We start from the raw sequence: 70,118 nt of genomic DNA, 5'->3' as shown, positions 1-70,118 counted from the left end.
CGAGGTGAAAACAGCCCCCCCCCCACCGATCTGTGTTTGCGCACATGCGAAGGTGCCTGCTTCTCTGCCCCCTTCACCTTCTCCTTACGGAGGCATTGAGGAAATTGTGAGAGGGAGGGCGGCTTGAAGCTCCCACACCTGAGGTAACCTCCCGCCCACCTTCCGTTACCATGGAGTTTGCTGACGTCGGAAGGGATGCTGAGGACTCTATGGTGACGCCATGGCAACGGAGAGCACGATTCCTGCAGCAGCTGGGAAGCCTACAGGGAGACATTGTTTGCCAGGGCTCCCGAATGCTAGGATTCGCTTCTCTCCATCTTGCCACGGCCACTGCCACTCTTCTCTCAAACTCTCCCTCTCTCCTCCTTCTTCTTCTCTCTTCCAGCTCCAGCCGGTGGTGTGTAGGTGCCCTCGCAAATCTCTGCTGCTCCCGACTGGCTGGGGGATGAACTGCGCCCAGGAACATTTCTCCTGAGACCTTGGCACCTTGGCACCGACTGCCTGGGAGGGGGAGGGGCTCTCCGTTCTATCCTCGACAAGGGAGGGGCAATTTTATAACCAGTTAGCTCTTGCGCTTCCATTGCATGACGGGGGCCGGCACCTGGGCGGGGTTGGGGGCGCTACACAGGCCATGAGGTAGCAAAGTCCCTCTGCCTGTCTATTTCAGCTGGCACCCACCCCGCTGGGAGCTGGTTCCCATAACCCCCAAAACAGGGTCCCTTTAAACTGCAATAACGCTGCCTGCTGCCACCCTCTGGGAAACACCCCCCCATGCCACGCCACCCCCCCCCCAGCGATGCCCCCTTGCTTCTGGGCATATTAACCCCCCCATAGCTGCTGCTGCTTTGCTTTCTGTGCCTCCCGCTACGCTGTGAGAAAAAAAGAAGAAGTCCAATGACCACGATAGCCACAAGGGGGACGGGGATTCTACCCAAGAGCCAATCTGCCCCAGTGCTAGAAACCAGGACGCTTTTTTTGGGTGGGGTGGTGGTGTTGGGCCACCTGCGAAGCCAAGGATAGGGCCAGCCGAAGGAATAAAAAGGAGCGAGGGAGGGCTTGCTTTTGTGGCATACACTCCACTCCCCCCAGGGGGCGCTGCTCACAGCTTCTCCTTGCTGTACCATCCACATCTCCGTGTCTCTCATCCAAGCATGGAGCAAACTTTGACCAATCAATAAACGTGGGTTGTTTTTTCTAACTAGACTCGCTTGCTTCATTTTGTTTGTTGGTACCCTAACGGGCTCAAAAGTTCCATCTCACCAATGGGTAGCTCAGTGGGGTAGAGCATGGTGCCGATAACGCCAAGGTTGCAGGTTCGATTCCCCGTGTGGGACAAATGCATATCCCTGCATTGAAGGGGGTTAGACTTAGATGATCCTCAGGGTCCTTCCCAACTCTACAAGTCTATGATTCCAAGCTGTCTTGGGATCTGCAATTCTGAACTTGCTGCATAAGTGGCAGGAGTTGGGCTCTAAAAGAGCTGAGCTCTACCCCCTCTTTTTTTTACTGATCTTCCGCTCCTGCGAGAAATGAGGTTACAGGGAACCAGGCAGAAGGCCTTCTTGGTAGTGGCGCCCGCCCTGTGGAATGCCCTCCCATCAGATGTCAAGGAAATAAACAACTATCTGACTTTTAGAAGACATCTGAAGGCAGCCCTGTTTAGGGAAGTTTTTAATGTCTTTAATATGTTTTATTCTGTTTTTAGTCCTCTGTTGGGAGCTGTCCAGAGTGGCTGGGGAAACTCAGCCAGATGGGTGGGACATAAATAAAATAATAATAATAATTCTCTAGAACTAAGGAATAAGCTACACACCAGGTTGTAGCTATCCACCCAAGTTCTATGTGGAGTGCACTCATAGAAATTAATGGACACAAATTTCTCATGTTAATTAATCCCAGTGGGCCTAATGTTGGAAACAATCCTTTGTATTAAATGTGGAGTTGCACTTACGATGCCTTTTAAAATGGCGGCTTTGGGAGGGGCTGATTAGGATCAGGTAGAAAAGGTAAAGGACCCCTGGACAGTTAAGTCCAGTCAAAGGTTGCGGCGCTCATCTCGCTTTCAGGTGAGGGAGCTGGCGTTTGTCCGAAAGACAGCTTTCCGGGTCACGTGGCCTGCATGACTACTTCTGGTGCAATGGAACATCGTGACAAGTGCCAGAGCTCATGGAAACGCTGTTTACCTTCCCACCGCGGTGGTACCTATTTATCTACTTGAACTGGTATGCCTTTAAACTGCTAGGGTTGGCAGAAGCTAGGACAGAGCAATCGGAGCTCACCCTGTTGCGTGGATTCAAACCACCAACCTTCTGATCGGCAAGCCCAAGAGGCTCAGTGGTTTAGACCTCAGCACCACCTGCATCTCTCTCTTGTAAGGGACAACCGTGTGTGTGTGTGTGTGTGTGTGTGTGTGTAGTCAACCTGCACACTTCCATCTGCATCAGATCAGAATCAAGGCCATAAGAAGGGATGTGTTAATCTGATGAAAAACTGCCCCCCCCCCCGCTTCTCAAAGCTGCTACTTGCCATGTGTGGAGGGGAAGCTGCAATTGGCCCCAAATGCGTCTTCCTTCCCGATACAGGTAAGAGCTGGTGGAGAAGGCAGATCTCAGCCCGAGAATGGAGAACGTTAAATAAAGTTACGGTGTGCCATGACAGCTGCTATTTTTCAAAAAACAAATAAAAAACACAGCCCAGATGTGTTAAATGCAATAACGCGTTTAATTGCAACATTTAGTCAGGCCTTCTGAGAAGAAAAGGCCTTGATCTTCTTATTGAGATGCCCTCTTTTTGTTTTTGTTTTTCCGCTGGCTTTTAACATTGGCTTGGTCAGCAGAAGCGAGCAGCTGAATGTGCTCCTCTCCACGGTGTGAAACGTTTCACCTGCCAACTGGCTGCATCTTAGGCTGCAGAAGAATGGCACAGGCAGCTTTGTTTTGCAGCCAGTTGGCAACCCTGGACCATCTAATCAGCGTTATTGTGGCGATGGGGGAGGTGGAAAAAACCCACCAGCCATTCTTGGAACATCCTGGCATCCTTAACTAAGGAAGGGATGAATGAGCAGCTGCCTGGGCCGCGGCCTGGTAAATTGCCATGATCAGAAGAAAGAGGAACAGAACACATACAGAAAGGGGCAAATTGAGAGGGTGCGTGTGGCTGCCGTGCTGCCAGCAAGGGCCAATCCACACTTCCGCTTGTCCTGTGCCTAGAAAACAAGGATCTGAGCAGTTTCCTGCTTGTCCTGCACTTCTTAGGCACGGGTCTGTATGCAATTTGCCTAAAATAGAATAATAGAATTGTAGAGTCGGAAGGGACCCTTAGGGTCATCTAGTCCATCCCCCTGCAATGCTCCTGCAGGGAGCGAACCTCCAAGCTTGGCGTTATCAGCACCGCGCTCAGCACCAACTGAGCGGTTTTGCCTTTGCCCTGCCGCTTTACCACTGAAAACCTGCTCTTTAGTGCTAAATCAGAACAAACAGCAATCTGTGGGAGAACCCAATGGACATTTACTCCAGTTCAGAAGACAAGAGCAGGTTTTCCCAGAGGGGAGGGGAGTTGTGGGGATGAGCCCTCAGTCTGTAAAAAAACCTGGATCCAGGGGCTGAGCCATGCCTCTAAATATATCCAGCGATGTGGGGCCTCCTCCCCTGAGATTGCAAGAAAAATGTGGTGCTCTCTTTAGCGACCAGGGAAAACGCAGGGTCTCGCGTGCTTCCCTTTAGGTACCAATTTCCAACTATACTTGGGACTTTATATGATGGGAAGTAATTCACAAATCCAATAAAGCTAATGCTCCATATTCTGAATGATCTCACCTGCTGAGCCAGGCGTAGAAACCCACGTTGTGAATGCAGCCGTGGCTGCCAAGATAACGCGTAATTCCGGTGCTTTGGGGGAGTAGAAATATGAGTTGCTGGTACACATATCTTGATAAAAGCGCCATGGGTGCCCACACACAAGAGTTGCCATGGGTAGCAAGAAAAGAACGATGGGCAGGAATGTCATTTGGGTCCCCTTTAAAGGTACGAAAATAAGTCAAGCATAACATTTCACTTATTTCTATACACAAAGTTAAAATGAAAGCAAGGCTGATTGTATCACAATACGTTCCATCATGGTCAATTTTTTATTACAACCGGGGTGGAGAATATCACTTAATGCACTCTAAATACATGAATGCAAGTCACGAAAAGAAGCAAGCTGTGACCTTCGCATGTGGTACTTGTACGTAAACAGAAACAGCCCCCCCCCAAAAAAAAAACCTCTTTAAAAATCATATTAGTAGAAGGATCATATGGTGAGTTGGTGATAACCAGTTGACTGATAAAAATTGCCATAGTGATTAATCCTATACGAGTACAGTGGTACCTCGCGTTACATACGCTTCAGGTTACAGACGCTTCAGGTTACAGACTCCGCTAACCGAGAAATAGTACCTCGAGTTAAGAACTTTGCTTCAGGATGAGAACAGAAATCGTGCTCTGGCGGCGCAGCGGCAGCAGGAGGCCCCATTAGCTAAAGCGGTGCTTCAGGTTAAGAACAGTTTCAGGTTAAGAACGGACCTCCGGAACGAATTAAGTACTTAACCCGAGGTACCACTGTAAATTCTCTAGTTCCCTATTTAATGAAATGAACTTGTTCGAGCCTTCTTGGAAGCAAAGCCCTTAGTCAAATCACTATGACCCAAACTTTCCCCAATTTTATGTTCAGCTGAAACCAATACTAATCCTACTAGACATTCTCGCAACGTTTTGGAGGGCTGTTAGAGGCAGTCCTTTGCTTGAAGATCTCCTCCCTTTGAGGGCTGCCGAGTCCAAGACTAGTTTAAAAATAAGGAACCACCCAAAGGGGAGCAGAAGGGTCTTTGAAGCTTCCCATCCTGGTCAACAGACCAAAGAGGCAGGTGGAAACGTCCGCTGGTGCTCCCCCCCCCCCCCGCTATAGCGAGATGCACTCTGCTTCTCCTGAAAGCACAGCTATTGTTTCTTAAATTTAAATATTTGCATGCAAATTACCACGTGCAGATATTATGCAAATGGGCACTCTCTTTTGTCCTTGCGGCTGGTGATTCAAATCCTCATAATTGGCCACCCTAAGCACACAGCGTCCCCTTTTCGGCTCAGCTGAATTTTGGAAGAAGGAAAACAGGCAGAGCTCTCTGTGTCCTTTCTGGGAAGAAGTTCCAGGCTTAAGGAGAAGCAAGAAAAAACGGGCAGATTCTTGTGGGCGACTTTTGCATTAAAAAAAATAAATGATGCCACACATATGGCGTCGCCAGATGACCTGTTCAGCGAGCATTCATTCATCCAGACAAATTCATTCTGATTTGCTTGCTGGGTTTTCATACATCTTTCTGTTAATCCTGCGCTCAATGCAATTTTAGTGCATTTACCCATTGCTGTGCATTGCTGCACACTGCAATTCTGTGCTGCTATTTGGTTATTCTCACACTGGCTATGCCTGTACTTTTTGTTTTCCTTGCACCATACAGTGGTACCTCAGGTTAAGTACTTAATTCATTCCAGAGGTCCGTTCTTAACCTGAAATTGTTCTTAACCTGAAGCACCACTTAAGCTAATGGGGCCTCCTGATGCCGCTGCACTGCCGGAGCACGATTTCTGTTCTTATCCTGAAGTAAAGTTCTTAACCCGAGGTAATATTTCTGGTTTAGCGGAGTCTTTAACTTGAAGCGTATGTAACCTGAGGTACCATGTATTTTCATTTCATTTTTTCGAAACCAGTCCTGGGACCATTCAGGAAAGGGGGGGGGCAGAGGCAAGAGTGGGAGGAGCAACAGATTAAAATGTCACCTTTGTACAGTAGGCAACTTTCTGTACACACACACACACAGCTCTCTGTCTTCCATCCAGCCAAGCAAGAAGCATGGGGCAGATTCCAGCCAGGCAAAAACACTCAAGGAGGGGCCAAAGCAGGGCCAGTGAGGGGTATGGCTTGGGGAGCATCCTGAGGGCCAGGTAGTGGGGCTTGGAGGGCCACATCTATCTCCTGGGCCTGAAGTCTTCACCCCTGCTGTGTCCCCAAATGCTTCCTGCCCTACTGGCTTGCTGATCTCTGGTGCTGATATAGAAAGGGCTGCAGAAACTTCTGCCACATCAGGGAAGGGGAGCAATCAAAGGTGCCCTCGTAATGCATTTATACTCCCCAGAGCCGGCCCACCGATTAGGTAGGGTGAAGCACCCACCTCAGATGGTGGAAATGCACGTGTTTCACCTCAGGTGGAGAAATGGGATGGGCCCCCCGTCCCCAGAGAAGTCCAGAAATAGGGATCAGATTCGGGGAGGAGGGGAGTGTCTTCCTTGCTGTAATAAAGATTTGTTCTGACTTTTAGCCACCAGAGGGCAGAACAACTCCAAAAAAGTTGGGAGTTACTCAAAACCTTATAAGAACACAATGAGGTCCCTTAAACACCATCGTATTATTCAATGTGCTTTTAACTGAAGTGCTTATGAAGTTGACATGTGCCTTCTGATAGCAAAAGCAGCCATGCCTCCTCCTAATCTGGATCACCTCCCCCACCCCCACCCTGTTTTCCTAAGAATACAGTGGTACCTCTGGTTACGTACTTAATTCGTTCCGGAGGTCCGTTCTTAACCTGAAACTGTTCTTAATCTGAAGCACCACTTTAGCTAATGGGGCCTCCCGCTGCGCAATTTCTGTTCTCATCCTGAAGCAAAGTTCTTAACCTGAGGTACTATTTCTGGGTTAGCGGAATCTGTAACCTGAAGAGTATGTAACCCGAGGTACCACTGTAATCAACACACACCACTATGGGCTCCCCACTCTCCCAAACACTATTTGCTGCAAAAGAACCCATACCTTCAAAAGGGGAAGAGATTTTCAGTGGGGAAACGGCACGGGGGAAATGGCTAGCCCACTCAAATTCATGTGCTATGGGGCTTTGTTTCTAGTGCATTCACCCTGATTTCCTTGCACGAAGCTCACACAGAAATTATACAATTCCTGGTTTGTATTGGGCATTTGTTCTGACTTGTTTGTGGAGAGGTTACACATCAGGGAGCCTTCATTCTAATCTGCCTGCACAGTGTTTATATATAGAATCATAAATAATATACAGTGGTACCTCGGGTTACAGACACTTCAGGTTACAGACGCTTCAGGTTATAGACACTTCAGGTTACGGACTCCGCTAACCCAGAAATACTACATTGGGTTAAGAACTTTGCTTCAGGATGAGAACAGAAATCGCACAGTGGCAGCGCAGCGGCAGCGGGAGGCCCCATTAGCTAAAGTGGTGCTTCAGGTTAAGAACAGTTTCAGGTTAAAAACGGACCTCCAGAACGAATTAAGTTCTTAACCCGAGGTACCACTGTAATTGTAGAATTGGAAGGGATCCTAAGAGTCATCTAGTCTAACCCCCTGCAATGAAGGAATCTCAGCTAAAGCATCCATGACAGATGGCCACCCAACCTCTGCTTAGAAACCTCCAAGGAAGGAGAGGCCACAGTCTTCTGAGGGAGACCATTCCACTGTCAAAAGCTCTTACCGTCAGAAAGATCTTCCTACCCTCCAGAGCAGGAGAAAACAAGCTTCCTTCATCCTCTATGTGGCAGATATCTAGCTTCATCCCTTGCTCATTGGTTGCTAAATAATGGGCTTGTGCAGGTAAAGTGCAAGCAAATTTTGAAACAGGGCACAGTAGCAGAACCTCCCAATGAAACCTGAAACAATTTAGGGAGGAAAGGGGAGCCTGTGATCAGTGGCAGAACTTGATGTCTCCAGTTTCAGTGGCCTTTTCTGTGATCCAACCTGTGGGTCCCTACACTGGTCATGTTGGCTAGGAATGATGGGAGTTGTAGTCCAACAACATCTGGGGACCCACAGGTTGAGAAACACTGCGAGTGCTCCCGTAATTCCTGACCATTGTCTGCACTGTCTGGGGTTGATGGGAATTGGACTCCAGCAATATCTGGAGCGCCCAGGTTTCCCTTCCATTTGCATCATCAAGAGACTTTCAAATCAATCCAGTTGCCAAGAGGGTCCATTTCTCTGTTTCAAGGCAGGCTGGAAGATAGTGCACAAGTCATTTCTTTATCTGGTCCCTTGTGCACTATACACTTTAAAATACCACTTTAAACATTTCCGGCTTCCCCCAAAGATTCCTGGGCACCATAGTTTGTGGCAGGTCCAGAGAGTTGTGAGGAGACCCCAGTTCCCACCTCCACTCCCCTGCCCAGCTACCATCCCCAGAGTGTGAAGAGAATAGTACTCTCTTCCTCACAACTCTCAGCACCCCTCACAAACTACAATTCCAAGGATCCTTTGGGGGAACTTGTCCGTTTGGATCAGGGCTTCCTAAACTTGGGTCTCCACCTGTTTTTGGACTACAATTCCCATCATCCACTGGTCCTGCTAGCTACGGGTGATGGGAGTTGTAGTCCAAAACCAGCTGGAGACCCTGGTTTGGGAAACCCTGGTATGGATCCTATCCCAAAAGCTTCCCCAGCCAAGACGCACCAACCTGGGCGAGTGCCGATTTCTTGGGGCAAAAGGCACCCCCGCCGACCTTTTCCGACCGCCGTCTCCACGCCCGAAATCCCACCGCGGAGGGTCGCACGCTTCCTCCCGCCAAAGACCAGATCCTTCTCCTGGACAATCAGGAAGCCCAGAACTGGGAGAGCGGGTGATGGGTGGATCTCCTCCTCTGGAAGTCCCGGGACTAGGAGGAGCAATACGCGCAAAGTTCTTCCGCGCCATTGGAGCTTCCGCGCCATTGGAGCTGCGGTGATGCAGCTTCCACATTCCCTTGTTTAAAGTCCTGGAACAACGAGGAGGGGAAGCGAGAGAGAGATCATAACCTGCAACAGGGGATCCTGCTTCCCAGCCGCGCTCTGAACCCATCGCAAGGAGGGGAATCTCGCTCCCTTTCCAGTGCAACCCCTTTGGCGACCTGCACGGGCGCCGGAGGTTGAGATCTTTCTCCTCGCCTTTCAGTCGCCCCGGAGGAGCACGTGGCGCTGCCTGGAAATTTGAGATGTCCTGTTTTCCTCTCCTCCGCCCCCGCGCTTCTTTCCTAGCCTCGGGCAGCAGCATCTATGCCTCTCTTCACCCTTTACAGCTTTGTTTACTGGGTTACTTTTTTTCAGCCAACACCGGATTCATGGGGTGCCGGAGTCTTTATTGCAGGGAGGGCGGGATTGTGGCCCGAAAAAGCGTTGCTAGACTACAATTCCCATCACCCCTGGTTATTGGCTTTGCTGGTGGGGTTGCTGGGAATTAGGGGCTCAGCAACAACGAGAGCGCAACAGGTCCCCCAAAGCTGCCGTTACATGCTGTGCCTCATTTATATTTAGTTATTTAGCAGATTCGTATCCCACACATTTAGGCTATATAACAGCAACATGCATACACGGGGGTAGCCGGGGGGGGGGCAGAGAGGTGCAGCCCCCCCCCAATTATCAATAAGAATACATAGCTAACTGAAGTTCTGCCCCCTCCAAACAAAAGGCCTGCCCCCTCCCACAAAACCCTGGCTGCGCCCATGCACACGCACACACACTCTGCCAAGGCAGTTTGCAACATACTGTATATAGATGGCACACAGATGCAAATAAATCCGGGGGCTATTTTGCCCACGAGATGGCGCCCTTTCCCATTCTGTGCTCAAAAGCGAACCCAGCTGACAATCGCAGTGGCAACAGGACAGCAGCCTCCACTGCTTCGTTTTCAAGGGAACTTCTAACCCCATTTGCTCTTGATGGCGGCCTGGACCCTGCGATCAATCGCTGACCCTGTCACTCGCACCCCCCTTGCTGCCGACCCCTTCCTCTCCCACCTGCTTGCTCCCCACTGCAACCTGCTCGCATGCCCCTCCCCCTCCTACCTTTGTTGTCTTCCGTCTCCTGCTCCTCTAGAGACACCGCACGGATCGCATGGACTGGAGCAGCCTGGGGAAGGTCACTGCGCAGTGCCAGATCGGGGCAGCCTACCAGAAGGTTGCCCGGGTCTGTTTTGTGTCAGCTAGCTGCCGAACTGAGGACTGCCTCTGTCAAAATACACCTGCAGCGAGGTTTTGGGAAATGAGTCACAGCAGAGACTGTAGTGTCTTTATGATATATGGTTTATTTACACATTTCTACAACATGTAGAATTAACCTGTAGAGTTAAAGCTATGGTTTTCCCAGTAGCTATGGTTTCCCCAGTAGTGACGTATGGAAGTGTGAGCTGGACCATAAAGAAGGCTGGTCGCCAAAGAATTTATGCTTTTGAATTACAGTGCTGGAGGAGACTCTTGAGGGTCCCATGGACTGCAAGAAGATCAAAACTATCCATTCTGAAGGAAATCAGCCCTGAGTGCTCACTGGAAGGACAGATTGTGAAGCTGAGGCTCCAATACTTTGGCCACCTCATGAGAAGAGAAGACTCCATGGAAAAGACCCTGATGTTGGGAAAGATTGAGGGCACAAGGAGAAGGGGACGACAGAGGACGGAATGGTTGGACAGTGTTCTCGAAGCTACCAGCATGAGTTTGACCAAACTGTGGGAGGCAGTGGAAGACAGGAGTGCCTGGCGTGCTCTAGTCCATGGGGTCGTGAAGAGTTGGACACGACTAAACGACTAAATAACAGCAACAACAACAACTTGAGCCTATAATGGCAGGGTTCACAGCATGAACACCTCAAGAGGTTCTGGCTTCTCCCATTGCCACAGCAGCCATGGTCTTAAGCAGACCTCGGCCATTGCTCTCAAACATTGCTCTCTGCAGCACTCTGCTTATTAACTCTGTTGCAAACTCCTAATTGCAATCCTAAAACTCTAAACTAAAACACTTGCAATGTCTTTTAAGCCAACTCTCAGTTGAGGGAGCCCACTCCTTTGCAGATAAGATTTGCCCTTGATCCTTTGTGTTGTCCTAACGGCTCATCCCCAGGCAATCGCTTCAAAAGGAAATTAGGCTGACTTAATTAGCTATTAAAACGTGATGATTCCCTAGGATTAAAGAGGTGTCTGATGCACAGCTTAATATACATGGGTCCATACCCTCCAATATTTCTCCAGTGAAAATAGGGATGTCCTATTTAATAATAATAGGGACACTGGTGGAGCTGTGGTCTAAACCACAGAGCCTAGGGCTTGCCGATCAGAAGGTCGGTGGTTCGAATCCCAGTGACGGGGTGAGCTCCCGTTGTTCGGTCCCAGCTCCTTCCAACCTAGCAGTTTGAAAGCACATCAAAGTGCAAGTAGATAAATAGGTACCACTCCGGCGGGAAGGTAAACTGCGTTTCTGTGCGCTGCTCTGGTTCGCCAGAAGCGGCTTAGTCATGCTGAACGCATGACCCGGAAGCTGTACACCGGCTCCCTCGGCCAGTAAAGCAAGATGAGCACCGCAACCCCAGAGTCGTCCGCGACTGGACTTAATGGTCAAGGGTCCTTTACTTTTACCTTTTTAATAATAATAATAATAATAATAATAATAATAATAGCTCACCCATCTGACTGGGTTGCCCCAGCCAATCTGGGCGGCTTCCAACATACTGTATTTTTCTGTGTATAAGACTATATTTCCCCCACATTTCTAAAGTTTAAAATTGGGGGTCGTCTTATACACAGAATGTAGCAATTAATTATTTCTTAATTTTGGGCTAAAAAAATAGGAGTCGTCTTATACATGGAGGCGTCTTATACACGGAAAAATATGGTATGCATAGAATAACATAATAAAACATTAAACATTTTAAATCTTCCCTATACAGGACTGCCTTCAGATGTCTTCTAAAGGTTGTACTGTACAGTGGCACCTCTGGTTGCGAACGGGATCCGTTCCAGAGCCCCGTTCACATCCTGAAGTGAACGCAACCCGCGTTCACGGGTTGCAATTTGCCACTTCCGCGCATGCACGTGACACCTTTTTGAGTGTCTGTGTATGTGCGAGCGGCGGAAACCGGAAGAACGTGCTCCGTTACTTCCAGGTTGCCATGGAGCGCAACCCGAAAATGCTTAACCCGAAGTTACTTCAACCCGAGGTATGACTGTATAGTTATTATTTCCTTGGTTCAGGGGTTGCATAACTGCTTACCCTCCAACATTTCTCCAATGAAAATAGAGACCTCCTAAGTGGGACATTCCAGGATAAAATCAGAAACCGGGACGGCTTCTGTAAGTCCAGGACTGTCCCTGGAAACAGGGACACTTGGAGGGTCTGCGCTTCTTGATTAGATTCTAACATTAGTCTGACACACAGTTTTAACAAACAGACCTTAGTTAAATTCTAACCCTACCTTGATCAGGAATTTAGGGAGTCTTGCACCTACAAACTCATAGCAATACATAACTTGCTTGGTATTGCTTTCATTGACTGACAGAGGATTTCAGCCATGGGCCTCTCCTGTCCCAGCTGTGCCAGAAGTTGCCAGGGACCAAACCTGGGACCTTTGTTAGTTTTTCTATACTTTTCCTGCCGCAAGTGTCCAACGCCCATTTCAAAAAAGAGAACCTAAGAATTTCTCTGCCAGGCTAACTGTTCTCAGTGTTCTCAAGTTCCTCTTTGAAACGTTCTGCCCCTCCAAGTTGGCACAATATTCTGGGCAAATTATGTGAATTAATGTCCGTGAAGGAGCCACGGCCTTTGTCTCACCGCTCTCCTAGCCGTGCAGAACAAAAAAATAAAAGTCTGGGTTGTGGTTTCTTTCGTTCCTCATTTGCTGCTCTGGGTTCGGTTACCGTGTCGTCATTTTACAGAGGAGCCTGTTACTTCTAAGGGAGTACGCCATCAAAGTTTGAAACACACACACACGCCGATGGACTCGACGTATATATACCCACACACTCAGAAATGTAGGAACACGTGCCCATGACTCACACCGCTCCCCAGGGCCAGGAAGTGGCAAGAGGAGGAAATGACTATTGGGGCCTTTCGCTCGCTTGCAGATGCCCGGCAAACAGAACGCCTGGTGGACTGTAGCATCCGCCATGAAGGTGAGTGATTCCCCCCCTCCAACTCTCCAGCATAGACCACCCAGCTCTCCCCTTTTTTTTTGTCATAAGAACCTTTTCTCCCCCTGCATCCTGTCTCTGGAACAATTTGCCGGCCAGAAAAAAATTCCTACCAGGGATTAACCCTTTGGGGTGTTGGAGTTGCCAGAAGAACCAGACCCTCTGGCTCAGGGGAAATGAAAGCCACATGGCAAAAAAAAACAAAGCCCCAGAGTCGGGAGGAAGGGAGATGGTCTCAGCGGTCAGCGAAAGTCTTGGGATTTATAGTCCAGAATCCGGACAGGCAAGCAGACACTTTTTCCTAGTTTTCACCAGCTTGCCTTTTTCACTCCATCCTTGTTTGGAAGGGTTTATTTTTTACAGAAAACTTCTTTGCTCTACGGACTTTGCCTTATATAGTTAGCAAGCTGCCTGCCTGTGTGGCCAGGGATGTCCAGCTTTCAAAGCCGTGGTTTTCAGAAGCAGAAGTCTGAGACCGGCCGGAAAGCATCAGACTTTTGGAGTTTTGGCATGTGTGCGTGTGTGACTGCGGGAGAGAAACAAACAAACAAAAAGAATTAGGTTTCCCCGAGACAAAGCTGAAAGCATGGGGAAGGTTGTCCGTTTTGGTGATGTTGGGACTACAGTGGATTGGAAAGGATCCAGGAGGAGAGGCTTCAAAAATAAACACCCCAAGCCAGGCTTGGGATGCAGATGGAGTGAGAGCCCCCCCCCCACTAGGTTTTTGGTAAACTCCCAATAGGCTCCTTTGTAGGACGTTGGCGGGCTGACAGCTCAAAGCTGCCTCCTCAGACGGCTGCATCATGGCTCTCACATCCTTTGGAGCAGTGTGAGCACAAGCCACAAGGTCTTCGGCAGTTGGAGGGGAAATGCCTGTATATTTCCAGCTCCACAGACGGGATGTTGAGAGGCCTCAAAACCTCAGCAGAGCTTCTGAATCTAAAACAGTGGCGGACAACATGTAGGGTTCTTTCTCTCTCTGGGTGTGGTGCTTGTATTGTTGCTTTATTCCCTGAGGCCTTTTTATCAATTATTTTCAAAATAGTGGACGTGTGCTGTGGGGCAGGACATTTCATTTGTATTTGGTGCTGCTGCAGTGAAATCTTAAAACTTGGGCAGGAGGGAGAGGTACCGGTAATTGAATTTGTTTATGCTGTTACAGGAGAATACATTTCCCCTATACTCTGTGGCCGTTTTACTGGGAGATCTAAATTGTTGTTATCATAGTCCCATATGTTAAAGTTTATATTGCTAAAGTTGCTAAAGTTTATATTGATGTATCTACTTGTTATCAGTGCTGGTCTAAAATGTGAGGTTTTTTTATTTTTTTTAAAAAACTGTTTCTTTTGTAATGGACTTTTATATTTGTGGGCTGTTGTGAACCGCTTAGCGATTACAGTGGTACCTCAGGTTAAGTATTTAATGGAGGTCCATTCTTAACCTGAAACTGTTCTTAACCTGAAGCACCACTTTAGCTAATGGGGCCTCCTGCTGTCGCCGCGCCGCCAGAGCACAATTTCTGTTCTCATCCTGAAGCAAAGTTCTTAACCTGAAGCACTATTTCTGGGTTAGCAGAGTCTGTAACCTGAAGCGTATGTAACCTGAAACGTATGTAACCCGAGGTACCACTGTATCTTTGAAATATAAAGTGCTGTATAAATTAGCAGAGGAAAGAAATAACAAAAAATCAGTTTTAAACATGCACAAGATGGCATTTATTTGTTTAAAGAAACATATATACTCTGCTTTTCACTTCATCTGGGTCTCAAAGCAGGTTATACAGAATAAAAATGTAAGATCTACAAACTTCAAAACGTAGTTTAGAAACGTTGGAGGAGCAAGCATCAGAACAACACTCATAGTGCAAAAACCTCCTGAAATAAAACAGTTCTAACTTGCTGCCTGAAAGTTAGTGGGGACAATTCTAATGTGAAATTATGAATGTGTACACACTCTCCCTTTAAAGCCTGTTTGAAGCACCTTCTTTCCCTCAAAGAATTCTGGCCACTGTAGTTTGCTAAGGGGTGCTGGGAGTTGCAACTCTGTGACTACGGTAAACTACCGTGCCCAGAACTCTTTGAAGGAAAGTACGTCTTCCAAAGGCATTTTATAGGTATAGAGAATACACAGCGTAAGTTGCCTGTTAAGCCACTGCAACGCTCAGGGTTGTATCATTCCCCCCCCCCCCCGGTTGGTGGCTATATTTATCTCTGTTGTATGAAAAATAACATGGGAGTTGATCAGAAGCTGGGGAAACGACAGAACCCTGAGTCTGATTCTATGGCTTAAAGAAGCTATGGCCAACAGTGAAAATAATGAAAATAAATGGCAATAGATCTAGAGAAGGCTGTGTGCTTTTTATAGAATTAGATCCTGGTTCATTGGAATGCTAAATGCATAGTAGTAGTAGTAGTAGCATCATTGAATCTTCTACAGTCCATCAATCAAGCCTCACCACAAGAGCAATGAACGCACGTGCCCAGACACATGCCTCTCAAACACTGGTATGGTTTCCTTGGCCTCTGTAAGGGTAATTGATTCAGCGTTTTGTTGGCTGGGGGATCTGTGCATCAGTTCCAGCTGTGACTCTGTCCTGTTTTGGTTCACACAGTGGAGAAGCAGTTGCTACTCAGAGCATTCAGTGTTGGTGCTATGGGGCACAATCTGAACTAGGGTCATGATGGCTGAATTTGTGTCTTTTCCAGCTCTTTGTCTTTCTGCTGCTTGTCTGTGTGAGCCTCAGAGGTCCTGTAGATGCTCAAGGTAAGATTCTCCCTCTTCAGTGTGTTAGTCCAGGTGTGCATTCAAACTCCTGCCTCCATGACATTAACCAGTTGTGAGTTCACACCCCCAAAGTTCTCTATGAGCTGCAGCCTTTCCACCTTAGCACCTAGGCGTTTTGAACTACAGTTCCCACCATCCCCAACTAGTATGGCCAGAGAAGAAGGGAGCTGTAGTCCAACATTATATGGAAGGCATCAGATTGGGGAAGGCTGCCCTAGCAGAAGTGCACAAGTCATCTGGAGTTATGGTTTAGCAAATCCATCATTTCTGCCCATTGCCTACATTGGTTGGGGCTTATGGGAGGTGAGGTCTAACAGCACCTACAGACAGTGGCGTAGCATGGGGGGTGCAGGGGGGGCCGGCCTCACCGGGCGCAACATCTGGGGTGTGTGTGCTCGCACTCGCAGCTCTCTGCCCCTACCTGGGTCACTCACTCAGAGTGAGCGTTAGGGGGCGCAAATTACTTGCCTTGCCCCGGGTGCTGACAACCCACGCTACGCCACTGCCTACAGAGCACCCTGTTGCCTAACCCTGGTCTGGAGACACAAGTGGCCTCCTAGAATATGGAAGCCATCCTTTCCCACTTTGCCCATCAGCCAGCAGATTTCAACATTAGTGCCACCCCTATCTTTTGGAGACAAATGACTGGGACATTTGGGCAAACGTAGCGAAGAAATACTGTTGTGAAATATTTTCCCCTGCCAATTAAAAATAATTATCCTCAAATAAGGCAAAACATATGCCGGCATTTCCGAGAATCCAGAAATGCCATGGCGACTGTTTCTCAGCCCAGTCATCCCTTCCTGCATGTGCTGCGGAGGCAGAGCAACAGACCCTCCAGCTGCTTGGGCGCTTTCAGTCGCTGCAAATTGCAACAAGCTGCTTAAGGGAACTGCCAAGAGCGGTGACTTCCTCTAAGCTTAGCTTCCATTATCTGAATGTGTCAATAAAGGTGCTCCAAGCTAGGTTTTGGCCTTGAAATAGGCACTGATCCTTCTGGAAGGACCTCCTCAGACGGTGCTCCTGGTGGTTTTCGAGTTCTGTAATCCAGATTGAGGGAGAACAAAAGCTAATCTTCCCTCCCCCTCCCCTTTTTATTAAAATTACCTGGTCTGGAGCCCACAGCTAATTCTTCCCTGGTCTCCTCACTGGCCCAAATAGGATTAATTTAGCCAGCTAGCCCTGATGATCATCTAATGTTTATTGGATGGATTTCCCCCCTAAATTGATTTTGAATTCTGAACTTATTGTTATTCATGTTTTATACTGTATTTTATGCTGTTTTTGTTGCATCAATTAAGTGTTTTTAATTTGTTTTTAGCCGCCCTGAGCCCAGGTTTCTGAAATGGGAAGGGCAGGGTATAAATAAAAATTTATTTATTATTAAATAAATGACGTGTGAGAACAAATCATTAAAGTTCAGGGAATGCCAATTGTGGGGTGTAACATCACTGAAGCAGTCAAATACAACATTTCCTGTTTGCCCAGAGTGGACACACAGGAGAATGGTGCTCCAGCCAGGAGGACTTCCTGTCACACCTGTGTGACCAGATAGATGGGTATGACCCTAGCAGACCCTATAAAAGGGCTAGTCACGCAGCCATCTTCCTCTTTTGGCCATTTTGCTCTTTTGCTGCTTTTTTTGCTCTTTTACCATCATCCGCAGGCTCTTAGCCAGCAGCACGTGGCTCATCCTTTCAGAGGGTGTAAGCCGAAAGGTAGGCTTCTTTTCTCTACAACTGTAAATGTAACTACAAGATGAAGCCTGCCTTCAGGACACTACTGTGAACTGAATGTAAGCAAACTTTACTGTTACCTTTAATGAAGACTGTTGTATTATTATTTTCAGAGGGAAACATAAGAGGAAACTGACCAGGAACAATCCAGGCTGGACAAGCCAGACTAGATTGCTTAACTCAAATGATTCTCACAAATCCATCAGCTAGCTTCCAGCACTGTGCAAGGGAAGTGCTCTGCTACTTACTCATAAGCGTGAGCGAGGAGAGATAATATTTAAACACATATATCCTCTCCTACCTTTCCTCAAGGGACGCGGGTGGCACTGTAGGGAAAACCTCAGTGCCTAGGACTTGCCGATCGTAAGTTAGCGGTTCGAATCCCCATGGCAGGGTGAGCTCCCGTCGTTCGGTCCCAGCTCCTGTCAAGCTAGCAGTTCGAAAGCATTCTTAAGTGGAAGTAGATAAATACGGACCACTTTACAGCGGGAAGGTAACGGCGTTCCGTGTGCGGCGCTGGTGCTGGCTCGCCAGACGCAGCTTCGTCACGCTGGCCACGTGACCCGGAAGTGTCTTCGGACAGCGCCGGCTCCCGGCCTCTTGAACGAGATGAGTACGCAACCCTAGAGTCGGTCACAACTGGCCTTCGGGCAGGGGTACCTTTACCTTTCCTCAATATTCGCACACCAATATGGTCCCCTGCTGAAGTTTGGGACTACATCTCCCATCAGTGCCCACCACTGGCCATGTTGGCTGATGGGGATTGTAGTCCAAAAATGTTGGATACCCCTGTTTTAGTTCTTAAGTTTTATCTTGTAGCTGTTACTTTATGTTACTTTATGCTATTTTGAAACCAATCAAGTGCCTTTATTTATTATCGTTGCAAAGTGTTTGCGGTGAGGAAAGCAGAGAGATGTAGTAATGCCTTGCCATGTTCAATTGCATGGGCTGACTTGAAAACATTGCTGAAAAACACCTGGAGGATGCAGACCATGGCTGGCTTCTGCCTAGAGAGCAGGGAGAAGCTGGATTCAGTTTACAATTAAAGGCAAACTTAACTGATTCATATTTTCTGAAACAATATGGGAACCAAAACACAGCCATCTTTCAAAATTCGCATTTCTCTTGATTTTGCAACGCAGTTCTCCAGCCAAGTATCATGAACAAAAATCTCAGCATAGAAGCCTGCTGGATGGTATTGGGCCAGTCACTTAGTCTACCTCACAGGGCTGTTGCAAGGATAAAATGGAGTGCAGGGGGTGGGAGAACCACTTCTGCAAGCTTCTTGCAGAAAGCCTAGGATAAACATGTACAAAAGAAAGATTTTGCTGTTCATGCACAGAAAGGACTTCAACCCACTGCATTCTTGCTTTCATTCCAGCAAATGAAATGGATCTTGGGTTTGGATTTTGCTGAGAAGCATGCACTTTCAAACAAAAATTTGTGCATTTCCCTTTTGGTCAATCATCAACAACTTTAAGTCTGAAAACCAGTCTTTGTTTTGTTGAACGCAGCCCTTGGCCCTTAAGACTTTAGATTTTGCTTAAACTGATGTCAGCCAGTTGGTTGGACTCCAACTCCCATCATCCCTGACCTTTGGCCATGCTGACTGTGGATGATGGGAGTTGGAATTGAACAACATCTGGAGGGGCCCCAGATTCCCTAGCTATGCTGACACATCATCAGGCTATCTCTGCATGCTCAGAAGGATATTTATGTGAGCTTGTGGCTTTGGTTCCAGGTACCTCATCCCCACTTGTGGGGCAGGAGGCAGATGGCAACAGAGCCACAACTGAGTCCTTTTTGCCTTCCACAGGTAAGTTTTGTTTGTTTTGTTATTTAGTCATGTCTGACTCTTCGTGACCCCATGGACCAGAGCACGCTGCGGACTCCTGTCTTCCACTGCCTCCCGTAGTTTGGTCAGACTCATGTTGGTAGCTTCGAGAACACTGTCCAACCATCTCGTCCTCTGTCGCCCCCTTCTCCTTGTGCCCTCCATCTTTCCCAACATCAGGGTCTTTTCCAGGGAGTCTTCTCTTCTCATGAGGTGGCCAAAGTACTGGAGCCTCAGCTTCAGGATCTGTCCTTCCAGTGAGCACTCAGGGCTGATTTCCTTAAGAATGGATAGGTTTGATAGGATAGGACAAGTAAGTTTTACAGTTCTGCAAATGACTAGCCATACCTGGACCTTCCCAAAAGGCGTGGTGATGCATTCATAATGCAGCCAAACAAACAAACACCAAATCACTTTGCTGCCAACATCTGCCTGCCCCTTCAAAAGCACTCACGTTCTTTCTTAGTTAAAGGTCAGCAGTATCAGTTTTGAACCCCATGCCCCTGGGAGGGAAATAAAGCTAATGTAGTATGTGTGACTTTGAACAGAGAAAAATAGCAGGCAGGGCAAGGGTTAAAGGCTCCCTCCCGATGTTCCTTCTCTATTCTAAATTCCCCTCTCCCAAAGCTGCTTTTCATTTTATTAAAAATAAAAATAAATGCAACCAACAATGGTGCAGTGTTGTAATTTTAGACTCTTAACTAAATAGTCTTCTGAGGAGGACCGTCTTCTTCTTCTTCTTCTTCTTCTTCTTCTTCTTCTTCTTCTTCTTCTTCTTCTTCTTCTTCTATTACATTTATTACCAGTCATTACAGTACCATCATACATCATATAAAAGAATAAATAGATAAGGAGGAAGTGTAGGTGTTCGTTTCAAGGGTTAAGCTAATACTTTATTGAAATATACTCAGAGTCGAGTGTGGATTTCATGCTCTTTATTCAGTTCATAGTAGTGAGGAATGTGGTTGTTTCCCCGAACTGTCTGCGTTATATACATTATTTACATAAAGGGCCCCACGTGATTGGCTAATTCCGGGATTCTCCTGTAGGCCAATCAGGTTGCGGATTCACTTCCACCTGGAGTTGGATTGGGTGGCTCCTGCGGACCAATCAGACTGCTGCATTCTGGATCCTATTCTTCTAGGACCAATCAGACTGCTGCAATTTGGATCCTATTCAACTCAGTACATAACATTTATATTAGAGCCGAAGGCAGGAAGGGTGGGGAGATGGCAAGTAATAAGAAACTTGACCTCCTTTACTGAGCACAGTAAGAAAAACTTGCTGTTCCCAAATAAATACCATGGCTTTACAAAGCATTGAAATGATTGACTATTTGGATTTTTCTGATTATCTATGGCTAGAATTAATTTTATTACTTATACTTGCATTTATCATTTCATTACCTTGCATATATACCAAATGCAATTTACAATGCTTCCCCGTCCTCCTAAAGCTTTGTGGGTTTTGTTTACATGTAAAGAAAGTGAAATCTGGAATGTTACAAGTCTTGGTTTCACAACTGATTTGCACTTCAAGGGGAAAATACCTTGGTACATTTTTGTTTCAGTTGCTTGTCAACTTTGTTACGGCTGCTTGTTGATTCTAACTGTGGACTTGCAACTTGCAAAACATACCTAATTTATAACAACATATATATTGTTGCACGCAACCCCAACTGGTTTCCTTAAAATGAGGGACAGTCTTTAGAAGACATGGTTTATTTACACATATTGACAACCTAAGCCTATGATGGAGGAGCTCACCGCATTAACACCACAAGAAGATATTTCTTCTCCCATAGCCGACGCCTGGGATTCATGCAGAAAACAAATTGCAAGGTGATGTGGAAATGTGGGAGAACTGAACTTAAGATTTGGAAAAGAAGACACCAGGAGAACCTGAAAAATGGCCCGCGGTTTTTGGAAGGTTCTTGAAACACTATGAAAGTCTGCAGAACTTGTTTGGCCAGAGGCATAAATGGGATGTGTGTAAAAACCACCAGCTTCAATTTGTTTTTATAAAGACACAGGAGTTCTGCCCTCCATGTTGACATCTGGCCAGCTGCAATCTGTAGTAGCAGTGTAGCACTCGAGGAAGAGGACTTGCAGATCTTTCTAACCCAACATTTCTTCTCTATATCCTGGTCTTCTATAGCAGAGGAGCCAGAGGCTGAAAGTATGACGGCAAGCCCTCAGAATTTCCAGCAACGAGAGAATGCATCACTAGGAGGTATGTGGCTGAGAACATCTTTGGGTTGGAATCCTTCCATAATTCCATGGATATTTGTGCAAGATAAATAAGACAAGACCAGAACGTCTAACTGCAAATATTGTCAAATTTAAAAGGATGTTTAATTCCCCCCTATTGGCATGAAGGATGACTACACACACACACACACACACACACACACACACACACACACGGAAATACATAGGGCTCCTCTAGACTGGAGCGGGTTTTTCTTTTTTGTGGTTGTGTTCTGCAGCATACCACTGTTGCAAAAAAAATTGCAATAGTGGTAGATTTATACTGGACCATCCACACACCATTCCAATTTATTAGTTGTGCTGTGGTGCTCACAAAACAAGCTCACAAAACCTCCCTGAAAACAAATCAGAATGAATGTTAATACCCAACACCGTCTAATCTCCCGGTAGCAAAATCAGGATGAATGCTCAAGAAACCACTTGCCTGGAAGCATTCCAGGAAGGGAAAATCCTTAGATAACATTTATGCTTGTGTGTTGCAACCGGGGTGGGGAACTTGTGGTCATCCTACAGATGTTGCAGGACTTCAACTCTCACCAGCCCCAGCCAGCATGGCCTGTGTTTGGGGCCCTAAACGGCCTTGGTCCAGTATACCTGAAGAAGCGTCTCCACCTCCATCATTCTGCCCAGACACCGAGGTCCAGTGCCGAGGGCCTTCTGGCAGTTCCCTCGCTGTGAGAAGCCAAGTTACAGGGAACCAGGCAGAGGGCCTTCTCGGTAGTGGCACCCGCCCTGTGGAACACCCTCCCACCAGATGTCAAAGAGAACAACAACTACCAGACTTTTAGAAAACATCTGAAGGCAGCCCTGTTTAGGGAAGCTTTTAATGTTTAATAGGTTGTTGTATTTTAGTGTTCTGTTGGAAGCCGCCCAGAGTGGCTGGGGAAACCCAGCCAGATGGGCAGGGTATAAATAAATTATTATTATTATTATTATTATTATTATTATTATTATTATTATTTTTTTGTTGTTGTTGTTGTTGTCGTCCAACAACTGGTCAGGTGGGTTCAGGCTCACCATTCCCACAGCCTGTGTGTGAGTTGTAAATCATGACGTAATAGTGAAAATTGCCTACCCAAATTCTCCACCCTTGTCCTGAGCAGAGGGGGGATATTTCAGTCGGTAGAGCACGAGACTCTTAATCTCAGGGTCATGGGTTTGAGCACGTTGGGCAAAAAGATTCCTGCACTGCAAGGGGTTGAGCTAGATGGCCCTTTGGGTCCCTTCCAACTTGACAATTCTCCATGGATGGGGCAGAATTCTCCCAACAGTTGCCCCTGGCAACCTCAGTTCCTCAAGCCCGTCGAATAAGGCATAAGACATTCTTCCCAATAGCTTTTGGGGTAGGGTGACCATTTTTTGGGTGACCCCAAAAAGCTGCTGGGCAAAGGGTCTTATGTTTTGCCAATGTCTCACCATTATCAAACAAACCAGGCCATTATCAGCCTTTTGGTTCTTCATGACCCACCCCCAGCGAGCCATTGCCAGACTGGTCTCATGAGGAAGCTAGCAACATCAGAACTGGCAGGAAAGTTGTAGGGCCAGGAGACTGAAATGATCTACAAGGGGATTTCATCCTAGCTCCAATGTAACACTCTTCTCTTAATATGCAGTAGAAGAGACATCTGTAGCTGAAATGGAGACAACTAAAGGCATCGCCCCTAGCAGTGTGAGCTTCACCAGTGCTGCAGGTGAGCATAAGAACCATGGACCACCCATGAGGGGAGGTGGGCAGAGAGAGGGAACAATCAGAAAGAGTTTGCTTTGCCACATCCAAAAGAATGGAACCAGCTCACCTGTCTCCTTCTGCGTTTTCTTTTCCAGAAGTTACCCAAGCTCAACAGCCATCTGTAGACCAGAGGAGGAGAACAGGTATGTAGAAGGCAAAAGACAAATCCATGTTCCGCGTACAGAAGTTGAGGGACTGGAAGATGAACCTTAATTCAACACCAACAACAGAATAGTGTCCTTTAAGTGAGGGCAGCAGGATAATTATGAGGGCGCAGGACAGGCTATGTGGCACACACAGTTCCTGCCCCAACCAAAGGCTATGGCCAGTGGTTCAGGAAGGTGCCCTTTGCCAGTATTTGCTGCTTGAGCAGTCCCCTCATTCTGCTCTCCTGCCATTAATCCCCATATTACAGGAATATAATTTTTAAGTACACAAACTTCTGCAAATATCAGGGATTTTGCCAAGACGAAACCAATGCCTTCAAGGAACTGCAGGCCAGCGGTGGGCAGGGCTGGAGTTAAAAGTGGGTGGGGCCAGAAGCAAAAGTGGGCAGTCACGGGTGTGACTCTCACTTCCGTACAGAAGGCTATAGCCCAGCCACACAAAAGCTAGAGATTTCCTCATGCACTGCAAACACTTTTCTCCATCCTTCCGCCAGGCAAGCAAGAGGCATTATCACATTTCAAGGACACATCTGAAGCAGACAAAGTACTTATGCAGGGTGCAGAGCAGGGGCGGGGTGGGGTGTGGCCTAGGAGAGGGCCAGATTGAGGGGCTTGGAGGAGCACATTTAGCCTGTAGGTCTGAGTTTCCCCACCTCTGCTGTAGCAGGAGGAGCAGACATGACCTCTCCTTCCCCATAATGGCAAGCCAGGCTTATTTCTCAACTATCTCACATTCCTTCTTTTTTAACAGATGTTTGGAAGGTAGATTACCAAGAGAATGTTTTCCATTATGGTGAGTCTCAACAAGCTGGAAACAGACCATTGTGTTGCATGCCACCCCCATCTCCGAGCGGTGGGGATTCTAGGGGTTCCAGGTGCTAATCCAGGCCTTGTGTTTCCTTTTGGGAATGAGGCACAGCAGAAACTGTGGTGTCTTTATCATATATGGTTTGCTTACACATGTATACAACCTGAGCCTACACTGGAAGGGTTCACAGCATTAATAGCCCAGAAGAGTCTTGTTTCTCCCATAGCCACAGCCTTCGATTTAAACAGAAATGAAACATTTCCCTCTGATCCTCCCTCCAGTTTGTTGCTTTACTTCTAGGTTACATCACTGCAAACTCAACTCCAGACTCAGGCTTTGTCTTTCTAACTATCTCTGATATCACCCATTTGTCTTCTCGCAAAGAGCCCCCTTCTTTTGTTCTCTTAATGGCCCATCACCCAGGTGATCACCCCAGCACAGGAAGCCAGCCTGGCTTATATTTTAACACTTGCTGAATCCAGGGGTTAGAAGGATCTCGCAGACAGCCTACTTCCTCCTCCTCAAACTCATAACAATAGATACTTTTTCAGATACTTAAAAGGGGCTTTCAGTGAAAGTTGGTTTCTCCTGAGATGTTTACTCATCTCACTATTGTCATCCATTAAGAGGTAATGCAGACCTTCGCACCTTTGGAAAACTTGCACAACTCATCTGAACAGAGGAGACAGTGGGACAAAAGAAATAGGGGTGTACACCATAGGAAGAAGTGCTTCTCTCTTTTGAGCTCTCTTAAATTCCATTATCTGGTTGTGTACACAGTACACCTTTGAAACACATTTGAGTACATTTCCGCGCCTCAGATAATTCTGGGTACCAGTTTGTCAAGAGTTGCTGGGAACTGCAACACTGTGAGAGATAAATTATGGTGCCCAGAATTCTTTGAGGGAAAGAATGTGCTTTGAAATTTCCTTAGAAGAATAGTTTTCACATAGCTGTAGCCAACATTCCCTGGTCACTGAGCATGCTCAGATTTCACTGGCCTGTTTAGGGTTTGCTCACCCCTACATTCTTTTTGTATTTATGGAAACCTTGGGGGTTCTCCCAAACCTCCTTGATCTTCTTGTTTGTGGCTAGAGCAGTTTTGGCTACTTAAAGAAACAACACTCATCTCCCAACTCTGGAAACAGAGTGAAGGAATGGCGATGTACCCATTCCTGTTTACACCCAGTGCACTCCAACTGCTACTTTGGCTTACATTGTGTGTACATCATTTCCCAAAAGAATAAGAGGTGTGCTGGCTGCAGATTAAACAGGAGTGTGTACACTGTTGCACGTGGCTTTTTCAGGGGGAACTCACAGGAACACAGTAGAACTAGGGAGGGTTTCATGGTGAGTTCCGGCACTTCTTTTTCTAGGGGGGGGGGGAAGCACTGCTGTTGTACTATATTTTGGTTCCTTCCTGCTCCCCACCAGCTTTGATCCTAATTGAGAAAAAGAACAAGCTTGCTGTATTTTGAGCTGCTAATTTGTACACAGCTTTAGTGTGTACAGTGGTGCCTCGGGTTACATACTCTTCAGGTTACATACGCTTCAGGTTACAGACTCCGCTAACCCAGAAATAGTGCTTCAGGTTAAGAACGTTGCTTCAGGGTGAGAACAGAAATCGTGCTCTGGCGGTGAGGTGGGAGCAGGAGGCCCCATTAGCTAAAGTGGTGCTTCAGGTTAAGAACAGTTTCAGGTTAAGTACAGAACTCTGGAACGAATTAAGTACTTAACCTGAGGTACCACTATACTTCAGGTTTGCATTAAATGCCTGCTTTTCTTCATACCCTTGCAGATTACTATTCCCTGCGCAAAGGGGGCTTGATAGCTGCTGCCATCCTCTTCATCCTTGGCATTCTCATTCTCACCTGTAAGTATGAGCAACTGGGATGAGTGGAGCTGCTTTGAGTTCTCTCCCTAAATGTGGGTGGCAAAAGAGTGGAGAAGTAGAAGAAGAATAATTGTGCCTGGATATTCACATAATCGCCCCTCTCCTCTCCTCATCTGAGACTTTATTAAGGGCTCATCCACACTTTGCTTGTCCCAAGCCTAAAAAGCACAAGACCATGCAGTTTTCCACATGTCCCATTCTTTCTAGACACAGGTCCAAGTGGTTTTCTGTTCGCCCTGCTGCCTTCCCTGGGAAAACCTGCTCTTTACCACTGAATCGGAGCAAATAGCAATCCACGGAAAACCTGGCTGACGTTTGCTTCGATTAAGCAGTAAAGAGCAGGTTTCCCAAGGGGAAATGGCGGGGGAAGTCAAAGTGTAGACAAGCCCTAAGTAATAAGTGCATGACTTTTAACTGGGATCTGCAAAACTCAAAGCAAATCCTGCACTCAACAGCTGCTTAGAGGCACTGTGCTTCCTCCAGCCCTGCCCACCCGCATGCTAATAGTATGCCTTTTGTATCTGGCAGCAGGATCTGGTAGATCTTAGGAGGGGGCTAGAGAGGGGAGGCTGAAGGGCTGGGTTCAGAAAATGGGCCTTAACTCTAGGAGGAAGAGTTCAGAAAACAGTTTGTTCTCTCTCCGCTTCCAGGTGGGAAACATGGAAAATCTCGATGCAGAGGGAAGAAGCGGACAAGGTGAGCGACACCTTCCCACCCACCCATTCCTGTTTCCTTATCTCTAATTAATTCCATCTTGTGAAAGTCCAAATGCTGGAATATGAATGCAGCCTACGTATTTGTAATTAAGGTGTCACTATTTGTGGGAGGGATCAAAATGCATACTGGAACTTTGGGGCTGCCTGCACACTAATCTTATATTTATCTAGATTGATTCTAGATGTACAAGGGTGGTTGGGGCTACTTGATATGCATTTGAAAACTCTCCCCTTCATTAGGTTATCCAAGCCTTTTCTCCCTGCCCATACCCCAGGTGAAAAAAGAAGAAACTGGTGATTGTCATCTTGTTCACTGGTCCACCAACGCTGTAATTGGTCGGGGTGGGGGGAGACACCCATCTCCCCGTTGCTGGAACCATCTGCATCTGTTTTTTTAAATGATCAGGAAGTGAAAAATCAGTCTGCAACAAGCTTTTATTTTCAGAATGAAAGCAGTTTCTCAAGAAGCGCAAAGAAATCCACAATCGATCTAGATTGTGCATGGATTTTGCAGCAAAGGCAAGCCCTCGGTCTCCATTGATTCTAGAATGAGTTGGCTTGGCCCTGATTTCTGCTCCCCAATGGACACCCATAACCACTGGGTGCAACATTATCTAACATTGCTGCACACAGATCAGAGCAAAAGCTCGTTAAATAGCCAATGCCATCTCATCTCCCTGTAAACAAATCAGGAGGCATGTTCAATGAAATGGCTGCTTGAAAGTGCCTGAACCTCTGTGTATGCTTTGTGCAAGAGAATCAGGATGAATGCTCAGTAAATAGATCACCCCGAGGAGCCTAACGTGTATTCTCATATTCCTTGCCCTGATCCCTGTTTCCTTCCTTTACAGGAACTATGACGTGACTCCAGCCTGAAGCCATCTCCTATCCTCTGGAGGACTGCACTGATTGGAAGGAGCAGGGTGGGGTGGGTGGGGCTGCTTTGATTGACAGATCTGCTTTGACAGATCGTAATGTAACCTGTTATCCCCCAATAGGGGAGCACTCCCTTAGCTCCCCCACCCCAAACCCATCCATCCTCTGCCTGACACATCCTGGTTTGTCCTCCATTTGCTCCCACAACCTCCGTCCATTTTTCTTGGCCTACAAGAAGCGTTGCCTTTTCTCGTGTTACAACTGCAACAAAAGTCGTGTTTTCATTACATTAAACCAGCCTCGCTGTAGAACAAGAACATTTGTGAATTCTTTGTTCTTTCCCTTGTGCATCCTGAGGCCGGGGAGGGAGATGCTGCCTGGATCGGAGGGCCTGGCTGTCGACACTCCAGGCCAAGAAAAACCCTATGGTCCTCCATCTGCGCCAAGAAGGCTCAAATTCTGTACTTGCAATACATTTTTGGCTTGGCTTGTTTTTTCTACGTTTGCTGGCTATATTGGATTTCATGCTTTCGCTGGCGTCTTATATGCAGCCATGTTCTAAGAGAAGTCATCGTGCCAGAGGGATATTGCTGCTCCCAGTGCCATGAACTGTCAGCAAAATATTCATGGTGTTGCAACTGGCTCCATTTACTTGTGAGGACCCAATTTCCTGGCTTTGTAAAGACCAACATTACATTGCTGCTGCTTTTTTTTGTTTTTTTGTTCTTTGGAGAGAGAGTGAGAGAGTGATATTGTTTATTTTAAATAGATTTTATTTGATTTTACAAAATGATTCACACAATAATATCATTACAAGTATTAAAATTTGCATATGATTCTTCTGATTTCTCAAGACTTCCCTCCTTCGCTCCGTGGGTTCTTTAAATAACTTTTTTTTTAAATAAAACACCCCTGTATATTATAAGTCCATCTAATTTACCATCCTCAATTATATCCAAAATCTCTGTATCATTGTCAAGAGTTATTTAAAGCCTGCCAAAGAGTTCAAGTGTTTACAGTGGTCTTTCAAATGCAATATAAATTTGTTCCATTCCTTGCTGAAATTTTAATTCTCCTGATTTCTGATTTTCCCAGTTAATCTTGCCATCTCTGCATAGTCCAATAATTTCATCTGCCAGTCCACCCTAGTAGGTAACTTGTCGTCTTTCCAACTCTGGGCAAGAATCATCCTTGTGGTTGTTGTAGCGTACATAAACAGTCTTTTTAGTTCCTTCGGTATCTCTGCACCTAAAAGGCTTCTAGCTTTTTAACAAAAGTTATTTTAAACATTTTTTTTTCCAGTTCATTATATATAATTTCCCAGAATTCCGTTATCACTTTACAGTTCCACCACATATGATAAAATATGCTGCTGCTGCTTATGTTTGTTTTCTTAATCACTTTTATTATTTATTCGCTTCCATTATTACTGCATTTCTATCCTCCCCAGAGCTCAAGGTGGCATCTAGATCATTCTCATAACAACTATGTAAAGCAGATGAGGCTGAGAGACAGCGACTAGCCCAATATCACCCAGTGGGTTTCATACCTGAGTGGGGATTTTAACCTTGGTCTCCTCCATCTTCATCCAGCACTCTAAACATCCAACGCTGTGAACAAAGGAGCTGCAGAAAGAAAGCAACTGACTATGTGGGTTTTTGGGTTTTTTGATGCAGGAAAATGCATCCCTCATGACTGGAGCACTCCCTCTTGAGGCTGTTTGAGAAAGCACCACTTGAAGAATAGTGATAATTCCTTGCGAGAAGATGGGATATTTTGGTTACTTGACACCTTTTTGTCTCCCCCTGGTGGGAACAAGAAAAGGAGAAAGGATTTGGAAGTTCTCAAGAAATATCTTGAGAATATTTGTTGTGATTTAAATTCTGTAATAGCCTTTGAATAACCTCTGTAAACAATTTGTACAAAAAGAGAATGATATAATTGTCTGTACTTTAATATTAAACAAATGGACAAATTTATGCGAGAGGTTCCCATAGAACAAAATATGGAAAAGACGGGAAGTCTGACACATTGGAAGAAAATTTATTGTTAAAATGTTAGGGTTTTTTTTTATCAGTTTATTGGTGACAATGAACTCAACTTTATGTTGTACAGTTGTAAGTAAGTATAATAAAGCAAAATGAAATAAGAAAAGAAAAGAAAAGAAAAGAAAAGAAAAGGAGAAAGGTAGGATTTTAGCATACTCTTCAAAGTTAGTAGCAAAGGCGGGACTTTGTGCAGAAAATTTGCTCGCCTTACTGCCTGTGAAAAGGGTTGGGTTTATTTTATTTTAAGAATAATCTGACCAAGTAAATCCATTGTTGATTCCCAAACTGGGAGGGGTAGCTAATGCCACAGAAGACAGAATCGGGATTCAAGATGACCTTAACAGAGTGAAGAACTGGGCCAAACTGACTAAATGAATTTCAATAGGACCAAATGTTAAGTTTCTACACTTAGGCAGGAGTAACCAGCTGCACAAATATAAGATGGGGATACCTGGAATGCCAGTAATGAAAAGTACCGTACCTAGGGGTCTTAATAGACCACAAGCTTAACATGAGTCAACACAGCAGCAAAAAAAGCTAGTGCTATTCTAGGCTGCATCAACAAAAGTATAGTGTCCAGATCAAGGGAAGTAATAAGGTAAAGGTAAAGGTACCCCTGCCCGTACGGGCCAGTCGTGTCCAACTCTAGGGTTGCGTGCTCATCTCGCTCTAGAGGCCGTGAGCCGGCACCGTCCGAAGACACTTCCGGGTCACGTGGCCAGCGTGACTAAGCGGCATCTGGCGAACCAGCACCAGCACCGCACACGGAAACACCATTTACCTTCCCGCTAGAAAGCGGTACCTATTTATCTACTTGCACTTAAAAGTGCTTTTGAACTGCTAGGTGGGCAGGAGCTGGGACTGAACGACGGGAGCTCACCCCGCCGCGGGGATTCGAACCGCCGACCATACGATCGGCAAGTCCTAGGCACTGAGGTTTTACCCACAGCGCCACCCGCGTCCCTTAGGGAAGTAATAGTACCACTCTATTCTGCCTAGGTCAGACCACACCTGGAATACTGTGTGCAGTTCTGGGCACCACAATTTAAGAAGGATGTTGACAAACTGGAACGTGTGCAGAGAAGGGTGATGAAGATGATCAAGGGTCTGGAAACCAAGCCTTATGAGGAACAGTTGAGGGAGTTGTGTATGTTTAGCCTGGAAAAAAGGAAAGTGAGAGGAGATATGACAGCCATCTTCAAATATCCCAAAGACTGTCACATGGAAGAGTGCAAAAGCTTGTTTTCTCCTGTTCCAGAGGGCAGGATCTGAATCAATGGCTTCAAATTACCAGAAGGGAGATTCCGACTAAACACCAGGAGAAACTTCTGACAGTAAGAGCTGTTTGACAGTGGAAGGGTCTCTCTCAGGAAGTGGTGGACTCTCCTTCATCGAAGGTTTTTAAGCAGAGTTTGGATGGCCATATGTCATGGATGCTTTAGCTGAGATTCCTGCGTTGCAGGGGGTTGGACTAGATGACCCTCGGGGTCCCTTCCAACTCTACAATTCTATACTTCTAATGATAATAAGCACATTTATAAATTGCTACGCTGTGGTGTATTTGGTAAAAATGGAACAAAATATAGAAACACAGGCTCTAAATGCAATAAAATCAAGTTAAACTTTTTTTAAAAATCCCTACAAATGCCAGAAACAAGGAAACATCAGATATAAAACTGATTTTGCACAAATGACTAGCTTGCATTTCCGCGAAAGCTTTCCTAACCCAAATATGTCTTCAGTAGGTGCCTAAGCACCATTACGCTCGGCCCCTGCCTGATTTTGACTGGCAATTCATTCCAGAGAGCTGGAGCAGCAACACTGAAAGCCTCGATTCTCACACGGGCTAAGCGCGCCCCTGGGGCCATCCCTGTATCATCTACAAAGCCATTAAAGGCAGACGCTTAAATTCCCCAACTGCATGCTTTCAAGGGAGGTGGGTAAGATGTTGATCCTGTCTTTCTGTCTCTGCTGTTGCAACGCTCAGCCAGCAGCAGCCTATTTGGCCGAGGCAGCTCTTCAGCTCGCTCTCTTCGTGCAACCTCTCCAAGACCCGCGTCTGCTGACACGACCTGGAGGTGGTAAGGGAAGGGAACCGGGTGCCCAACGCTCAGGGCGCGCCGGGGTGCAATTTGTAGGGGTTTCGTCCCTGGCTTTTGCAAGATGCGGGAACTGTCTCCCCAGCCCCATCTTCTGGCAAAAGGAGTAACGCACAGTTAAGGGAGGCGCTACAGAAGCCTTGGGGCTTATTAGGGGGGAAGTGGAAAGTGCCAGAGGCTGGGATGATTTGTGCCGGCTTTGGGGCGGGGGAGACGAAAGCCACGCCCTCCCTGTTTCTACGAAACGCTCAAACATCCTGGGTTGCCAAGCAGCCGCCTCACCCTTTGCGCAGCGTGTAGATTATTTGAGGCGCACTTTTTAAAATTATGGAAATGATGGACTTCCGCTTGTCCTGTGACTAGAAAGAATGGTTTCCCCCTTGCCCTGCTCCTTTCCCAGGGAAAACCGGCTCTTTAGCTCTAAATCGGAACAAATTCATTGCTGGGGTTGGACTAGATGACCCTCGGGGTCCCTTCCAACTCTCCAAATCAATGATTCTTTGAAAATGCAAATCCGTGGAAAACAAGGCAGGTGGGTGGGGTATAGTAGTAGTAGTAGTAGTGGTAGTAGTAATTCATGTGGGCCAAGGAGGAAAGCTGGGACCTAGGTACAAATTGTTCTGGAAACATTTCCAGAAACCGTAATGATGCACTTTGCATCTCCATCTGGAGAAAAGCTGAACCACTGCTTTTCTAGATCCAGTCTCTAAATTCTCTGCCGCTTCCAAAATGTGACTCTTCACCATTTATTTCTGTGTGCCTTGCTCTCCTTTCCCACTCTATCCTTGCGTCTCTTTATCTTCTCTGTTTCCCAGAGAGGCAGTTAAGACTAGAAATTGGCCTCCATGGATCCAGGGGGCTCGAGAACTATTATTTCAACTCAGATCGTGCCCCACAAGCTTTCTGAGACACCCATAGGTCCAGAGGGCTCTGGAGCAGGGCCTCCGACTCAGATTGTGACCCAACAACCTCAGATTTTCTCCAGCGTTGGGGCCAGTCCTTCTCTTCAGAGGCCACTGAAGAAATTTTATGCCGGGGAGCCGCTGGCACTGGGGGTGAGTGCAAACAAACAAACAGGAGCAGCAGTGTTTGAGTCCACCATGTCCGCCCTGCACCAATAACTGTCTCTTTTGGGGGCTTTCTTCTCCAATCAGCTTGAGAGTGATGCTTCTCAGACAGTATCCAGGGCACCTTTGGGTTCCTCTGGAGTAAGATCAGAATGGTGAATTAACTTGCAGCACTGCTGAGAATGTGTAAAACTGGATTGTGGACCATCCAGATTTTGCTGGACCAGAACTTCCATTATTCTGGCCATTGGTCATGCTGACGGGCTGATGGGTGTCAGAGTCCAGCAATGTCAGGAGGGCTGCAGGTTTCAAAGCCTTGACTTAATGGAAGGGAAGCATGTGCATCCCAACATGCAATGAGGGCTTATAAGAGGTGGGCCTGCCCATTCATGAAAAGGAACATTTTGGCACCAGCAGGGGGAATAGACCTCTGGCTTAGGGAATGGAGCCAATTATTCCCACTCCTTATAAGTTTTAGGGTTCTGTAAAGGGGTGGGGTGAGAGTTGTGGGAACAGGGCTTGCAGAGTTGTCTGTCTGTGGGGCAATATCCAGACTGTCAAATGCACAATCCTTGATTTGGTTTTCAATGTGTGCATTTTATTTATTTGGTTTTGTCCGTGGTGGCTGTGCCCAGAGTGGCTGGGGCAACCCAGTCTGATGGGCAGGGTACAAGTAATAAATCAGGCATAGGCAAACTCGGCCCTCCAGATGTTTTGGGACTACAACTCCCATCATCCCTCGCTAGCAGGACCAGTGGTCAGGGATGATGGGAATTGTAGTCTCAAAACGTCTGAAGGGCTGAGTTTGCCTATGCCTGTCATAAGTCATCATCATGAAACATCCCAAAGTGATGGATAATAAAATCATCAGGAAAACAGCAGCAGCAACAACAACAACAACAACATGTTTTAAAGCAATTCCAAATCCAATACAGATAAAGGGTGTGGTAAGAATCTCAACTTAAAAGGTTTGTTGGAAAATGAAATTAAAATTAAAAAAGGGAAATGAAGGTCCTCAGAAGCTCCTGAAAAGGCCCTAGGGATGGTGCCCGCCTGATATTTAATGGGAGGAAGTTCCAAAGGGAAGTCCTGACACACTAAAGCTTTGATCTGTACATGATTTGGAAGATCTCCAGGTGTGATGGTACTTGCAGGTATATAATGGGCAGGGCAATCCTTTAGGTCTCCTGGTATCAGTACCTTGACCGTAGCCAAGCAGCTAATATGCCACTGGGACAATTGGTGAGCAATTGTTGTGTGAGCAAAGGCTGAGAGGAACACCCACATATCCACTGTGATAGGTAACAAAACACATGAAACAGACCTCAGTTAAGGTGACCTGCTGATAATATCCTGCTAAACCTGTGCAGGATCTGAATCTGTTTTCTTGCAGCAAATCAGATCATATTCAGAGGGCAGTTGCATTAAAACTATTGCAGCAAAAACAAGTCTTGCGGCATTTGTAAGACACATTTATTACAGTACAAGACTTCCGTGGATTAAACCCTATGCCATAATAAAAGTGTTGAGCCTTTAAGGTTCCACTAGTCAAAAATGTTTCCATATTTCGAAAGGGAAAATGTCACCCACCTTCTGAAGTTTATTATCATTTAGGGAACTTGTCATGGGCAAATTATACTTATATCGTCAAAGATGAACAAGATCAGGGTAACATCATGTTTAATTCTCTCTTTGCAGATCATTCAGATACTCATAGGCATCACGGGAATGGCTTTTGGGCTTGTGATGAATGTGGCGTCTAATGACTTCTTGCTTTATGCAGTCATAATGACCCCGTATTGGACAGGAATCCCGGTAATTCTTCATATTTGAGCCTAAGAGAAGTTTGGCAGGATTCACCTTTGCTCTGTCAAACAATTCCTGTGCTAGTGCTGTGTTTTGAAACCTGCTTTCTGCTCCACGTTTGCTGAATGGCTGCCCAAAGCAGGCAGGTCTAACTAAGGACATAGGAAGAGTGTGCTGGATCAGACCAAAAGCCTATCCAGTCCAGTGTCCTGTTTGCCACACTGGCCAATGAGATGCCCCTGGGAAGCCTGCAAGGAGGTCATGGAGGCAATAGCTATTGGATACTTGAGTCCCAAACCATTAGGGCCCTAAGAACCAACGCTTTGAACTGTGCTTGGTCATTGAACTCAGCCACATTAGTAAAGAAAGAATGATTTGAATGTGCTGTAAACATGCAACACCAGATGGTGCCAGAGAGCAGGACATATTTAAATGCGATTTTCCATAGTTCTACCCCCCTTAGTTATACAGTGGTACCTTGGGTTACATACACTACAGGTTACAGACTCCGCTAACCCAGAAATAGTACCTCGGGTTAAGAACTTTGCTTCAGGATGAGAACAAAAATCATGCTCCGGCGGCGTGGCGGCAGCAGGAGGCCCCATTAGTTAAAGTGGTGCTTCAGGTTAAGAACAGTTTCAGGTTAAGAACAGACCTCCGGAACGAATTAAGTACTTAACCTGAGGTACCACTGTAATGATCTAATTTCTGACTTATTTATAGTGTCCCCCTCCCCCCGTGTGTAGATCCACCCCAATATCCACCAATAATCCAGCATCAGAACATTCTCTTAGGACAGCTGAAGTTTCTGCCAGGCTTTCATAAGCAGCCCAGTGTACATTACATTGCAGTAGTCACCAGAGAGCATGGAAACAGTTGTTTTGTTGAACACAGACCCCTGATCTGAATGGGAAAATCTCCTGATTTACAGTATTTTTCGCTCTATAAGACGCACCAGACCATAAGACGCACCTAGTTTTTGGAGGAGGAAAACAAGAAAAAAAATATTCTGAATCTCAGAAGCCAGAACAACAAGAGGGATCGCTGCGCAGCGACAGCAGCTATCCCTCTTGCTGTTCTGGCTTCTGTGATAGCTGCGCAGCCTGCATTTGCTCCATAAGACACACACACACACATTTGTCCTTACTTTTTAGGAGGGAAAAAGTGAGTCTTATAGAGCAAAAAATACGGTAAGTGGATCTGTTCACCCAAACAGGTCTCCTGGATTCAATGGCCTTTGTACGAGGGATGTCAGGTCAAGTATTAGTGATTACTGATCAGAGGCGGAGCTAGCTGCTCTGGTACCCGGGGGCAGGGTGAGCATCCCAGGGGGGTGGCAGGCAATGTAACCCCCCCAAGGATGACACCCAGGGCAGACTGCACCCCCCGCACCCCCCTTCCTCCGCCAGTGCCTTTGATTATGATCTAGTGGACAGAACCAGACAGTCAGTCCATTTGAGATTCGTTCATTGCCCCTTATCTCTCTCTGTCTCTCCGTCTGTCTCTTGCAGTACCTCATTTCAGGATCCCTGTCTGTGGCAGCTGCTAGCAACCCCAAGAAGCCGCTGGTGACTAACCTCTTATGGGGTGGTGTGATGTGAAGAGTCTGATGAAAAAGAAAGAGAGAATTTGTGACTTGTGTTGCTTGCCGTTTAAGGACACTTCCTAGACTTCTGAGTTCTGAGGCTGCCTTGTAAAATGTAGTTCATTGCTTAGAGGTTGCTATCTTAATGGGGCCTGGCAACTGGGGTGGGCCAAAGAGACATGTTGGAGTGACATAGGTCAAGGATGGGGAATCTGTGCCTCCACCCCCAATGTTGCTGGACTTCAACTGCCATCAGCCCCAGCCACTCATCAGGAGTGATGAGTGTTGCATTGAGTGCCAACATATTATCCTCCCCCACAGTGACATACCAGGGAAAGGACAGGGGGCCTTGGCAGGCATCTTGAGGGCACGGTGGGGACCTCATCTTGAAGGCTGTTCTTAAAGGTGCTCACTCTCATCAGGGTCTTTGGCCAGAGACACAATGGCTTTTCTTCTCCATCTGTAGGTGAAGAGCATGCTGGGATTGAATGTGGTGAGTGCCATAGCTGCTGGCCTTGGGATTATCATCCTTTCTTCATCTTTGGCTATTTCAGGCCTGGGGTCTCATGCCAGGTATTGGTGCAGGAACCTTGATACAAAACTGGCTCGTAGGTGTTACGAAACCAAAGTCATCCCTGAGGTGAGGACACGTCCTGGCAAGATGATGACGATGATGATGATGATGATGATGATATATTGATACCGTGCCCATCTGTCTGGGTTTCCCCAGCCACTCTGGGAGGCTCCCAACAGAATGTTAAAAATGAGATAAAACATCAAATATTAAAAACTTCAGAACCACTTGCAGAACCATTTGCGCCCTGAAAGAAAGGTGCAGGGGGCCAAGGTGGAACAGCAAGCATTCAATATGGTGTTTCTAGTACAAAAACTCACAGGAACATGGCTGAGGAGCAAGTGGGGGATCAATGGAAGCTGGTCCATTATGTGGAACAAAGCACTGGCCCACCAGCCTGACTTTGCCCTCAGCCAGCCTCCACCTGCCTGCCTCCTTATTTACATACTGTAGATATATGTGGTAAAGAAGAGCAATTCCTTACAATCAGGACATATCTTTCATTCACAGAACATACTGTCTGGAATGATGGCTGTTCACCTGGCATTCACCATCCTCGAATTCTGCATCTCCATCTCCACTGCTGCCTTTGGGTGCAAGACGGTGTGCTTGAAAACCCACACAGAAACGGTAACATTTGGAAGGAAGTGGAGTTTGGCAATCCAAGCAAACGAGTGGGGATTCTGGAAGTGGGATTGCTTGCTCTCCTGTCTCGTAAGGGGTAGGGGTTGTTGTCCAAATAGTATTCCACATCCGGGTTGCAATTCTTCATCTGGGATGCTCATAGAATTTATCCTTAGCTTCGCACTGCCAGCTTGCCACTGTGGAGAAGCTAGCATTTAACCAGAAATTAATGACTTTATTCTCAGAACTGTGGAACTTAAATCCTCCCACCTGTACTCTGAGACGTGTGTCTATTTGCACACATTTTGGAAACAACAAGCGCTCAGTTAAAATGAAGGCATTTCAGATTGCACTTCCCAGTTCCTCATTGTAGGGGAAATAATATTTGAGCCAAACCTCTGAGTGAATGACTCCTCTGCAGGCAGCTTTCTAGGCTGTTGCCATTCTGGGCAATCAGTAGATTGTTGGGCTTGAACAGCTCCACATGCAGAGCTTTGCAAATCTTCATGATCAGCTGATTGTCCAAGCAGGCAAAAATGGGTCACCTGACATTTTGACATCATGCCATTGACAGGAGAGGTAAGGATGCAGTTTGTCACCCATTTTTTAATCTCATAAAGCTGCCTAGATAAGACTGGTGGTGTGTGAGTAATGCTTTAAAAAAAATGTTGAGGCCAGAAATGAGGTTCAACAACATTTCTGGTGTTCAGAGGTGGGATGCCCTCCCTAGTCCCTTGCCTCTCCCCATGAATAGCAAATATTATGGAAAACTGCACAAAACTATGCAAAACCCAAGAAATTGTGCAACATCGTCATTCAGAATTTAGACCTTTTAGGGGGCAAAATGGCAGAGTCCATAGTCTGGATACCAGCTCTGAGATTTACACATGATGTCAACTATGATATTCAGGGCTGGCGGGTGACGGTGAGGTATTGGAGGACATAGCTATTTGTCATGCTTCAGGGAATCAGCTTCCTCTCCACCTTGGCAGTAGATAAGCAGAACAAAGGAAAAGGAGTCTTCTTACCAGTTAGAAACTTTAATAATCACAGTGAGAGAACAAAAATACCATCTCCTAGAAATGGCAGTGCTCCCAATTAAGAATTCCACCCCCTTTCATCCCATGTCACTTCTACTTCTTGTAATCTGATCTTGCACCCTCTGTGCTTTGTGTGCTTTCTGCTCTGCCACTTTCTTAGCTCTTCTTGACCTTGGGCTGAGCGGAGGAATGCTTTCCAGAGACAGTGAATCTGTTAACTCCCCCCCCAGTGTTTCTTCTCCTAGCTCTTCCCCATCCAGTATTTCCCAGCTTCTGCCTTCTGAACTATGTCCCTCTGCAAACCACTGTTCCAAATCTATACTGTTCTCCTGCTCTTGGGAAGATTCAGGATCTGGGTCAGGAGCAGGGGGATGCTTCCACCATTCCTCCTCAGTGCAGCCTTCCTCAGCACTATTTGGGCTACGTAGCCTGCCCCTGCCCCTACTAAGCAGCCCTGTTATCCTCAGATAGTTTGCCAAACTCTGCCCCTTTATTCACAAGTTGAGCAGCAGACAGACACTCTCCCAGGCTGATTTTCTTCCTTTCTTCAGGTTGTGGTGGTTTACCAGAACACGATTCTGGACAGTGCTAATGCTGCCAATCTCCCGGCTTCTGGCAAGGATGCAGAGAACACCTGAACTGTTGCTTCTTCCATGCAATGGTCCTGGAGTCCTGCCTCAAAATCAAGAGCAGAAAGATTCAGACTTTTTCATCCGTATGTACATATATTCCAAACAGGCTTCTTAACAGATCTCCAATGAAAAGGATAACATGCCCAAGTCAACATATACCATGAACTATACAAAACAAGATAAATAGGCATGGAGAACCCTGATGACAATGGGGAATGGCCTTGAGCCAGCAGAGCTTTAAAATTTTGGATTAAAATCTAAACTTGGTGTGATATATGACATGCCTAAAGCCCAACTAGGGATAAATGGGAATCTTTAAAATCAATTCATATCTACCAAAGGGATCTAGGCAAAAGTGGTTTTCTGTTTTGCAAGCTGCCTGGAACCATTAGCAATTGACTTTTGATAGATTCTCAGTAGTGCTAATTACTGACATTACTAATCTGAAAATGGTAATTAAGAGGAATATACATAGTGTTACCTTGACACTACTGCTATAATTTATAAAGTATCAATCGCAATTTCAGTGGGACACTTGGGTATGTTTCGTCTTCCAAATTCCATTGCAGGGAGGTGTTTTTTGAGGGTCACCATTGTTGAGAAGCCTTGCTCACAAACTGTTAATAAACCTATGACCCCAGTAAATTTGCTAATATGTCATTGCTGTCATTTCTTCTTTCTCTATGTTTGATACTAAAAAAACCCTGTAGATTTGACGGAGAGGATTTATTTCTGTATATGATTTTATTTATCCACTCAGATATTGTGAATAAGTTGCATATCATATCTTACTATATAATAAAATTGGAAGGTGTCACCACTCTGTTTTCATTGGCTGTTTTGCAAGATTCTAAAGGCAAGGGCAGCATGAGGTTGCTTTGAAAAACATTGTGATGATGCAGGGTGGGGAGAGAATTGAGCCAGAGCAAATGAAAAAGTACTCTATCCCTTAATTCTCGGGGTGCATTTATTCATTTCATAAAATCTATATATGCTGCTTGGCGGTTTTTTTGTTGTTGTTTTTTAAAAAGTGGTATATGAAAGTGTGTTCTCATTACCATTTATTCCGCATCCAATGTTCTCCTGCTGTTGATTTTTGAAATCACATTCCCATCATGCTAGTTACAGTCATCATAGTGATCCTGTAGTTTCTTCACAAAGACTTCTGTCTGATCCTGTCTCTGTCTCTCTCTCTCCCCCCCCTCCCTCCACCTCAAAACATCAATCTGACTAGGAAACTGGATGCGGAGTAAACTGTGATGTGAACACTTCCTAAGAATGACATTTGAGTCAGGGGCAGACAGCTTCATGAAAAGGAGTTTTTGGGGGGTGGGGTGGGCATTGCAGGGCCCAGAATCCAAAAAGGTCACACGGGTCAGGTGAAGCCATCCCCACTCCCCCTCTGATGTGAATAACACCGTGCAGATGCAGTTTTTTAAAAAAGAAGCAGGGGGGTCCACGACCTTTTAAGCTGCTAGCGTAAACAGTACCCTTAGAACCGGTTCGTTTGCAAAACTCCGTTCAGAGTTCTCCCACGCAGAAAGCCAGTCCCGTCCCCCCACCCATCTCCTCCTTTGAGCTGCTTAGTTTTCAGTGGGGCGATGGGACCTTTGCTGCTGCTGTTGCTGTCGTTGGGCACATGGGGCCCGGCAGCTTTTGCTGCGACCTGCCTCAAATTGCGCAGGGGTCGTCCTAATCCTTGCATCGGGATTTCCCTCCCACCCTCCACCTCCTGACCAGCTCCCGATTTACGATGCCGCCTACGATTTCTTCCGGCAAGGAAACGGTTAATAATAATGCCCACTTGCCAGGAGGAATGTGCTGGCAGAAGAGTAGCAGCCGCAGCTCTTGCGCTGTTGCGCTCCGAGTCCTCCGCCCGCGTGACGTGTGCTTGACCATGGGCGTCGCGGGCGGAGAAGCAGATCAGGCCTCTCTTCTGTCAATCGCCCTCGTTCTCCGGTGGGGTCCGGCTCAGAGGAGGGCTGGGAGGTGCGTGCAAAGCGGGTGGGGGCTTGCGGAGCGGTAAGTCGGCTTTGCAGCTGGCAGCAGGGCTGGGGGTGGGTAAACCCATCCCCGATTTCCCTTCTCCCGTCTGAATCCTCCCACCAGCCGGAGGAAAAAACAAGGACAGCATCTCTCCTCCTGCCCGTTTCTACACTTAGCCATGCCAGGGGGAAATCTCTGGCCTCCCAGTTACCAGGACGACCAACCTTTTGTTCTGGCCCCTGTGACTTTGACCTTAACCATAGTTTTGTTGGTTTGCGTTTCGTCGGCTTCTCCCCGCCCCCCTCTTCATTTTTACCCCATCGCTGTGATAAATCTTTAGACCAGGGGTAGGACTGGAAGTGGAGACATTCAGGTCATGTATCCACAGCAGAGGAACACCGGCTGGGAGGAGTGCAGAAGGCCATGGTGCTCCTGTAGCAGCAGAATTGGACACCTTCACCTGCCTCGCCTGCAATGAAATAGGTCTCTCCTGTTTCGGTCTCTACAGCCACAGCAGGGGTTGTAACTCTCCAGCTTCATCCTCAAAGGTACACCCTTCCATTGTCTCCCGAGACAGATAGATGCCAAGAACAGGAATGGCCAGGGATGATGGGAATCACCCATCCCTTGCTAGTCCTGCAGATGCAGCTGTCTTTGATGGCATCTCCCCCCCCTCCCCAACAGAGATGGTTGACCTGTGGCCCTCCAGGAGTTGATTGAACAAATAATCATAGAATTGTAGAGTTGGAAGGGGCCCTGACGATCAATTAGTCCAGTCCCCTGAAATACAGGAATATGCAGTTTGTCCCATATGGGGATCAAACCTACAACCTTGGTGTCATCAGCACCATGATCTACTAACTGAGCTCTCAAGGCTGAAGACCATCAAACAATCCATTTCTATGCCACTTAATTTAGTAAAAAATATACCTATAAGCGATGTACAGAAAACGGAAGCAGCAACAGACAACTTAAGGTATTACAAAAATGCAGTTACGTATGAAGGTAAAGGTAAATGGACCCCTGATGATTAAGTCCAGTTGCGGCCGACTCTGGGGTTGCGGTGCTCATCTCGCTTTATTGGCCGAGGGAGCCGGCATACAGGTCATGTGGTCAGCATGACTAAGCCGCTTCTGGCGAACCAGAGCAGCGCACAGAAATGCCGTTTACCTTCCCGCCGGAACGGTACCTATTTATCTACCTGCACTTTGAGGTGCTTTCGAACTGCTAGGTTGGCAGGAGGAGGGACTGAGCAACGGGAGCTCATCCCGTCACAGGGATTCGAACGGCCGACCTTCTGATCGGCAAGTTGCTAACATAGATTTATTTTCCTTCTGACACACATCCTCTCTCTTGGCCTCCGGGTTCTCACTCAGGCTCCAAACAAACTCTCAGCTCACCCACGAGTCTCACAATGAGAATTGCTACTGGAAACAGTGGACATCACCTTTTGCTCTCACCCTAGACCTGCTTTTTTATGGGCAGGCTGAAGGGGGATGGTACTTCCTCAGCTGGCCCACAGCTGTGCCCCATTCAGCTGCACCCTCAACACCCAGTTCTAGGTGTGGCAGGTTTGTTCAGTTTTCCAGGAAGTAAGAAGGATGGGAAGAGGGCCCCCTTCCACTCGCAGCTCTTTCTTCCTCCAGTGTCCTCTCCTTCTCCTCCAGCTGCCTGCAGACTCTACCTGGCAAGTAATTTGCAGTGAGCATCAAGGCAGTTCTTCCTAGCCCCATTTGTCAGGCTCACCTGTTGCTGGGCTCCAGCTCTCCTCAGTCCCAGGCAACATGCTCATTGGTCAGGTGGGATGGAGGTTCTAGTCCAGCAGCACCTGGGGGGGGGTGGACAGGAGCAGTTGCCCCATCCCTCAGCTATAAGGACCAGTGGGATGACTCCCAGGAACAGAGGGAAAATTCTTTTTTTTTAAAGAAGTTTTTATTTATATTTTTCAAGTTTATATATTTCATTCATTTTACAATCAATTTAACATTTCAAAATTTGACTTCCCTCCCCCCTCTTTCTGAGGTTCCTTAAATTAATTTTTTAATGTCTCCTGCATGTCCAAATTCATTTAACTCGCTCATTTAATTATCTACTGTAAATAGATACTCTTATAAAACTACAGGATATTACAATAACCCTGCTGATGTTTTTATCTGTTTACAATTTGTTTGTAAATATTCAATAAGCCATTTCCATTCTTTTATAAACAATTTGGTATCTTGATTTTTTATTCTTCCAGTAAGGTTTTGCCATTTCTGCATATTCCATAAGTTTTTGTATCCATTCTTCCTTTACTGGGACACCTGCTTCTTTCCACTTGTGGGCAAGTAGCATTCTTGCAGGGGGCAAATTCGTGGAGGGAGAACTCTATCAATGGCTACTAACCACAATGGCTATAGTTGGAGGTGGCAAAGCTTCTGAATACCAGTGGCTGGAAACCACAGGAGGGCGAAGTGCTCTTGTGCTTGAATCCTGCTCCCACCTGGTTGGCCACTGCAAGAGCAGGATGCTGGACCGGATAGGCCATTGGCCCAATACAACAGCCTCTTCTTATAACTGCCTTACACTGAGTCCGATGAGCAGAGACCAGAAGAGACTGCCAGTGGTTCTCAAGGGTTTCTGACAGGGATCTCTCAGCCTTACATGGAGTGGTCAAGGATTGAACCCGGGACATTCTGCATATATTGCAGAGGGTTGAACTAGATGATCCTGGGTCCCTTCCAACTCTACAGATCTATGATTCTATGCAAAGCATATGGCTCTACCACAATCGGACCAATTTTGCTTTGCCTCCCAAACTTGCTTCTCTCCCCCGACCCCATGTCCCTGGTTTCAGTTCTGCATTTCTAATGGAAAGTTGGTTGCAACATGACACACAGCTGGCACGATGCTATGTAAGCCCAGATTACACAAGAGTCCCGAATATAGTGTTGTGCACAAATTAACCTTTGCAATAATTTTACACATTGTTCTTTTCCGGGTAAAGAGGAAGAAGCTTCTAGTTCTGTTGGCTGACACACACACACACACACAGAGAGAGAGAGAGAGAGAGAGAGAGAGAGAGAGAGAGAGAGACTGGGTGATGTGCTGCCAATAACAGCTGAAACCAGAAGGGTGGGTTCTCTCACATTTCCTGCAGCTGTGGAACAGGACCTCGGAGTCCCGAAGACCCTTTCTCCTTCCCACAACTGACAAAAACCAGAATGAATGATGCAAAATGCTGTGGGTGGGTGGCAAATCGTGCAAAATAAGGGAGACCCTTTTAGAAGTTACTGTTTCAATGAACTGGAGCAGCGAAAAGAGTGTTGCATCTTAATGTGATGCAGCTGCGATAGTTAAACAGGAGAAAAAGCCAGTGTCTGCTCATGTCCCATGAGGATATGTTTGCTTCAATAAACAAGAGCCATTTTCAATCCAGTGCTAGGCCTGTGTAGAGCTTGTGTGAGGCCTGAGGTGGGGATTTTGCTAGAATAAAGTTATAAACTCAAACAAAAAAGTAGCTAGTCCCTAGCAGGGTCCTCCCAGCTGGCCTGGCCCTCCAAAGCCCAGTGCAAGTGTACCCACCTACCACCCCCCTTGCACTTTTGGACATTAAGAGCTGTTCAACAGTGGAACAGACTCCCACAAGAGGTGGTGGACTCTCCTTCCTTGGAGGTTTCTAAGCAGAGGTTGGATAGCCATCTGTCCTGGATGCTTTAGCTGAGATTCCTTCATTGCAGAGGGTTGGACTAGACCTTCCAGGTCTAAGATTCCATGATTATATTCTATGAAACCTGAACTGAGCCAAATCTGCACTATTGCTCAACATCTGTCCGGATCTGGTCTGTAAGCTCCGAGGGGCTCACTTGGGACTTCATTTTGAGTAGGCACCCATAAGACTGTGCCACCAGCTTCAGTCAAGCTGTGGGGCTGGCAGGCAGAAGATAAGGAGCCAAAACTGGTTGCCCTCGATGGCACTTTTCATTTCTAAGAATTGCTGCCTTTGATGGAGCTTTTCATTTCCAAGAATTGCAAGTTTCTGGATGTGAGCTGCTGTATAGTTCTTTTGTCTCGTGCTAGGGGAAATGTTACTCTGGGCTCCCTTTCACTTCCCTTTCCCCCCTTCTTCTTCTTCAGGTTCAGTCCTGCTAGCTAACCAGCAACTCACTTGGCCAGGACTCCTTTTACACTGATCACAGCATTCCTGGTGTCCTATGACACAATTGGTGCCCCTGGGTGCAATCCAGAAAGAGGTATGGGATCAGCTTGAGGGGTGTGTGTGTGAGCATTGGAAGGGTTGGCAAAACAGTGCCTTGGCTGCAGGGGAGGCAGGTGGGTGGTTTTGCAAAGAGGAGTCTCTGCCCGCCCTGTTTGCTTCTTCATTTTGGATCCCAGAGAACTTAAACACCAGCTTGATTACTCCAGCTTCTGGTGTGTAGGATTGCATCGAAGTCAGAGCAATGCAGGTGCCTGGAAACAGAATGAGAGAATTTGAAATCCGCAATATCGTAAAGTCTTTATCATTCAGCACCCCCTGCCCTCACCCCAAGCAGAATGAATATCCTGTTTTTGAGCATTAAGAGCAGAAGGAGGTTGGGCAGTTTGGACTCCCAAGTTTGCTTGGGAGCATAGCTGTCAACCGTCCCTTATTTGGCGGGAAACTCCCTTATCCCAGCGTTGTGTCCCGCTGCTGTCCCTTATTGATGATGTCCCATAAAATTCCCGGGTTTCAAAGGAAGCAGCTCCTCTTCCTCCCTCCCTGCCGGCCAGGGAGGAAGGAGGCTCCAACTGTGTTGCTTGGCTGTGTTGCTCACCCAATAAGGAGTCTAAGAACGACTGGGTGGTGGAGCTTGCATGCCTTGTGCTGATCAAACCGGCCGTGTTGCCTGGGGACTCGCCTTTGCTCAGTGTTTCCCAGAGGAGAGGTGACGGTGGTTTTCCTTGCTGCCTCCCCTTTGCCGGGTTGCTGCGCTGTGGGAAACACTGCTTGAGGTTTTGTTTGGCTGCTGGCTGGGCTTTCTGCCTTTGGCTCGGAGGGGCTCAGAAGTCGAACATACCTGTGCCCGGAAAATCCCTTATTTTGACTGCTGATCCCTTATTTTCGAGGCTGCTGGTTCCTTATTTTCAAATCTGTAAGTTGACCGCTATGCTTGGGACGAGAGTGCCAAGTTCAGTTGGTGCTCTCGTTATCACTGCTCTCCATTATAGGGAGAAAGAAAGCCACCCTTCAGGTTATTATTATTATTATTATTATTATTATTATTATTCCAAAAGGGGGCAATAATTCACTCCCCACTCTCCCTCTCTTATTTTCTCCTTCTCCCTTTTGATCTCCTCTTCCCGACACAGTTGCTGTTTTGAAAGTCTACAGAAGCCCACTCCCCAAACACCATCATGGATTCAACTCTGACTGCGCCACCATGGCCCTCCTCAAGGGCTGAGTCTGATGCTTCTGTGCCAAAATCAGTGAAGAGGTTTTATCGGGGTGAGCCATTGGCACTGGGGGTGAGTACAGAATATAGTGGAGAGGGGATCATATTTGAATATACAGTGGCTAGCTCATGACTGCCTGCCTCCTTTGGCACTTCCTTCCGCATGCCATATCAGAAGTTCTGCTGTTGTTGTATGAGTTGCTGTCTACACAAACGTCTGCTGAGTTCTTTTTTTTTTTTTTTTTTGCAATGTAATAAGCTTTATTAATAGTCTTACAATACATTACAGTGGACGTTTGCAACCCGCAGCAGTCGCAACCCGCATCTGCGCACGCCTGGGTTGCAATTCGGTGCTTCTGCATATGCGCAAAGCGTGATTTACCGCTTTTGCGCATGTGCGACCACAGAAACCCGGAAGTAACCCATTCCAGTACTTCCGGGTTTCGGCGGTCCGCAACCCCAAAAAACACAACCTGAAGCATCTGCAACCCAAGGTATGACTGTACATATGTAGTATAGTATATCTCATAGAGTTGAGATTTCAATCATATGCACACACGCGCGCACACACAAAACATATACTTGTCTTTTCTTACATAGTTATAAACCTTAAGCTACAGCTGTGTTTATGCTACTTTTAATGCGGTTATTAACAAAGATTATTAACAAAAATTAACGTCTGCTGAGTTCTATGTGACATGCTGACGGGTAAATGGAGATAGGACTACAACCTACATGAACATTAAAAAGAAGAAGAAATATATTGTTTTGACATAAGCCTTCCTTAGGCACATTAATCCTGAGGCGACATAAAAGTTTATAGGATTCCCCACCCCTACTTTTTAAAAATAAATAAATAAATAAAAATTATTGAACAAGCAGAGTCGAAAAATACATGCAATACCAGCAAACAAACATAGAAATTATTGAGAGTATACATACAAAAGAACAAAAATAAAGCAAAAAAGAAAGAGGGAGAGAAAGAAAAAGAAAAGAAAAAAGAAAGAAGAATAAAAGTATGAATAGAGTAAAAAACATAGTAATATCTTATATTTCAGTCAGCAAAGAAAAAAAAATTCCGACTATAACCATTGTACTAATTTTCAAATAAACTATTATTTACACAGTTACGCAACGTTGTTTGTCGTTAACTTAATTTAACTTTATCTAACATGTACTTTGTATTACACGGCTCATTCAATATCTGTCAGAAGACTTTTACTATTGCAGTACCCTTTGAGATATTCCTTAATTATAAACCAACCCTTATTTACTTCTTGTATTGTGTTTCTTCTTACTGAGCCCGTTCTCCTTGCTAATTGTAAGTACTCTATCCATTTGGCTTGCCATTCGATCTTTGAGGGGATGATGTCACTTTTCCGTTCTCTTGCTATTAAAATCCTTGCTGCAGTTGAGGCATACATGAATAGCCCCACCTCTTCTTTAAACGCAGAGATGTGGCACTATTTGGTCTATGTGGTTAAATACACATCGTGCATTTATGGGACAATGCAGCACTGCACTCTTCCCAATCTGATGCATTACTGCATTTTGATATTTTGTTGGAAGCCGCCCAGAGTGGCTGGGGAAGCCCAGTCAGATGGGCGGGGGTATTATTATTATCATCTGAGTGGGCAGGAGAAAACCCCATTGTATTCGTGGGAGTCCCTGCACTGGCTTCCACTAGTGCCATTGTTCTCCCTCCCCCCCCCCCAAAAAAAATATCCTGAGAAATGTGGTTTACCTCTCACAGAACAGCATTAGAAACTGAGATATGAAAGCTAGGCGCTAAATGGTACCTTAAACCTAGGTTATGGACGCAAGAATGAAATGCCTAGATGCCTTTTTTATAACAAGAATTCAAAGCCGAAGATGAACTGCAGCTAAAATGTTGTGCTCATTTTTCACATGGTCTAGTCCTTCCCCTTCTTCCCACTCCCCTGATATTCTTAAGAGGGTCTCTTCCCCAGTTTTCAGAGAGTAACTGGAAGTGGGGAGGCAGAAAAAGCTCCTTCTTTCCTTCCACTCTGCAGTTTTAATCCGATATCTTAGGCATGGTACTGTGCCCAGAGCTCAGAAACTGCTCATGCTAATGAAATTCCATGTCACGGAATGTGCCTAGAACAATGGGAGCTTTGAACACTGTCACAGAACTATAATTCCCTGCACTCTTCAACTTGGCTTCAAATGTATGGTGCTTCACATGGAACGAATAATCCTTCCATGTGACGAGTCAATCGAGAACCTGAGTCTGAGAAATGGGCTGGAAAGATGCTCCACTGCAGTTGCTGTATATGTTGCTTTTAATAATAATAGTAATAATAATAATAATAATAATTCTGCCCTGACCCTGGTACATTTCGTTAAAAGGTCATGCTATGACCACAGTTACAACTGACGACTGTCCACAAAGGACTTAATGAAGCTTAAAAATACTAAAGGACAGGCAGGGGTCAAACTTAGGTCAAACACTGGTGGGTTTGTAGTGGACCTGTGACCTCAGTAACTGCCCCAGCAATTCAGACAATGTCTGGGGCAGTCCTGTGCCTAAATTGGCAAGGCTTGTGAGAGCGCTCAGCCCTGCCACCCTGGCTATTAGACCAGCCCCTCTGCTCCTGTTTCTGAGCAGAAATTCCCTCCTCATCTCCCTGTCTTTTGCTTCACACAGCCACCAAACGCTTCCCTCCCTCCCTTTTTGGCTTGGGGACAGCTGCTGCCAAGGGTGACCCTGCATGATTGCAAATTTGCATCTCCACCCCCCCCCCCCATCTTCAAGGCTAACATCAGTACAGGGGGTAATTTGAAGCCTGGAGCCAGTGGCTGCCTAAATCATGGGTAGGCAAACTAAGGCCCGGGGGCTGGATCCAGCCCAATCACCTTCTAAATCCGGCCCGCGACGGTCCGGGAATCAGCATGTTTTTACATGAGTAGAATGTGTCCTTTGATTTAAAATGCATCTCTGGGTTATTTGTGGGGCCTGCCTGGTGTTTTTACATGAGTAGAATGTGTGCTTTTATTTAAAATGCATCTCTGGGTTATTTGTGGGGCATAGGAATTCATTCATCCCCCCCAAAAAAAATAGTCTGGCCCCCCACAAGGTCTGATGGACAGTGGACTGGCAACCTGTGTGTCTTAGTAACCAACTTGTGACATTTTAAGGGTTTAGGATACCCCCTAAAAACCCAATCTAGAATGAATTGGCTCTGCCTGCCATTGACTGTGTGCAAGGTTGGAATAGATGACTTTCAGGCTCCCTTCCAACTCTATGATTCTGTGATCCTGCCTTCACCTGCTGTGGGCTTTCCACCTTCTGCCCTACCAACCACCTACCAACCACCACACCCCAGAGCTGTCCCCGTGAGCCTGTTTATTTGCCTTCCCCTGTCTGATGTTTGAACTGCAACCACCAGGAAGTCCAAAAAATCTACTGCCTGTCTCCTCAGACTGAGTTCAGAGGGACTTCCTCCCAAGTAAGTGCATTGAGGATTGCAGATTTTGGTCCTGATTTCCCTGGTCATGAGCTGTAGGTGGCTCCTTGGAGCATTTCTGTTTTCTTCCAAAGACTCAAGACTACCTTACACGTTATGTTAAGTTTATCCAGTGGCAAATTTTGGCCTTTAAAATTTCAGTGTCGCCTGTGCGATGCTAAAATTCAGCTCCCTGCTGCCTCTCATCTTCCATGGCTTGTTGTTGTTGCAGCATCCTTCGCGGGCTGCCTCTGGTTTGGCCCTTGGAAGCTCTCAGTTGTAGATATGTGATGATTATAAGGATATTGCTGGAGTCCACTGATGTTTATAGGCACCCTGTAGGTTAATTATTGATCCCCATAGTGCTGATTAACTCCTATGGACAGACAAGCAGGTAGCATTCACAAAGAAGAAGAAGAAGAAGATTCACGCCTCTTCTGCACCCCTCGGAGAAGGCATTCATGCCAGAAAAACATGGATCTGAAGTGATCTTTATTTGCTCTGTGGGTAGAAAGTGTGGTGATGCTAAAACCTGGTTTTATGTTTTCTTTGCAGATCACACAGATCCTCCTCGGAATCACGCACATTGCATTTGGAGCTGTGTTTAACTTAATGGGCGATCACAGAGGATCTTACATTGCTATAGAACAACCACTCTGGGCTGGAATCTTGGTAATTCTACATATAATATCTCTGTGTGTTAACCCCCCCCCCCCCAGCAACCTAAAAAAGCAAAACAGTTCCTTCAGGATTCACCTGAGAGTAAGGCAGAGATGAAAATATCAGTGACTACATTATTACATGACCACTGTTCCACAGCATTTGATATTTTCATTTACATATTCATTCGAAAAAAGTTGGGTTTATGAAGCAATTCTATATCTTCCCACCACGCTGACGAAGAATTCTACGAAACAGTAGTCAATATCCGGAATCACTGTTCTTCACTTAATTTAAAGGTTTTCAGAGACTTTGAGACTAAAGATTTCATTTTAGACTTGTTATGGTTTGAAGGAATTCTATAAAAGATTGACTAATGCGTATGTACATGGTCATTGTGTTGCCTAGACATTGCTGATGTTCTCTTTGCAACACAGGGGTTTGTTTGGTTACTTACACCTTGCTTTCTAGGCAGGGACCCAATGAAGAAGTGGCATCTGGTGCTCCACCCTCTCCCACTCTCTGTTGTTTGGTCCAATGTGACAGGTAGCTGGCTGCAGCAGTGGTGAGGAGGAGGAGGTCCAGGGGCCTTGTTCCAACATGACCCCTGTTAAGATAAGAGCTCTTGGGAGATGCCTGAACTTGCCAACCCTTGATACCAACTATTGATGCCTGCCGTGTAAGGAAGTGTGCTGAGTTAGAGGCAGAGAGAGATTGGAAAAGGCCCACAATGGGGAACTGCAAACTACAAGAGCCTCCCTGCCACAGTGATTAGTGTGCTACACTAAGACTGGGAAACTGTGGTTTGCATTCAACTTACCTTCTACATATGAGAAAATGCCTTGTAATCTTGTTCATTGTTTCTGTCTTCCTCTCCCATGTCTTACAGTACATCATTTCGGGATCTCTGTCTGTGGCAGCTGCCAGGAACCCCAAAGTGCCAATGGTAACTAATTTGTTTTCGGGCACACACATCTGTGTGACATGACAGGAGGTGAAGCACACAGTTGGTGACGTCTTCTGCTTGCCATTTAAGGCTCCCTCCTGGAATTCCTGGTCTGAAGCTATCATGCCCAACCTCATGCGTTTTCCCCGAGGAAGTTCTGTGGATTACTTTATGAGGTTTAGGAACTTGGCTCAGGCCAAGCGTCAGATTGGATTGACACAGTGTTAGAAACGGAGGGGAAATTTGATTCAGTATGCACCAAAAGCTGAATGTATAAAATCGGCACTTTCTGAAATGATATGCATTTGAAAGCTACAGATATCCTTTTAAATCTGCACTTAGTTGAATTTTGCAATGCGCTTCTCCAACCACCCAGTGTTTACGAAAATGCATTTATTAGGAGAATGTGCATAAAGATGAAGATATTAGGACATTGTCAGCTTTTCAATCGCAAACAATGATTTTCCTCTACTCCATATTTTGGGTTCAACTACTCACTTAAAAAAAGAAATCCTGCCCCAAACTCAGACAACTCATAGCTGGTCAGCTGCAGCTGGTTAGAATCTGATAGTTTTTAACATTTTTTTTTAAAAAATATTGTGGGATATTTCCAAAGCAAAGGATATTTACCCATATAAGTCCAAAGCTGAAATGGGTGCTATTGTCCCACAATGGAACCTGCCCTCCCCACCTCATGTGAAACTCAAGGGGTGGGGCTCTGCATCAGTGTATTGCGACACCATAGGATGTCCCCAGAAGCCCCATCTGTGTCCTGTTCTGGGCGCCAGAATTTAAGAAGGATAATGACAAGCTGGAACATGTGCAGAGAAGGGCAACCAAGATGATCAAGGGTCTGGAAACTAAGTCTTTTGAGGGAGTTGGGTGTGTTTAGTCTGGATAAGAGGAGATATAATACCAGGCAGATTGTTGTTTAGTCGTTTAGTCATGTCTGACTCTTCGTGACCCCATGGACCAGAGCACGCCAGGCATTCCTGTCTTCCACTGCCTGCCACAGTTTGGTCAAACTCATGCTGGTAGCTTCGAGAACACTGTCCAACCATCTCATCCTCTGTCGTCCCCTTCTCCTTGTGCCCTCAATCTTTCCCAACATCAGGGTCTTTTCCAGGGAGTCTTCTCTTCTCATGAGGTGGCCAAAGTATTGGAGCGTCTCAGGGCTATTGTTACCATTGTAGAGATCAACAGAGCTAGAATTGCTTAATGCAGGAGTAGGCAACCTAAGGTCCAGGGGCCCGATGCGGCCCAATCGCCTTTTAAATCCAGCCCGCGGATGGTCCGGGAACCAGTGTGTTGATACATGAGTAGAATGTGTCCTTTTATTTAAAATGCATCTCTGGGTTATTTGTGGGGCCTGCTTGGTGTTTTTACATGAGTAGAATGTATGCTTTTATTTAAAATGCATCTCTGGGTTATTTGTGGGGCATAGGAATTTGTTCTCTTTCCGCCTGCAAAATATAGTGCGGCCCACCACATGGTCTGAGGGACTCTTGGCTTAATGAAATAATGTTATATCATTGCTTAATGAAATAATGTTATATGTCACCATTTTTAGGTGAAAGGCATGCTTGGAATGAACGTGGTGAGCTCTGTGGCAGCCGGCATTGGAATTGTGTCACTCTGTTTCCAACTGGAATTTGACACACCAGGATGGGAAGCAGAATACTATTGCCATTATGAGTATTCAGGCAATACTACATTGTCAGAGTGCATTAAAACTCGCATACTCCCTTGGGTAAGTGCAGGTCTCACCAATACTGAGGGTGCTAGCAAACCGTTGTTATTTTGGGGCGATATTCCAGGAGCACCCCGGCCAATTGAGGTTGTACCATTAAAGTGGATTTAGAGTTCACAGGCCACAAACCCACTTCCTCCAAAGATGATACTTTGCAAGAAGGAAAGCAATGGATAAACGTACTGGGAAGTGTGGGGAAACACTTGCTTGAGGCAAAGTTTGAGTGAATGCTGAATAAATGGCCAACATTGTCCAGTCTCCCTGCAAAGGGAGGAGGAGGGACACAGAACAGGGTGAAACAGGGTGCCTTAGCTCCTGGAGGGTCCTGTCAGTGAAGAGAGGAAGTAATTTGTGTCACTAATATAATCTCTCGTAATCATTAGCAGAAGTGAAACTAGGCTTTCTTTCACCCGGGTCAAAGACCCAGTTTGGCACACACAGACCCCACATGCATTTGTTTACACACACAGGCTGGGAGCCTCTGGTGGCTTCAAAAAACCTGGCTCACCGCCCTGCAGCTACAGCACTGGCTTTGAAATAACCAGAACAACAGATGGGGAATAGTGAATACTTTGATTTTGGAATTACGTACGTTTGGTGCATTTTGCATTGTCCCAGCGACACTTAAGCAATTGCAAGCCTTGTGGGTTCTTGAGGTAGGCAGCCAAGTTAGGCAGCCAAGTTAGTCTGCTGCCCCCCGGTGTCCGGGGGCACTGGGTATCTGTGTGCATTATTATTTTTTCTCTTGTATCCCACCTGATCACTAATAATAACAATAATAATAATAATAATTTATTATTTATACCCCGCCCATCTGACTGGGTTTCCCCAGCCACTCTGGGCGGCTTCCAACAAAACACTAAAATACAACAACCTATTAAACATTAAAAGCTTCCCTAAACAGGGCTGCCTTCAGAAGTCTTCTAAAAGTTTGGTAGTTATTTTTCTCTTTGACATCTGGTGGGAGGGCGTTCCACAGGGTGGGTGCCACTACCGAGAAGGCCTTCTGCCTGGTTCCCTGTAACTTGGCTTCTCACAGGGAGGGAACTGCCAGAAGGTCCTCGGCGCTGGACCTCGGTGTTTGGGCAGAACGATGGAGGTGGAGACACTCCTTCAGGTCTCCAAGGAGCTCGAGGTGGTCTACATCCTCACAACAACCCTGTGGGGTTGAAGGGCTGGGCTGAAAGAGATGACTTGGCCAAAGGCACCTGGCAAGTGGGGATTTGAACCCTGGACTGCCAGGTCCTAGCCTGAGACTCTTTGAAATACACCTATAGACAAGCATACACCTTGCTGGAGGGTAATTCCCTTTGCTGGGCTCTCTGCTTCATCGACAGAACATGTTGTATGGAATCATGGCTGTCTTCCTGGTATTCAACATCCTTGAGTTTTGCATCACTCTCTCCACCGCTGCATTCGGGTGCCAGACTGTTTGCCAGGACAACTACACCGAAACGGTAACATTGAAAAGAGTGGGGTTTGGTAACCAGAGCAGGCAGAGATTCAGTGACAGGATCCTAAAATAAGGGGTATTGTAGAATAACGATATTCCATGTTGGGGCTGGAAGTCTGCCTCTAAAACTCTTAGCTCATTGTTCCTGAAATATACTCAGAGTCCTGTAGTGATTCCATGCTCTTTATTGCAGATTGTAAAACAGTGATTGAATCGCCCCCCAAACCTCAGGCTTTTATATACATTATTTACACAATGAGTCCCATCTGATTGGCTGATTCTGCTTCCCTCCTGAAGCCTGATTGGTCTTTTCCTGCAGGCCAATCAGTTGTTGCATTCGACAATCCAACCAGCCTAATTAACTTCTTCCTGGAGCCTGATTGGTCTTCTCCTGCAAGCCAATCAGTTGTTGTATTCTAGGATCCTACTTGCCTATTGTTCTAGGATCCAAGGTTAGTACATAACAGCTCCTAAGCTCCCATTGCAGTGTGAAACAGATGTATCTAGCTAGAAAGAATTGGTTTGCTGTCAGCACTATGGACTAGAAAACCACCTAGCAGCACCATCAAGATCCTGAAATACTCGGGGAACCTCCATGGATGCAAAAGGCTTCCTGCTGCATTTGGTTACCTTGAAGGCAGCTGAAACAGTGATGGAGCCGAGGGCTGAGCTAGCAGACTCATCCTGACAGCCTCCCTAGGTGCCGATTGTGGGTGGAAGGGCTGTGGCTCAGTGATACAGCATCTGCTTTGCATCTAGGAGGTCCCAAGTCCAACCCCCCACAGCCCTTCCCTTATTTATCAAGAGCCAAACTTCGTTGTTGTTATTCAGAAGCTGAGCATCACAGTAAATGCACAGCAAGGCTGATTTTACTCTTGGAGTATTCTTTTCTGCAGGTTGTGGTGGTTTACCAGAATGCGACCCCAGGCGATGCTCTTGGTCTTCCAGCTGCTTGCAAGGACCCCGATTCCCCCTGATTTGCTTCCTGTTCCACCCTCCTTGACTGCCATCTCCTTCTGCAATGTTAAGAGCAAAAAAAGGATCAATGTGTACTTATGCGCCAAGCAGCTTTACTGGCTAGAACAAGATTGTCTTCGTAACCAGAGGAATACAATGGAACTATTTTGATAAAGCGGCGTGGACATTTCTTTTTTGATAGAAGGGCAGCTTTATAACTTTGAACTGACCTTTTAAAAGTAGATCAGGGGACTATAAGAAACCGGTCAATGGGAGCCCTTAAAACAAAAGGGGTCATTTTTAACAGGTAAGGATTTTCAAAACAAACTACAGCGAATGTTGCATTGCCTAACTATTCATCACCTGAGGGGAAGAAGAAGAAAGATTGCAAATAAGATGTGGGCTGATTGGATGAATAAATACCATTGAAATTGCACTAGATATCTTGCAGCAAGATATGAATGGGAAAAGGAAATATTATACGAATGTATTATGCTTTGTTCACTGTTTCTGGTCATCTGTTTTCAGATAGCTTTGTGTGTTCCCAGCATCTAACACAGGGATTCTGACATGCTAGAACAGAGGTGTGGAAGCTCTGGTCTGTAGGCTGATGTGGCCCACTAGGGCTTTGAATCTGGCCCTCAGTACTTTCCCCAGCATACTGCTCCCCTCCCCTCTTCCTACATCACCCCCAGCTTCAGCCCGGCCTTGCAGAGTGTTTTTGTCTGGCTGGAATGTGACAGCAGGGGTCAGCAAGGCTTACCGGGCTTGGGCCAGATCACTCTCATGGAGATCCTCTGTGGGCCGGACTGGTGCAGCGCGACACCAGAAATCGCGTCTGTGCATGTCCGTGGCACCGGAAATCGCTTCTGCACATGCCCAGACATGAAAACTGTGCCTGCACAGAAGCGATTTTTGGCATCTGGGCATAGGCAGAAGCGATTTCCGGTGCCATGGACAAGTGCAGACATGATTTCCGGTGTCTGGGCATGAGCAGAAGCGATTTCCGGAGCCATGGAAGAGAGTCCCCACGCCACGCTGCACTGGTTTAGTGCAGCGCGTGGAGACTCGCCGAGCGGGCAGCTCGGTTTGGGGGCAGCTCATGGACCGGTTAAGCGACCCTCATGGACCACTTCTGGCCCATGGGCCTTAGGTTGCCGACCTCTGCCTTGGAGCTTTATTATTGCCTCTGTGTGATCCCGTCTGCACTATGTATTTAATGGAGCATAGTAGCACTTTGCAGCCTGCTACCACCATGCAAATATATTGTTCCCGAAGTTGGGTGCCCCTCTCTCTGCCTAGCGGTGGCAAAACCCCATGGGGCCCAGGCACCCACACAGGGTCTATGTCCCCTTGGAGAATGGAAGATGCAGCAGAGATTGTTGTGGCTTTAAAAAATTGCTTCATTCACCTATTTACACCTTCAGCATGCGTGGAGTGAGTCCAGATCTTATGGCACACTCATTCCAGGAGGCATCAGTGTAAGCTGACTGCAGCCAGCCTCTCCTATGATCAACCTCTGCTCTCCCTACCCCTTCTTCTTCCCCCAAACCCCCTCCCCTAGAGCGGTTACCCAGGCCACCTCCCAAATCCCCAGTCTCTGTTCACACCTGGAGCAAGAAGGAAAGGATTTCCATGCATTGCTAATGTCCCTCAATTGCTCCCTATCATTCGTAGCTCAGCCACAGGAATTCCTTTGCAGCTTGCATTCTCCTTTCATATCACAAATAACTGAAATCACAGTGTAGTGGAAAACACACAGGAAAAATGGAAGATTTCGTCTTGCACAGTCAACCCTTCCTGCGAGTTCTCGCTGGAGCACCCCTGCCCTTGAGGGAGGCCCAGCTGGGGTTCAATTGCCCAGATTAGGAAACCTAATCTGCACAGGTGGTGGCTTGGGAGACATCCAGCTCCATCTGCTTGGGGCAGGTACAGAGTAGTCAGAGATGATAAGGATGATGGCTCAAATGCTGCTGAGGCTCCCTATGGCTGGATCTGGTGCTGTATGTGGGTGAAGTTCTGGTGGGGGAATTGTGTCTTTGGAATTGTTCCTTTGGGGTTATTTCTCAGTGTTATAGGGTTTTTTATTGCTATTTAAGAAGGTTTACTGTTTGGGTTTTGTTGTTGTTGTTGTTCAGATAAAAATACCTTCCCCCTCATATATTTTCTGCCAAAGATCCTTTTGAAGAACCTGCACTGTTAACTGGCAAAACACCTAGCATTTATTAATTTCTAGGGCTTGCCCTAAATCTATAACAATATGGTAAACAAGATTCAGAAATTGGTCCCCAAATGCATGTTTGGTTCTGAGCTACAGTTCCCAGAGGGGTTTAAGCATCCATGCCTTGTCCCAGAGAGCAGTGGTTAAGAGATGTGTTCCCCACCCTTCTTGAGTGCCTTTGCCTGGCTCACAGCATATCTGATTGTAATAATTTCTGTAGCTTGACTGGATGGAGGACGGAGAAAGGGAGGTGTATGTGCACATGGAAAGCTCCAGCATTTGCAGGGCCACAAGGAAGTCTGCCCATTTTTGTGTCTGGCCCCGCCCACAATGGGCAGGAGGCCCCTGGAAGATTCCCCATCATGAAATGCAGCCCTCAGGCTGAATAACATTGTGGGCTAAGTCCTAAGAAACAATCTGAGGTGGCTGTGCGGGAGCTTAGCAAATATTTTCTAAACATGTCCTCGGTAGGTATGTTGACATGACAGTCATGCCGTTTCTTCTCTCTCCATGATTCTAAAATAACGCGGCAGCTTTGGCTTAGGAAATCTATTTAACTTATCCATGCATTCAGGACAGATCCTGAAACTTTGGCCACCTCGTGAGAAGAGAAGACTCCCTGGAAAAGACCCTGATGCTGGGAAAGATTGAGGGCACAAGGAGAAGGGCACGACAGAGGATGAGATGGTTGGATAGTGTTCTCGAAGCTACCAGCATGAGTTTGACCAAACTGCGGGAGGCAGTGGAAGACAGGAGTGCCTGGTGTGCTCTGGTCCATGGGGTCATGAAGAGTCGGACATGACTAAATGGCTAAACAACAACAACAACAACAACATGCACTTAAATAGGGTGAATAAGTTGCTATTACTAAGAAATGTCAATGTTGGGAATAGATACTATATCTGCCTTCCTTCCTTTGTTCTGAATTATATTTGGAGTTATAATCCCATCATCTCGTATAAAATCTGATACCACTTTTTTTCCATTGGTTACAACACAACAGCGTTCTGACCACATTTTTAGATTTAAGCAGGGTGCTATGTGCTCCCAAATAGCATAAGGGTATTGAATGTGGTCTTGTGCATGGAATAATACACCTTCCTAAGAATATTGCCTTCTTTCTTTTTGAAAATGAAAAGCAAGCTTCTTGGTTTTGGCAGAGAGAGAGAGAGAGAGAGAGAGAGAGAGAGAGAGAGAGAGAGAGACTGGGTGGAGTGCAGCCAATACAGGAGGAATCTTCAGAAAACAGAAGGGTGGCCCCTCTAACTTTTTCTGTAGTTGGGGAACAGGACCTCAGAGTTCCGCAGACCCCTTTCCTCCCCACAGCTAACAAAACCGGACTTAACGATGCAAAATGGGGCGGGTAGGTGGCAAAATCGAGCAAAATAGGGGAGACCCTTATAACCCTTAAATGGAGAAATGCATAGTGCTTTGAATCTTGGTGTGTGATGCAACTGGGAGAGAGTGGGGCGGAGTCGGAGTATCCGGAGAGGAAACGTTGACGTGAACAAACAGAGCCAATTAAAAGCCCGCGTTCTCATCAAACTGGAATTCAGCAAAATCTAAACTGTTACCCAATATCTGTCCGCATCCATTTCTGCAAGCTCTAATGAGATCAGCTGACACTTCTTTCGAGTAGGCACCCCTAGGATTGCACCGTCAGGAAAGGAGCGGCAGCTGAGAAGCAAGAATTGCAAGCGAGATCTCTTTCTGAGCAGGTCCGTGACAAGTTCGCACTTCCCGCCCCTCCCCAATCTTCTCCCCAAAGTTCAGCCCCGCTAGTTAACCATCATCCCGTTTGGCCGGGACTCCTCGACCATCCCGCAGATCCCAGCGGCGCAGGGACGTCTTTTCGCGCTCTTGGGGCCAGAGGAGGCGAGGGATCCATGCACCACGGTCTGTATTCTGCGTGGCAGCCTTGACGGGTGGTTGCCTTTGCCTAGAGGGGAACCGGGTCCCAGCCAGAGGAACCAGCTCTTTCCCACTCCTTTTTCTCCGAGGCAGAAGGAAGAACCTGTTGCTGAGGAGGAGGACGGGCAGTTTGGAGTCCCGGGTTAGCTGTCATGGGCGTAGCCAGGATTTATGTTAGTTGTGCCAAGTGCGCCTGCGGCTCTCAGTCTCTCCGCTCTCCAGTAAGGGAAGGGAGGGAGAACGTCTCCTGTTTCCATCCCTCGCCATTGGGATGCCAATTTAGGACACTTCCAGCCTGCCACTATTTTCAGCTGTCGTAAATTTAGGGAAATCGCCAGCGCAATCCGAAACCCTCTGGTTCCTAACCCTGCTCATCCCGAGGGGCGGCGGCGTGTCTTTCTGCAGGATTGCTCCCTCTTGAGGTCCTTTCCAGCTGTTGACTGAGAAATCATCCTGATTTAATGGCACAAAGTGTTCAGCCTGTCGTAAATTCAGCGCGAGCTGCTAAGGGTCACTTGTGAACGAGCCGTTTTATGGAGCACGAATCTTGATGCGTTTGCACAAAGCTCGCAATGGCTGTGCGCGCACACGACCCTCTGCCCCGGCTGGCTGGATCTGAAGCACGACTTCAACCCACCCTGCGTGAGATGTTAAAAGCAACATGAGCCATTGGTGCCCTCGCTGTACTGTTTTGGACACCCTCTGAAAAAAATTTATTTTTATTTTTTTAATAATCTGCAAGCCTGTTCATTAGCCCCAGTTGTTCCTGCCACCCCAACCTCATTCAGCCTGAGAAAGAATTCTGTGGAACTCAAAAGTTTGCTCACAAACTTTGGGACATTTTGCTTGGTACAAAGTAACAAAGTTATTGCTATATTGTGGCGTTTGGATTCTCCCGTTCAGTTTCAAGGCACCTCCATTTCTCTTACTTTGGGAGCATAGCCCAGGTGTGCTGGGAAGTTGGCAGGACAACCAGGGATCCTCTGGATCCTACATCCCTGTGCATCTTCCTCTAGGTAAGGTAAAGGTAAAGGTACCCCTGACCATCAGGTCCAGTCGTGACCGACTCTAGGGTTGCGCGCTCATTTCGCTCTATTCGAACCTCCGACCGTCCGATCGGCAAGTCCTAGGCTCTGTGGTTTGACCCACAGCGACACCTGCGTCCCTTCCTCTAGGACAACTCCCTAATTAGTTTATTCCCAGCTGACCTATTTCTCGAGATTTCATCCTGATTTGATTGCACCAAGTTTTCAAAGGAGTCAGATGCCTGCTGTTTAGCAATCATTCCCACTCTCTTGTATGAGCTCCCCACAAATAATTTTGCAGTTGTTACTCTGGACTTTCCAGTGCATTTTCCGCCACTTTCCTTACTGTGAAATGTAAGATTCTTATTATCTGAAATCAGTTTTCTTGTGCAAGCTTGCCAAACCCAGTTTAATTCCATTACTGAAATTTGCAAGTATGTCCTTGAAGCCCACCCAGAAAATAAGGACAGCCTGCAAGTGGTCAAGAGAGTTGGGATGTCCTTTCCTTCCAAAAGGGGGCAATACTTCACACTCCTCCGTCTCCCTCCCCTCTTTGTGGGAAATCCAGAAAGAGGAGTCAGCTTCAACATTTTCTGTTTGCTGGAATGGGCACTCAGAGAAATGTGGATCCAGCAGGGAGGACTTCTGGGCATAACTTAACTTATACTGTGATACTGATCACATCTGCATCTCTCACTTTCTCCAGCTTGCTCACTTGCCATCGTGTGAAGTCCAAAGTCTCAGGACTCAGCTAGATTGGTAAAGAAAAAGCTATTTATATGTGTTGTATAGGCGATACAATGTGGGTGGCGCTGTGGTCTAAACCACAGAGCCTAGGACTTGCCGATCAGAAGGTGGGCGGTTTGAATCCCCGCGACCCGTTGCTCGGTCCCTGCTCCTGCCAACCTAGCAGTTCAAAAGCACGTCAAAGTGCAAGTAGATTAATAGGCACCACTCCAGCGAGAAGGTAAACAGCGTTTCTGTGCGCTGCTCTGGTTCGCCAGAAGCGGCTGTCATGCTGGCCACATGACCCAGAAGCTGTATGCCGGCTCCCTCGGCCAATAAAGTGGGATGAGCGCCGCAACCCCAGAGTCAGTCACGACTGGACCTAATGGCCAGGGGTCACTTTACCTTTTTATAGGTGATATAACATTGTGCCACCAGATGGCGCTGTGCACTCCCGTTTATTTCTCTACCTGTTTTCCCTGTTTAAATTTACAAGGCCTTTAACTGAAACGCTTCTTTGATGTGTCTAGATTCAGCCTCAGACTCCCTGGTCCTTTTGTATATACAAATGCACCTGTAACTGCAGCCTAAGACTGCCTCCAGATTGCTACTGCATGTGAACTGTGAGTAAACTGTATTTTATTCAAAGAAGACTTTTTTACGTGCTGCTGTTGTTTTAAGGGGGATAAAAGGGGGAAACATCTGGAAAACCCAGTAATATAAGGAAGGGTAATATATCCTTTCCTAATTTCTATGCACATCCCCACACTATCTTCCCTTGCCCCATTTAGATCTCCTCTTCCCGATACAGTTGCTGTTTTACAAACCCACTCCCCAAACGCCATCATGGATTCCAATCCCGTCGCACCACTGACCCCCCGATCCTTCTCGAGAGATGAGTCGGATGCTTACATGCCAAAAGCGATGAAGAAGTTTTATCGGGGTGAGCCATTGGCACTGGGGGTGAGTATGGAATATAGGGGAAAGCTAGAGGCTCTGTGTTCCCCTGCCTGCTCTATTTGAGAGCCCTCACCCTTCCTTCCCCATAACATTTTAGACCTGCCTACCCTTAGACAACTGCAAAGCCCTCTTCTCAGCTTCCCAGCCTTGCTTCTGAAGTCAATTCTGTCTTCTCTTCTGCACCTTGTGTAGCTAACGTGGGAGTTGTAGTTCAGCAATGTCTGGAGTTTAGCATCCTACATTCTAATGCCTGATTGGTTTCAGCGAAATACATACTCATCTTTCTGAATGAAACCTTTGGATTTTTGAAGTGCTTAAATGTTGACTGCATCATGATCTATTCTATTCATTTTTTAAAAAGTTCTACACTGTAGGAAGAAAATTCAGTTTGTATACAAGGGAGTAAATCTCACTGAACTCAGTGGGAATGGCTTTTGAGTGGATGTGCGTAGAGTTGCGCAAGACAGATCCCTATCTCCTGCCCTCCCACATACAAGTATTTTAAATAACCTAAATAAGTTAAGTTTGTCAGGGTCCCCAGGGAAGGCAGAACCACTGCTATGAGGAGAGGGCTAGTCACACTCTTCTTGCCTTTCCTATGCCTATCCAAAGAGATTTTTAAAGAAGTTGGGATGATACCTTGCGTGGTGTAGTGGTTAAGAGCGGTGGACTGGGTTCGCTTCCCCGCTTCTCCACATGCAGCTGCTGGGTGACCTTGGGCCAGACACACTTCTCTGAAGTCACTCAGCCCCACTCACCTCACAGAGTGTTGTTGTGGGAGAGGAAGGGAAAGGAGATGGTTATCCGCTTTGAGACTCCTTAAGGGGGAGTTAAGGGATGCGGGTGGCGCTGTGGGTAAAAGCCTCAGCGCCTAGGGCTTGCCGATCGAAAGGTCAGCGGTTCGAATCCCTGCAGTGGGGTGCGCTCCCGTTGTTCGGTCCCAGCGCCTGCCAACCTAGCAGTTCGAAAGCACTCCCGGGTGTAAGTAGATAAATAGGGACCACTTACTAGCGGGAAGGTAAACGGCGTTTCCGTGTGTGGCTCTGGCTCGCCAGAGCAGCGTTGTCACGCTGGCCACGTGACCCGGAAGTGTCTCCAGACAGCGCTGGCCCCCGGCCTCTTGAGTGAGATGGGCGCACAACCCTAGAGTCTGTCAAGACTGGCCCGTACGGGCAGGGGTACCTTTACCTTTTTAAGGGGGAGTTAAAGGCAGGATATCAAATCCAAACTCCTCCTCCTCTTCTTCTTCATCTGAGGTTCAGACCGCAAACTATATTCTCTGCCTCTTATTCTCTCTCTGGTGATATTCTGAAAAATAAGCAAGCGTCAACAGTTGCAGCAAGATGCATGTCTGCCATGTTCTGAGGACATGCAGCCCAGCAGTGCTGTTTTTCTAGAAAAATAACTTCCAGAACTCACCATGAACACCTCAGTTCCTATGAGTTTCCCTTGACGAAAAGCCCTGCAGCCAAGAAATAAACAACACTCCACATACTCACAGCTTTTATGTTGAATGGCTGCGTGCAGCCATAACCCTGCCTGACATCTCTGCATACATTGGTTTCCTTTGCTTCTTTCCTGGAGGCAAGACCTTGAGCATATCCAGTGCCGATTTACGTATAAGGTAAACAAGCTATAGCTTAGGGCCCCACTCTCTTAGGGCCCCATTATACCAAAATAAAGAAATTCCGTCTTTTACACTCACTTAGTGTAACTGGGTACAAAGGTCTGCTGTCCCAGTGAACAGTGTGGACTACTATGGGGATATTGATATTATATTAAAAATGCATTGTATTAACTACAATTGCATTGTACAGGTTAAAACACCTAATTTCATATTAATAAGGCTATTATTATTAGCAGTTTGCACCATATAATTATAATTATTAGCAGTTTGCACCATATATTTACACCTATTATTACCGTATTTCATGTTATAGCAAGTTTCTAGAGACTAGATTATGAGTCTTTGCAAACTGTGTTTCTAAAGGAACTTTTGTTATTTCCAAATGCCAATGTGTTTGCATTAAGTTTGTTATGAATAAAATTTTTTTTAAGCTAAAGCTTAATAATTATTTCACTATTAATATACTTCTTCTTAATTGTATTTCATTATTAATATACTTCTTCTTGATTGTATTTCAGTTCAACAATTACTTTGATGAAATACATATTTTGTTATGTGCAAATGGCTTTAGATACCTATTAGGTCCATAAATTACCATATAGCATATATTCAACACACACAAAAACCAGTGACAAAGTGTTGTTGACAAAGGACAGCTGGACATATAAAGGGCCCCATTACCTTCAGTAGCTTCGGGCCTCATCAAACCTAAATCTGGTCCTGAGCATAGCAATGGTTTACTATTGGATAGCATTGCGTGCTCGCTTTGGCAGCACATATACTAAAATTGGAACGATACTATTGGATAGCATTGCATTGGCTCCACCCACTTAGGCCTTCAGCCCTGCTCACCTCAGCATGTGCCCACCCCCACCATGTTTGAAGTAACTTTCAGTTAGTCTGCAGCTAGAATGTGTGGTGATAATAAGACCTGGTTTTATGCTGTCTTTGCAGATCACGCAGATACTCATCGGAATTATGCAAATTGGTCTTGGAGCTGCCTTTCACACTGTGCCTTATTATTATTATCACACTTACATTGTAATTGAAGTACCAGTCTGGAGCGGAATCTTGGTAATCCAACACACATCTTTGTGTAAAAAAAGAAAAAGAAAAGTTCCTTTGGGATTCAGCTTAGACTAAGGGAGAAATGGTGAGATTGGGAATGTCCCCAGGTGATTGGACTGCAACTCCAATCAGCTCCTGCCTGCCTGGCTAAAGTTCAGGGGTGATTGGAGTTGTAGTTCAGCAAAATCTCTAGGGCTGAAGATCCCACAGCTCTGCAACAGCTGAAGACCATCATTGGAAGACCAGAAGGCAACACTGACCAAGGCTGAGCATCACTCAAAGATCCCACAACTGCTACTGTGTAAAGGGGGGGGGACTCAGAATTATGCCTCATGAATTAAGTGGAAAATAGAAGCCACTGGGGAGGGGGAAACCACACACCTGACCTGTGGGCAGAGAGTCAGTGCTGCTTAATTGGGAGTGTGTTCTGGGGTGTTAGTGGCATGTGGGTGCAATGCCAGGAGCACAGGATTGGCTCTGCACAGTGCCAGTCTCCATACCACCTGACCTCACTCTCCCAGTAAGAGGCAGGGACTCCTTTGCCAGGAAATCAAGTACAGTCCTGCCCCTTTCCACCAGGCACTACTATTGAGAAGTTCAGCTTTTTTTGGAGGGGGGATGGACAGTTTCTCGTCCTCAGGAGACATGAAGATGGCATGTATGTGGGATAGCTGGTGAAAATGTCAGAAGCTGGAGAATGGCTGAAGGGGTGTTCTAGTCATTATGGGATGGGGCTTCATTGTTCTGCATAGGCCTTTGCCCTTCCATATTGCTTGTGGGACGCGGGTGGCGCTGTGGGTAAAAGCCTCAGCGCCTAGGGCTTGTCGATCGAAAGGTCGGCGGTTCGAATCCCCGCGGCGGGGTGCGCTCCCATTGCTCGGTCCCAGCGCCTGCCAACCTAGCAGTTCGAAAGCACTCCCGGGTGCAAGTAGATAAATAGGGACCGCTTACTAGCGGGAAGGTAAACGGCGTTTCCGTGTGCGGCTCTGGCTCGCCAGAGCAGCGATGTCACGCTGGCCACGTGACCCGGAAGTGTCTCCGGACAGCGCTGGCCCCCGGCCTCTTGAGTGAGATGGGCGCACAACCCTAGAGTCTGTCAAGACTGGCCCGTACGGGCAGGGGTACCTTTACCTTTACCTTTATTGCTTGTGGAAGCTAACTGTCTGTGCAACTTTGCACACCCTCGGATCCTATTTCAGAGTGTATATGCAGTGCTGACATGGGGCCTTGGAGGTGGTCATGATGGGGTGACCATTCTAGGGAGCAGGGAAGGCACAGCAACAGTGCCAGATCCAGCCTTGGAGGCTCCTTGTGCCCTGGACCTCCTCCCTCAAAGAGTCCACCAGAGAGTCTGTTGGGCAGAATTTGTATGGACAAATGCTATGATAGTTATGGAGCTGCCCAGCAGAAAGGGTATCTTTGCTTCAGTACTTTTGCATGAGAAACGTCAAGTAATGCTCCATTAATCTCATTTTCTGGTTATGACCTAATGGACTGGAAGGCAAGATGTGAGAAAAATCCCTTGGATTCTTGTTCCTAGCTTCTGACTTCCTTTTCCTTCTCTTACAGTACATCATTTCAGGGTCCCTCTCTGTGGCAGCTGCCAGGAACCCCAAAATACCACTGGTAACTAATTTGCTTGTTGGGAAATTGCGATGAAAGATGGAGCGCAGAATTCCTGGCGCCTGCTGCTTGCCATTTAAGAGTCCCTCCTAGAATTCCTGGTCTGAAGTTACCTTGTCCAACTTCATGCATTTTCCAGAGGAAGTTCTGTGTATCTCTTATGGGGTTTATCATCTCAACTCAAGAACCATATTGGTCTGCAGCTACCATGTCCAAAATCATGCATCAATTCAGATATGGCTGGTTAGAATCCAATAGTTATTTAACTCTATATATAGCTTGAATTTGTGAAACTCAAGGGGTGGTGCTCTGCTTCTGTGTATTATGACATTATTGGATGTCCCCAGAAGCCTGTTCTGCACTATACATTTAAAGCTGCATCAAAGCACTTTAGACAATTATGACTTCTCTCCAAAGACACATGAGAACTGTCATTCAGGGTGCTGAGAGATGTTAGGAGACCTCTATTCCCCTCACAGAATTACAGCTCCCGGGGAGGTTTATACCAGGCAGTTGCTTCAGGATTGCTCAATGAAGGCATGATATCTCATTGTTTGTCCCCACTGTTAGGTGAAAGGGATGCTGGGAATGAACGTCGTGAGTTCTGTAGCGGCCGGCATTGGAATCATTTTCCTCTGTTTTTCACTGGATAGCTACCATTTGCGTAGGCAGGTGAGAGAGCTGCAATGAGCATCATCCGAAAAAGTATAGCGGGTGTAATAAATCCCCAATGTTCCCTTGGGTAAGTGCTGGTCTCATCATAGGGAGGGCTCTTCCAGACTGTTGCTATTTTGGGGCGGGGTTCCAATTGCATCCTGGCAAATCCAGGTTGTGAGATTAAAGTGGATTCGATACGCCCTTGTGCAAGAAACACCACTCCCCTGCTGAAAACAGACCCTTTTGGGATAAGGAAAATGACTGGAAAATGCACCAGAAAGTGTGTTTAGACAACCTCGGCAGGACAGGATGGGAGGATGAACAGAGCAAGTCATGGTGTGAGTAGAGTGGCGCTTTGACATAAACAGAGCAGTTATGGGATTACTTGAATTGCTTAAGTCTGCTGCATTTGGCTTTGACCAGGGGTCCCCAAACTAAGGCCCGCAGGCTGGATAAGGCCTGAGGGACTTGTTTATCTGGCCTGCAGTGACCCCCATCGCCCACTGCCGTTGCCTGCTCTTACCAGTGCTGCACTGCACCGCTGCCCACTTCCGGGTTGGAGGAGCACTGGAAATAGCTTGTGCGCATGAGCAAGTGTTATTTGCGCATGTGCAAACGTTATTTCCGGTGCACATCTGGGTCGGAGGAGGCCCATGCACATGCGCACAAGATATTTCCGACCCAGAAGTACACCAGAAATAATGTGTGCGCATGTGTATGGGCACGTGCTCCCCTGCCCTCCGGCCCACCGTGCAATCAGCGCTGGAGACACCAGCCCAAGGCACAGCAAGTTTGCTGACCCCTGGCTTTGACTGGGGGATCTTTTAAGCAAGGGGAGCCCTTGAACACTTGAGGGGGGCAGCCAAGTTAGGCAGCTCTGCCTGGTCTCCCAGTGTCCAAGGGGCACTTGGTGTCTGTGTGCATTATTATGTTGTTTTGCATCCTCACAACAACCCAAAGAGGCATCTGGTTGTCAGCAATGGGAACAGGGGGCTGGATTATCTGGTCCACTGGTCTGATTCAAACTCTGTTCTTCTCTCACACACACAAATTTATAAATGGATATTAATCCCCTTTGCCGGGCTCTCTGCTTCATTGACAGAGCATATTGTATGGAATCACGGCTGTCTTCCTGGTATTCAACGTCCTTGAGATTTGCATCACTATCTCCACCGCTGCGTTCGGGTGCAAGACTGTTTGCCAGGACAACTACACCGAAACGGTAACACTGAAGAGAGTGGAGTTTGGTGACCATGGTAGACAAAGATATTCTGGCGTGGGGCCTGTTTCCTTGTTCCTCAAATAAGGTGTTTGTTGTCAAAACAGCATTTCACCTTGGGCCTAGAAGTCTCACTCTAAGTTCAGTGGTCTAGAGCTCATCCCTTAATACTGATAGCAAGCAGAGTTAGTTGCTCAGGAGCTGAGCAGCACTGTAAATGCACAGCAAGACTGATTTTTCTCCTGGGGTGTTCTTTTCCTGCAGGTTGTGGTGGTTTACCAGAACGTGAGCCCAGGCGACTCTGTTGCTCTTCCAGATGCTTGCAAGGATCCCAGATCTCTCTGACTTGCTGTTCCTTCATCCCATCCTCCTTGACTGCCATTTCCAATGTTATGGGTAAAAAATACTAAATGTGCACTTAGGCACCAAGGAGGTTTCTTGGCTCATCCTAGATCATCTTTGAAGAAATCTATGTCTATCATGACCCATGCAAATAAAACACTGGGATTTTGATAAGGCGGTGTGGCCTCTTGTTTGTTAGGAAGACTGGCAACTTTTTACTTAAGAGCAACATTTTAAAAGTAGATCGGGGAAATGTAAGAAGCCAATCAATGGAAGCCCTGAAAATGAATAGGACCATTTTGAACAAAAATAATGAAAAAGATTTCCAAAAGAAACTACAATGGATGCTCAGGTTGCGAACGTGATCCGTGCGGGAGGCACGTTCACAACCTGCAGCGTTTGCAACCCGCAGCGCCATGTCTGCACATGCGCGGGTCACAATTTGGCGTTTCTGCGCATGCGCAAAGCGCCGAAACCAGGAAGTAACCTGTTCCGGTATTTCCGGGTTTGGCATGGTGTACAACACGAAAATGCGCAACCTGAAGCGTCTGTAACCCGAGGTATGACTTGACTGTATAGCAAATATGTTGCTGAACTAGGCCTTACATGAGAATAAGAAAAAGAAAAACTGCAAACAGGATGTGGGTTGACTGGACCAATAAAGATCCCCCTAATTGCACTAGATATGTTTCAGCAAGATATGAATGCAAAACAAGAAATATAACGATATTATACATTACTCAAAATTTCTGTTTTCATACAGCTTAGTGCGTTTCCGGGGCTTCTGACATGCTAGAACAGAGGTGAGGAACGTCTAGTCTGTAGCCTGATGTGGCCCCCCAGGGCTT

The 70,118-nt window shown here is 46.6% G+C and overlaps 4 protein-coding genes across 8 annotated transcripts in view; all 4 read left to right on the top strand.

Annotated features, from left to right (window-relative positions):
* LOC114603561 (FXYD domain-containing ion transport regulator 7) overlaps positions 1–1,179 on the top strand; it is a 19,334-nt gene extending 18,155 nt beyond the window's left edge. Inside the window, exon 6 of the mRNA XM_028742662.2 lies at positions 386–1,179. Within this exon, the coding sequence (XP_028598495.1) occupies positions 386–405 (20 nt within the window). The 3' untranslated portion in view covers positions 406–1,179. The remainder of the gene's footprint in view (positions 1–385) is intronic.
* Positions 1,180–12,744: 11,565 nt separating this feature from the next.
* LOC114603559 (uncharacterized) lies at positions 12,745–28,107 on the top strand. Of its 5 annotated transcripts, none has more exons than XM_077932093.1 (10): positions 12,745–12,954; positions 15,678–15,735; positions 19,234–19,308; positions 21,484–21,558; positions 23,210–23,287; positions 23,421–23,468; positions 24,244–24,285; positions 26,099–26,173; positions 26,845–26,890; positions 27,762–28,107. In XM_077932093.1, exons 1-10 carry the CDS (start codon positions 12,907–12,909, stop codon positions 27,784–27,786), a joined length of 570 nt encoding a protein of 189 aa, XP_077788219.1. In that variant the 5' UTR covers positions 12,745–12,906; the 3' UTR covers positions 27,787–28,107. The 5 variants fall into 5 exon arrangements, with proteins under 5 accessions (XP_077788219.1, XP_077788218.1, XP_077788217.1 ...); XM_077932092.1 differs by lacking the exon at positions 12,745–12,954 and adding an exon at positions 13,082–13,255 and having other exon boundaries at positions 21,487–21,558; positions 23,213–23,287; XM_077932091.1 differs by lacking the exon at positions 12,745–12,954 and adding an exon at positions 13,108–13,255 and having other exon boundaries at positions 21,487–21,558.
* A 4,656-nt stretch (positions 28,108–32,763) lies between these two features.
* Positions 32,764–69,444, top strand: LOC114603558 (uncharacterized). The gene is made up of 12 exons (XM_077932488.1): positions 32,764–32,988; positions 34,699–34,815; positions 51,675–51,731; positions 53,302–53,481; positions 54,819–54,938; positions 55,831–55,904; positions 62,566–62,737; positions 65,316–65,435; positions 66,999–67,055; positions 67,623–67,724; positions 68,812–68,931; positions 69,193–69,444. Exons 1-12 carry the CDS (start codon positions 32,779–32,781, stop codon positions 69,271–69,273), a joined length of 1,410 nt encoding a protein of 469 aa, XP_077788614.1. The 5' UTR covers positions 32,764–32,778; the 3' UTR covers positions 69,274–69,444.
* On the top strand, positions 34,834–40,283 carry LOC144328467 (membrane-spanning 4-domains subfamily A member 4A-like). Its single transcript, XM_077932094.1, has 3 exons — positions 34,834–37,031; positions 37,476–37,595; positions 39,181–40,283. The coding sequence occupies exons 1-3, from the start codon at positions 36,867–36,869 to the stop codon at positions 39,265–39,267; spliced, it is 372 nt and encodes a 123-aa protein (XP_077788220.1). The 5' UTR covers positions 34,834–36,866; the 3' UTR covers positions 39,268–40,283.
* Positions 69,445–70,118: the final 674 nt, after the last annotated feature.

The sequence above is a fragment of the Podarcis muralis genome, chromosome 7 (assembly GCF_964188315.1).
Source record: "Podarcis muralis chromosome 7, rPodMur119.hap1.1, whole genome shotgun sequence".
Classification (NCBI taxonomy): domain Eukaryota; kingdom Metazoa; phylum Chordata; class Lepidosauria; order Squamata; family Lacertidae; genus Podarcis; species Podarcis muralis.
Note: the sequence above shows the minus strand (reverse complement) of the source record. Positions and strands in the feature narration are given on the sequence as shown.

Bases quoted from the DNA above. Each gene is read 5' to 3' on its own strand.
- LOC144328467 (XM_077932094.1), top strand. From the start codon at position 36,867: ATGCTGGGATTGAATGTGGTGAGTGCCATAGCTGCTGGCCTTGGGATT. The intron at 37,032-37,475 runs GTGAGGACACGT...TTTCATTCACAG, and splicing joins AAACCAAAGTCATCCCTGAG to AACATACTGTCTGGAATGAT. The intron at 37,596-39,180 runs GTAACATTTGGA...TCCTTTCTTCAG, and splicing joins TGAAAACCCACACAGAAACG to GTTGTGGTGGTTTACCAGAA.
- LOC114603558 (XM_077932488.1), top strand. From the start codon at position 32,779: ATGGATCCAGGGGGCTCGAGAACTATTATTTCAACTCAGATCGTGCCC. The intron at 54,939-55,830 runs GTAACATTGAAA...TCTTTTCTGCAG, and splicing joins AGGACAACTACACCGAAACG to GTTGTGGTGGTTTACCAGAA. The intron at 67,056-67,622 runs GTAACTAATTTG...CCCCACTGTTAG, and splicing joins GGAACCCCAAAATACCACTG to GTGAAAGGGATGCTGGGAAT.
- LOC114603559 (XM_077932089.1), top strand. From the start codon at position 13,160: ATGGCAAAAAAAAACAAAGCCCCAGAGTCGGGAGGAAGGGAGATGGTC. The intron at 15,736-19,233 runs GTAAGATTCTCC...CTTTGGTTCCAG, and splicing joins AGGTCCTGTAGATGCTCAAG to GTACCTCATCCCCACTTGTG. The intron at 21,559-23,209 runs GTATGTGGCTGA...CTTAATATGCAG, and splicing joins AGAGAATGCATCACTAGGAG to TAGAAGAGACATCTGTAGCT.